The 72,089-nt window shown below is 33.8% G+C and overlaps 3 protein-coding genes and 2 pseudogenes across 3 annotated transcripts; 3 read left to right on the top strand and 2 right to left on the bottom strand.

The window, feature by feature from the left end:
- Positions 1–7,899: 7,899 nt before the first annotated feature.
- LOC122309780 (FT-interacting protein 3-like) lies at positions 7,900–13,275 on the top strand. Its single transcript, XM_043123435.1, has 2 exons — positions 7,900–8,151; positions 9,966–13,275. Exon 2 carries the CDS (start codon positions 10,044–10,046, stop codon positions 13,074–13,076), a length of 3,033 nt encoding a protein of 1,010 aa, XP_042979369.1. The 5' UTR covers positions 7,900–8,151; positions 9,966–10,043; the 3' UTR covers positions 13,077–13,275.
- Positions 13,276–13,419: 144 nt separating this feature from the next.
- Positions 13,420–16,526, top strand: LOC122309789 (annotated as a pseudogene).
- On the top strand, positions 16,478–16,983 carry LOC122309801 (annotated as a pseudogene).
- A 697-nt stretch (positions 16,984–17,680) lies between these two features.
- Positions 17,681–18,401, bottom strand: LOC122309796 (kiwellin-1-like). The gene has a single exon (XM_043123453.1). It carries the CDS (start codon positions 18,352–18,354, stop codon positions 17,791–17,793), a length of 564 nt encoding a protein of 187 aa, XP_042979387.1. The 5' UTR covers positions 18,355–18,401; the 3' UTR covers positions 17,681–17,790.
- A 36,702-nt stretch (positions 18,402–55,103) lies between these two features.
- On the bottom strand, positions 55,104–62,190 carry LOC122309809 (AT-hook motif nuclear-localized protein 9-like). The gene is made up of 6 exons (XM_043123477.1): positions 61,465–62,190; positions 60,429–60,859; positions 57,115–57,182; positions 56,663–56,794; positions 55,851–56,012; positions 55,104–55,512 (listed from the first exon to the last, which is right to left on the bottom strand). Exons 2-6 carry the CDS (start codon positions 60,850–60,852, stop codon positions 55,279–55,281), a joined length of 1,020 nt encoding a protein of 339 aa, XP_042979411.1. The 5' UTR covers positions 60,853–60,859; positions 61,465–62,190; the 3' UTR covers positions 55,104–55,278.
- Between the last annotated feature and the right edge of the window lie 9,899 nt (positions 62,191–72,089).

A 72,089-nucleotide genomic window follows, 5' to 3' on the forward strand; every position in this document is an offset into this window, starting at 1 on the left:
GTAGTTAGAATCAGTTAGGATTGGTGACAAACAAAAATTTATTTATTTTTTATTTTTTAATCACAAAGAGATTACATATAAATAATTTTATAAACTGATGTAATTTCATATGATTCGTTAGATCTACTTTACAATAAAAATAATTTTATAATATGACGAATCACATAAAACTTTGTGAGATTACTTGTATATAATCTATTTGTGTCTAAAGTATTTATCTTTTTATTATTATTATTATTAATTTTTTTTTTCACACCTTTTGATTGTGGTCGAGGGAAATGACATTTGAAAGCAATTTCCACTACAAAACAAATGCCACAAAATGAAAATAGCTTTTAATTTCCATTTTGTTTGTTTGTTTGTTTCTTTTTGTTTTCCTATTTATTTGTAATTTTTAATTCAAGCTTTGGTTTTGATTTGGACTTGTAGCTCATAATACCAAAATCTTGATCCATGGCTATGGATCAGCCTTATTATAAACAGATAATGCTATTAATTATAATATTCCTAGCTAACCATGCAATAATGCTATTTAAAACATTTTGGGGTATGTAACTTTAGGACACAATGATGGCATGAAAAGGAAACTTTGGTGGATTTTATGAATATAGAAAAATAAAAGTGTGTTCTGAGTCAGCTTCCATTCGAACCTACCATACTGAATTATATTAATTTTGAGAAGACTTGGACTTAATTTGGTAATATATTAACCCTTTTTTTTATGTCTTTTTAAGAAGCAATTAAATTTAAATTTTCTTAAGCTTTAACTACAAATGGATATGCTATTTTAATTATAAATAATATTTATAGTCGTGAGTGCACAAGCGCTATACAATTAATTTTTAAAAAAATAAATATGGGATGTACACAAAAAGAAATTAATTTTTAAATAATAAATCTTACTCTTTTTCAAAACAACTACACGGCGCTTATACACTTTATAATTATATGTAATATTACTCTTCAAATTTTACTACGTATAAGCGAATTTACATACCATCTGCATACTAATACTAATGGCTTCGTATTCAAAATTTAAATTGACATTATTTTCAATAAAATTTACTTTCTGACCAATCATATTGAATGAACATACGTATTGAAGTATAAAATCGTTTATAACTAGATTTTTCCTTTCTCCTCGAAATCCGGTCTATAGTCAATGAAATTTATAAAAGAATATATCTACTTGCAAGTTTGTTTATTTATACATCAAATACATATGTTATTGATGTGAAAGTGTATCATATCATGGGCTTACACAAAAAAGCATTCAGACTTTGACCCCTTTTTTCTAATAAATATAAGTGATCGATGTCGTGGTAAGTGAACAATATAACCATTTATGCACTATTTCTATTATTTCCTTTCGTCTATGGTCGACCCGGAAGGTTTTACATATTTGAAATATTATACATCTAAAAAAATTCAACTCATCATTTCTAAACTATATACTACATATAACTTTTTATCTTTTTTATTTTTTTCCTATAGTAAATATGTGGTATAAAAATAATAAATAAAAGAATTCAATTAATTTAGCAAAAATAAAACAAAATAATAATAATAATAATAATAATAAATAATTAAAAATAAGTGTGGTACTGTGTGATATGTGTGATATCAATTTATATTTAATTTATAAAATTACTCAAAATTTGTACATTATTAAAAGGGATATTTGATTCCATGTGTCCATTATAATTAAAGTCCAATAGTCAAATGTAACGAAAGTTCAACGCTTGATTGCAAGCCCAAGGATGGGTCTTACGGATAAGTATATGTCGTGGATAACACATAACGTCTCTAATTGATTAGTAAGGTGATCACTTCCAAAACCATACCGTTTCCATCACTTTCGTCTCTTTTTTTTTTCGGTTTAGCTGAGTTCCCATTGACAATAATAATTATAAAAAAAAGGAAAAAAAATCCTGAATTTATGATATATTTATTAGAGTGATGCAAACAGATTTTTGACATATAATAATTATAAAAAAAATATTAATCTTATTTTCTTTTTGCATTGAACATGACAACAGATTTCTACGAAAATGCTTAAACTGCTGAAAGGGTGGCAAAGTCTGCGTTGAGTCAATGTTAAAGCCAAATTCACAGTCCTTTGAAGTGCCCGTCATCATGCGTTAGGTGTTATGTCTACGCCTTCGTCTCTCTCTCTCTCTCTCTCTATGCTTAAAAAAAAAGGATTAGATTTTTATAAGTTAGGTATGTTAATCAAACCATTCAACAATCTTTGCTTGGTACGTACGTAACACTTTGAAATCACAAATTAATATATATTATTTATGAATTGACTATATATATATATATATTTTTACAACGTGTTTGGCACGTCAATTACTTTCCTTCTGTTTCATTGATGTTCTTCTTCGAATATTCATGTGCTTTTGGCTTTCTTTCTTCTTCTTTTTTTTTTTTTTATATTTATTTTGAATTAATTTTCTTCTTAAAAAAATAAATAATTATCTTTATTCCCAAAAGTAAAACTTGTAAATAATCTTTATAGCTAAAAAAAAAATACAAATTAAAGAAAAGAGTACTACTGAGCAGTAAAATATTTCAAATTGTAGCAGTAAAATCGTTCAAGAAATCATTTCGTTAACTTTAATGGGATATATAGCGTAGATCAAGGGAAGGACAACTGAGGGTCACAACAGTAGCATTATTACAGACTATAGTGGGGCCATACTACTAGTCTACAGGTTGAGCTTTAGGCAGCCATCATCATTGATTTTTCTTAGCCAGCAACTCGGTCGTGTTTGAGGGCTTGTCTTCCGATGCCATTTCCACGAAAGGTCATTATTTATGGATAACTACGTATCATAGAAGAGAGGGAACAACTCGACACACAAGATTTTAAAAGCGTTCTTATAAATACTAAATAAATCATGTAAATAGGCTGTTTTCTAAGTCACCCCCATATGAGATCTAAAGGACATTATCCTTTTTTTAATCAATTCACGTGATCTATTGTTTTTGCGGATGTTTCACACTTCCTTTTGAATTTCATTCTTAGGCATGTTGTCCTTCTTCGGAGAGGATGCTTGACACTTCAGCTAGAATATTGCACAAGTGGATGTTGCACGGTGATACTTGCTCGCTTTCTAGATTACTTCTTGTTCCGATAACTTTGCTTTGTCTTTCCCTTCCTCTGTCTCCTCGTTCTTGCTTGCAGGACAATGAAGACTGGTTTATCAAGTCTTTAGTCATTTATGAGCAACACATGTCACCTAATGAATTTCTACGGGTCGAGATGATAAATAACCATTTTAATTCCAAAGGGAACATGGTTCCATGTGTCGTCAAGGTTGCGTGTGATCCTCATGACCATTCTATATCTTTGATATCTTTTAGTACAATACATGTTGTTCTATGTGTCTCTCCGACTTTAAATCTTTTAAACCTACTAGATACGCTCATCTGCTAACTGTGCTTGAGTCTTATAGTATTGTTAATAGATTATGCATATGTAAAAGATAATTAAAGATAATTTTGATGAATGTAAGATGAATCTAAATTTTAACTATTCTATTCATATAAATTTTTATATTAAAATAATTATTTTTTCATTATATAATAAAATAATATTAGATAAATTTGACTTTAATTATTCACATCAAATCTCTATATTAGATTATTTATTTATTTATTATATAATAATAAATAATTAATAATTTAAAAAATATTTAATTTTTTTTAATTATTAATTTATTTTATTTTATTATATTTTACTATTTAATTTAAAGAAATTTACATGAATATTGTGGAAGTAAATAGAGAGGAGAGAGATAAAAAAAATAATAAAATAAATATTTGATGTATGTACAGTAATTATTAAATTTGATTTTAGAATTGAAATTAGTCAATTTACTGTAGCTAAAGCTACTGTAGTTAAGATTTGATTAATTCAATGTATTTTTTTTTTGTCCTATTAACTATTTGAAGATAGTTTTTGATACGGGTTTGGGTGTTGACAAGTGTTGAGGAGAGTTGTGAATAGTAATAAAAAGTATGTGAAAAGTAATAATAAAGTAATAAATAGTAATAAAAAATAGATAAAAAATAAGGAATAGTAGTAAAAATAAGTAAAAAGTAAATATAAAGTAATGAATAGTAATAAGAAGAGTTGAGAAGTATTTGCGTTTGGATAGAATACCTTAACTCTTTTCAACACTTCTCACTACTATTCATTATTTTATTATTACTTTTACATATTTTTATTACTATTTATTATTTTTTATTTATTTTTTATTATTATTTATTATTTTATTATTATTTTTTATCTATTTTTTATAACTTTTTTCAACACTTCTCAACACTTAATTCTAAAATATATCTTAACGAGGATATTCCAATGCATCGATACAATATTTTACTGTATTCACTAGTGCTGATACTTTGGATCAGTGATCAAACCATCATTGTGTTGATATTTTTCTTACCATTTAACGGGCCGAAGACTTGAAATCAATGCATTATGACTTCACTTCTTAATAATTTTCTTTTTCTTTTTTCCCCGATGCTTTTAATTCGCTGTCATGATTTTCGTCATTTTCTTAGCTATTATTAATACAAGTAGACAAAAGGAAACATGAAAAGAAGAGGAGGTGGTCCAAGATGGTCACATGGATGTGAAAGATGGGAGGAGAGAGAAGATGTAAATTATGAAAGTGATTCCCTTTTGTGGGCATGGGAATTGGGATCCACACGTTCGGAATATCCAATATGCTTTTCAATTCCCATCAAGTTGACCCCACCACCAGCCCTTTACCCTTTTCATCCCCCATTTGTTCCACCTCTCCATTGTCATTTGAAGCAAAGGTCGAGGCGAAATCAGTCATTTGGCACTCCTTCTGATCACTTTATTTTATCCTACCTAAACTATTCCCATTTGTTCCACCCCTTCCTTGTCATTTGAAGCAAAAGTCGAGGCGAAATTAGTCATTTGACATACCTTCTGTTCACTTTTTACCCTAGCTAAAATTGCAGTGTCAGCATCGAGGTGGTGATAACGATGTGTCAACCCGTATGAACCCCACCTTAGTTTTGGATACATCCAATAAAAAAACAGAAAAAAAAAATTGAAAAAGCATAATGGAACAAAAATTGAAGTTATGCTAAAGGAAAAGAGTAATGTTACGTACAGTTATTTTTACGTATTTTTTATGCATTTTACTGATATGATTGGCAGGATTAATTTTTTTAATACACAACTAATCATAGCACTGGAGTGCACAAAAGAGTCCATAAAAATGACTACACATAGCATTTTTGAAAGGAAAAAGCTGAGTCCACTGTTCCAGCTGTCAGGAAATTTTTTATTTTTATTTTTTTATTTAATAGTTAAAAAAATATTTTTTAATAATATTATAAATTTTAAAAAATATGCTTTAAAATATTAAAAAATATATGTAAAAAAATAAAAATAAAAAAAAATACTCTTTTATACTAAATATAACTGGGAGAGCCACCCTCTGCTAAAATCTATTTAGAATAATTTATTTAAATTATTATTATTTTTATTAAAATATTTAGACATACCAATTATATATACAAAAATTTTATAGATAATTAATTTTACGTATTCTTTTATATATTTTATTAATGTAATTTAATCAATCACATTAATAAAATACACATAGACTATATAAAAATAAGTGTATGCATAACTCTTATATATAAAAAAGTTTACATATTAACATGATTGAATGTGATTCATTAAATTTGAAATTTTATTTTTTGTAAAATAAATTTAATATATTATATTAAACCATATTAGCATTCAAATTTATATGTATAACACTTCTCTTTATTTGTAATATTGAAAGAAAATTATTTAGTATCGTAATTATATGTAATCCAAGGGATACTTATAAAATGTATGGATCTTCTATTGATATATGCTTACCAATGTTTTCAACTTAAAACCACCTAACGGGGCGGGTGACATGATAGCAGAATATCCATATCTTCAAAATGGAGATAATGTATTTGACCCATTCCTTAATATATAAAATAAAAAATTAAAAATAAGAAAAAAAAATTTATAATATTTATTATTTATTTAATAGTATTCAAAATATTTATTATTTTCAAATTAAAGCTTCGTTTGGATCCTTGAATGAACTCAATTGGATTTTATTTTAGATTTATTCTAATATCCAAACACAATTTTCTAATCACGAAATATTATTTAACTCAAAATTTCTTTATATGTAAAATTTATAATTTGTACTCAATACTTTTTTACATGTGAGATTCATAATTTTTGTTAACTTATATAAATATATTTTAATATTTAAATACATTTTATATGAATTCTATAAAACTTATTTTTATTATTATTTATAAAAACTTTAATTTATTTCAACTGAGCGTAATATCTAAACAGGACCTGAAATCTTGATCGGACGTGATGATCCGACATGATCCGTCATCAATGGTTTGAGAAATCGTTTTCAATTCCTTTAAAAAAGAAAAAAAAAAACAAAAATCGTTTTCAAATGTCAAATACTACAAATGAAGGGCCATTGGCTAAAATGATCCCGCCGCAAATACCTATTGAATTAATGAGCGCAGCCAAAAGTTAAAACCGTATCTGATGTTACAAATATGTGATCTATTTCATGTAATTAAATTTTTGTTTTTTATTTACTAAAAATATCTTAAAAAACTAATAATTTGCCGTTTTTATCCCCACTTAATAATATTTAAGTTATAACGTATATACCTTGTCAATTAAAATTTGACTGTTAATATAAAAAAGTAATATAAAATAATTTTAATTATTATATTTTAAGGGGAAATTATTAATTATCTCCACTTTAGCGGTGCCTAACTTCACCTCATTTCATATTTAATGCTAAAAAAATAAATACTTAATTTTTTCCCACATGAAACTTTATATCTCCAATTAGCGTGAAAGATAGATAAGAAATCATATAAGATTTTCATTAGAAGGGTGTGAGTGTATTAACATTTTTAATAACTTTTCTCCAACCTTGAAAACTTAGATATTTTTATAATTTTTTGTCCCCTAATTACTATATATAAAAATGATATATATAATTATAAAATGTACAGTCTTCACCTAAAAAAATAAATATATCTAAAATTTACATAAAAAAATTATTATTTTAATAATTTTCTCATTTTTCTTCGAATAGAATATACTGGAGCTACATAATCTAGAAATTTAGAACTGTATATGACATTATTTTATTTAAAATCATGTAACTATTTTTATATTGAATTAGGGAAGACAAACTCGTGATCAATCGTAAAAGGGAGAATATTTATGGCTGGATTCCGATCTAATTAGCACATGGTTCAGACATTAAATAATTAAGTAAAAGACAGCTTTTCATAGATTTTTTTATAATTATTTTTCCATATATTCCGAATATAAACATCTTTTGATCCGTTCTGAAGAAATTCTTATGTCTCAAAACTTTATAATAAAAAGATAAAGATTAGAATAATTTTCATATAAGCTAAAATAATCACATTTTAAACAATTTTTGTCTAAATAATTTTTTATTCCATCTTCCCACTTTCAACAAATACAATACAATAATATATCATTAGTTTTTCTTTTTATGTCATAAAGATCGTGTTGTCTGAGCATAGGGGGGATAAAATTCTCGTATCTCCAGCCTTAAAAAAAAAAAAATGGAAACCTTAAGGGACAAGTTGTGGAGATGTTACAGAAACTGTGGACTCGTGAAAAGGCACGCGCGCTTGACTCGTGCAGAGAGTCTTTGCGTTCTAACCCAATACGTACATTCACATTATCTTGTGAAACATATGGCGTGCCCACAGAACAGTACAAACGAGCAGAGACAAATAATCCACACGCAATGCTCAAGAGCTTAACATTTACTCCCATTTTTATCCTTCTATTTTCTCGCCTCCATTCCATTATAGACCTGTTTTACTCGTTTTCTAGGAGACTCTCTCTCTCCTTTTTGGAACCATCCCAGAGCCAATCCCGGGCTTTCCATCTCTTTTCCTTCTTCTCCTTCGTTTATTAGTTTCTCAAAGTCTCTGTCTCTGAGCTCACCATCACAGGTTCTTTGTTTTTGTTTTATTCCTCGGCTCCTGATCTCAAGTTCTCTGTTGCTCTGAAACAAGGTGCGTCGGATCTTCTTCTTCTTTCTCAGTTTTGATTATTGTGGTTTTTTGTTTTTGTATTTGGGTTTAATCAGCTGTAAATGATTTTGTCTGCGCGAGGGTGTTCTTGTGTGATGGTGTATGAGGTATTTGAAGCTAAAGCCTAAATGGTTCTTTGACCCAGTGGGAAAATTTCTGAAATTTTGTTTTTGGGGATAACTATTTTTGCACAAGTTTGCTTTGAAGTCTGGCTTTTAAGTATTTCCCGAAACTTTTTAGAGTAACTGGGTGGAAAACAGTCTGTTTTATCTCTTTGTCCTGGAAAAAAGTTTATTTTTCCAAAAAATTATTTTCTCTAGTTTTCTAGAAATTTTTGGAGGATCGGATTAATTACAGAGACTCGGATTTTTTTTTCTGTTTTTTGTTTTTGTTTTTATGTTCTGTCCCGATTAAAAATATGTTAATTTCTTTTTGAAGATTCCGTATATCATGCCCTCTTTTACGGTCAATGGCCACTGAAATGGCTCGGGAATTTTCTGGTGTGATTCTTATTTCAAAAAGTCGAGGACTTTACGCTATTTGTTCCTTCTCTCTTTTCTTTACGTTTATCTGTTCTACGCTAATTCTTAGTTTCATTAGAAAGCAAAAAAGCGATGTAGCTTTTCTATAAGAATCTGCTGCTGAAAAGATACATCAATTTTCTTTCCCTCTTTATCTTTTGTTTCGAAGCCAATGAAAATTTAGGGTTATTATCGCAATTTTATTGATTCTTCTTACTTTTCGTAGGAGTTTCATGATATATCTATTATTGTTTTGCTTACTGAGATATATGAGATAATTAGAAAAATACATGGTGTCTGATTTTTAATAAAAGATTAAAATTTGATGACCGGAACCTTATTTCAATTAAACCAATTAACGCGGTCTGTGGTGCATAATTAGTAATAGAAGTAAATATCTTTGTCAAGGAGCCACGACTTACTATTATCTTTGTAGGAGTTATTATCTTTACTTTAAGTTCGATGCACTGTGTCATGGGTTGATAATTGGGTAATCAATCAAAAGAGAATGCATGTAGATTGATTAGATAATTGACTTTAGTGTTTTCCATCAGCCTAGGTTTTTGGCGTAAATGGTAATTTATCATGATATTAATCTTTCTATCTTCTTTCTATACAAGTTTGAAAGTGCTATGCGTCTGATCCTGTTCACTAAGAGGAAATGTGGACCCATTTTCTTTAATGGAGCGGGGGGAGGGGATATTTTAGATTGATTTAATGATTAAATTTACTTTTTCTCATCAGCTTATGTATTTTAGATAAGTATTAGTTTATCAAAGGGGCTTGAGATAGTTTTGGAAGACCTAATGGCTTATGTCTAAACTAAAAATATGCTTGTTGGCTCTAGATTGTTAAGAGGAATGACAGACAGGATTAACCTGTTGACTCCAGATTGTTAAGAATGGAACCAATTTAGTAGAGTTGGATTACATGTTGATGTTTGCTGTGATTATAAATCTCTCCAAACTGATATTGGATTCTCTCTCTCTCTCTATTAAACTAAGTGTCTCACGCATTCTTGCTTCGTGTTAGGTAAGATTGAAATTGCAGGTTTTTGTAAGATATTGACTTGAATTTGGGCATACAGATGCAAAAGTACAGCGGACTAGATCCAATATAACTTGTTCTATTTTGCATTTTCTTTTTTGCGTGTTTCAACTTTCAATCGGTTCAAGTGTTTTAGTTTTTCAAGTCCATGTGTGAATTGTTTAATTATTCTTCTCTATTTTCTTGGTTAATATTTTTCAATGCTGACTATTTGTTCCTGCCTTTCAGGTGCCCTACTGACAAGTCCAGCGAGTGGCTTCTTATATAATTTTCACTTATCTCTTGCCAGTTCTAAACATACACATCATGAGTAATCTCAAACTAGGGGTTGAAGTTGTGAGTGCTCATGACCTTATGGCCAAAGATGGGCAGGGCTCATCTAATACTTTTGTGGAACTCCACTTTGATGGACAAAGATTCCGGACCGCTACTAAAGAGAAAGACCTGAATCCTGTTTGGAATGAACGCTTTTACTTCAATGTCTCTGACCCAAACATCCTATCTAACCTCACCCTTGATGCCTATATCTATAACCTTAATAAAGCCAACAACTCAAAATCCTTCCTTGGTAAGGTTCGTCTTACTGGGACATCATTTGTGCCATATTCTGATGCTGTTGTTTTGCACTACCCTCTTGAAAAACGTAGTTTTTTATCACGCGTAAAAGGGGAGCTTGGTCTGAAAGTCTTTGTCACTGATGATCCTTCTATAAAATCCTCAAACCCACTCCCTGCAATGGAATCCTCTCTGCATACAGGCTCAGATTCAATCCAAAGTCAAGAACCAGTAGAACACGTTCAAAAATTTCTCCCAAACCTATTCTCTAATGAAAAGTCCCGGGCAAGACACACATTCAACCACCTTCCTAACGCGAGTCCTGCACAACCACTTCAGCAGAACATTCCCTCGATGGTAACCCAGTCAACTGTAAACTATGGGATGCAAGAGATGAAATCTCAACCACAGGTCCCAAAAGTTTTTCAGATGTATTCGGGTTCATCATCACAATCAGCTGATTATACAGTTAGAGAGACGAGTCCTCACCTTGGAGGGGGACAGATTGTTCATGGTCGAGTAATTCGTGGAGACAGGCCAGTTAGCACATATGATCTCGTTGAGCAGATGCAGTACCTTTTTGTACGTGTTGTGAAAGCTCGTGATCTTCCTTCAAAAGATGTGACTGGTAGCCTTGACCCTTTTGTTGAAGTAAAAGTTGGGAACTTCAAAGGAATTACGAAGCACTTTGAGAAAAAACAAAACCCTGAGTGGAATGAGGTGTTTGCCTTTGCAAAGGACAATGTAGCGTCAAGTTTTCTGGAAGTTGTAGTAAAGGATAAGGATATGATAAAAGATGACTTTGTTGGGCTTCTGCGGTTTGATCTCCGCGAAGTGCCTACACGGGTTCCACCTGATAGTCCTTTGGCTCCAGAATGGTATAGGCTTGAAGACAAGAAAGGGGAGAAGACAAAAGGAGAGCTAATGCTTGCTGTCTGGAATGGCACACAAGCTGATGAGGCCTTTCCTGATGCTTGGCACTCGGATGCATATACTTCCAATGATAGCTCTTCAACTATCAGCTCACATACCCGCTCGAAAGTTTACCATTCACCCAGATTATGGTATGTTCGTGTTAATATAATTGAGGCACAAGACTTGGTCGTATCTGACAAGTCTCGTTTTCCAGATGCATATGTTAAGGTCCAGATTGGTAACCAGCTGTTAAAGACAAAATCAACTCAAGTGCGAAGTCTTAATGCAGTCTGGAGGGAGGAGTTCTTGCTTGTTGCTTCTGAGCCTTTTGAAGAACTTCTGGTCCTTTCAGTTGAAGATCGACTTGGTCCCACCAAAGAGGAGACAATTGGGAAGGTTGTTATACCTTTAAATATGGTTGAGAGGCGTGCTGATGATCGATTCATCCGAAGCCGGTGGTTCAACATTGAAAAGTCTGTGTCAGCTGCCATGGATGGGGATCATGCAAAGAAAGAAAAGTTCTCTAGTAAATTACATCTCAGTGTATGTCTCGATGGAGGTTACCATGTGCTTGATGAGCCTACTCACTACAGTAGTGACCTCCGTCCCACAGCAAAGCAGCTCTGGAAGCCTTCAATTGGTGTCTTGGAACTCGGCATTCTGAATGCTGATGGGCTCCACCCGATTAAAACAAGGGAAGAGAAAGGTACAGCAGACACGTATTGCGTAGCAAAGTATGGTCACAAATGGGTTCGAACTCGAACAATAATGAACAGCTTGAGTCCAAAGTATAATGAACAGTACACTTGGGAGGTTTACGATCCAGCTACGGTTATTACAGTTGGGGTTTTCGATGACAGCCACATTGGTGGTTCAAATGATCACAAAGACTCAAAAGTCGGCAAAGTTCGTATTCGAATTTCTACTCTTGAGACTGGCCGAGTTTACACCCACTCTTATCCATTGCTAGTCCTGCATCCTTCTGGTGTCAAAAAAATGGGTGAATTACATCTGGCAATACGGTTCTCGTGCACGTCACTGATGAACATGATGATGATATACTCTCGACCTGTTCTGCCGAAGATGCACTACATAAGGCCCCTGAGTGTGATGCAGCAGGACTGGTTGCGTCACCAGGCTGTAAGCATAGTGGCAGCAAGGCTTGGTCGAGCAGAACCCCCACTTAGGAGGGAGGTAGTTGAGTACATGTCTGATGCACACTCTCATCTTTGGAGCATGCGGCGTAGCAAGGCAAACTTTTTCAGGGTGATGTCGGTTTTCTCAGGATTACTGGCAGTTGGAAAGTGGTTCGGGGATGTATGCATGTGGAAGAACCCAATAACAGCAGTACTGGTACATGTTCTCTTTGTCATGCTCGTGTGTTTTCCGGAGCTGATTCTACCAACAGTTTTTCTGTACTTGGTCGTGATAGGATTTTGGAATTTGAGGTTCCGTCCAAAAGATCCTCCTCATATGAATACAAAAATCTCTTATGCGGATTCAGCTCATCCTGATGAGCTTGATGAAGAATTCGATCCATTTCCATCACAACGGGGTCCGGACATAGTTCGAGCAAGATATGATCGGTTAAGGATTGTGGCCGGGAAAATTCAGAATGTTGTGGGGGACATGGCTTCCCAACTAGAGCGAGTCCAGGCACTCCTAAGCTGGCGGGATACTCGTGCCACCATTATATTTGTGCTCTTTTGTTTTGTGTCTGCCATTGTATTGTATGTGACACCTTTCCAGGTGATAGTTCTTCTGGCCGGGTTTTACATCATGAGACACCCCAGGTTTCGGCGAAGGACCCCAGCAGCACCACTTAATTTCTTCCGCAGGCTGCCAGCCAGGACAGATATCATGCTGTAGACTCGATTTTGTGTCAAAACATTCTCCTTTCAGCGCGTAAGGGTTTTGGATGTGTTTTGCAGGGATTGTAAATGTTTTGTCCATCTCTAGTTTCTGTTGCTTATGTTTTCCTGTCATGTAAGTTGATACAAATGAATCGAAGCTTATGATATCCATTGTAGTTTTGTATAAATTGCTGTTTATTTGTGAGTTTGAATAACTTCTTGGCCTGAATGTCTTTTTAGATTAATTCCTAAAGGTTTTATTTCTTGGTCTTGGGGTATCACTCTTTTTAAGGTTTAAGGTTGAACACTTTATGGTGCAAACAATCTTTTGGGAGTCACCCTTAATGAAAAATCAGCAGTTTAACCAGTTTTGTGTAGGGAAATTTTTGAACATACACGAGATTGAGGTTTACTCTACAGGAATGGATCTAAAGAGCCCTACCTTGGAGAGCTCCCTTACATAAAAAATAAAAAAAATAAAAATCCTAGAGGTAGGCCCAAGTTGTTAGGGCGTTGGTTTTGGAGTATGCTTAAGTATTAAGCTTATAATTTTTGGGCGCAAACAATTTCTATGAATCATGTTTTCATTGTTTTGTAAATTGATAATTCAGTCGATCCATGTGATATAGGTGCATTTCTTGGGTCTGCCATGTTGCGTTGTCTCCATATTTTCTCGAAAACCGAAAAAAACTCTTTCTTATATTCTATTCTTCTTTCGGCAAACGGGCGTTAGTTGTCGTGCCGCTAGCCTGGGGACCTTGACTGGAACTCTGTAAATTTCAGGCACATGGTGGCAATACTATGATGGCTTCTCCAATATAAAATAGCTGAATATTTAGCGGATATGGGGTAAAATGTCTGAATGAGAGGATTAACTTGGTTCTTATTCAATGAAGCCACCCTTTTGTTTTTGGCTATTGAGTGGGATCACATCTCCAGGACGTGCACCATGGTGTATAGCACGGATTTTGCTAGAAAAAATGACATTGCGGATTGTCATTCACTCGTTGTAACAAGTACTTGAGCACTAATGTCGTGTAATCTAGTTGGGTTGGTGACATGGTGTAACTCGACTAGTACCATAAAAATGTTCCAAAACTGATGAGTTAGTCCAGCAACGGTTTCAGGGGTGATGCATAAATACGTAGATCTTCCACTTATGTTTGTGTTTAATCCACGTAATAAGAACTCTGAAGCGCACCTCGTCGCTTCGTTGATCTCTTTAATTCTCAAGTATCAGTTTGGCTTTATCTTCACCAGAGATATAGTCGATATGATTCTATTGTTACATTCGCAAACTCAAAAGATCATAAACTAGTTCTAATATTAGACCCCTAATCAGACATATTTGATGATTTAAACATAGAATACCACCAGATTCATGCCAATTAGACAATCTCTACAATTCAAGTCCTGAAGTTCTGAATCATTTTGTTATTATAACTCAATGGTGTACAGAATTTACAGCACTCAAAGGAAGATATCCGCGATTGCTCTTTCTGAATGCCATCTGAAGCACAAATGCCACTACTGACATCGACCGCTGTAGGTTGGAGAGTAGAAAGAGCTTCACAGACGTTCTCAGGGCTGATCCCTCCAGCCAGGAGCCAAGCATGTTTGGTTTTAATCATTGATAGCTTAAACCGGGCCCATGGTTTTAATCATTGATAGCTTAAACCGGGCCCAATTGAAACCTTTACCACTTCAGGCATTTGTCACAATCAAGCATACCAAAACAGGTTTATGTTATATTTTTGCACAGTAAGATTTTAAGCATTTGCCCATTTTAACTTGCTGAGACCCTGCCTTGAAAATGGAGCCTCTTATGGAGCCATGGATGAACTCTAGGCATGGGGGATCAAGTTCGTCCTGGAAAAAATAAGCCATATTCGTATCTTCTTAACCAGACGGATCGCTGGCTTATTACATGCTTACCCTTTGTGTTTTCGGGTAATAAAATTGTTTTTTGGTCTTACTAGTTATCTATCCCCCACGGTAGCCATATTGTTGTATTGCTATGCTGATCCAAATCATTTCTTCTAATAGCTAAGTAAAAACTTTTTTTAGTTGTTATGTGACAAGATGTCTCCAAGTTTGCATTATCACATCAGGGAAGCAAAGTGTAATTATTTTGCATTTCATGCTCTGTATGCTGGAATGCATTTGATCTAGGGTGTCTTATGTTTGCAGAGTTAACTATTGGAAGCCACTTTCAGCTGCAAATTGTGAGCTTGCACTGGAGACAAATCACTGATGCTATTTTATTTTTTGCATTGTAGAATCATACAATGGGATTGAAAATGCACCAACATCTATCCTCATTCATTCACACTGTTTGCTTGATTGTGTGCACAAGATGAGTATTTGTTGGTATGAATGACTTTACGAATGTTGAATCTATGTTTATTTCTCCACTGTACTTGCAGAAATAAAAGGGCAAATACTACACTTTTCAAGAATCAGGTCATCTACGCAGAATAAATTTACTTGCAAGTTTTCCCAGTCAGAAAAAGTCTCCTTCAGTCTTGAGGAACATGAAAAGACTAGGCCTCTGGTTAAAATGTGCGGGATTACATCAGCTAAAGACGCTGCAATGGCAACAGAAGCTGGTGCTGATTTTATTGGGATGATTATTTGGCCCAATTCAAAACATTCTGTTTCACTATCGGAAGTGAAGGAAATTTCGAAAGTTGCAAGGGAATATGGGGCAGAGCCTGTTGGAGTATTTGTGGATGATGACGCAGACACCATATTAAGAGCTTCTGATGCATCGAACCTTGAACTTTTGCAGGTACATATTTGCCTAATCCTCATCACCTTGCATAGAGTACAACGAGATAGTTAGTATGGCATTGATTTGAGGTGATGCAGCTTCATGGAAATGGTTCTCGAGAGGCTTTTCCGGTTATATTGCAAGAGAAGCGACTAATATATGTTCTTCATGCAAATGAAGATGGAAACCTTCTACCAAATTTCTGATGAAGAATGCTCTCTAGTTGATTGGATTCTTGTGGATAGTGCAAAGGGTGGCAGGTACAAAATATTTTCTCTTCAGCTGGTTTGATTATTATGTCTCATATGTTTGATTGTGCATTAATAGATGGGCGCTGGTTATCATCTTGTGGCATGGGTGTAGACAACAAATCACATCACGCAACCATTTTCTCCATAAATCATGCTTTTTGATACTATTCTGTAACTGACCAAAAGATATACATGTTTTGAGAACTGGCTACTTTGAATAAAATTGGGACACCTTTTGCATAGATGGTATGCAGTCCTCAAAGTTAAACCTAAATAGAAATAAAAGGTTTTCTGGGTGTATAATCATAAATCTTCTTCTTAAATCGAATAATTTAAACCAAATCTGATATTCTTTTAAGGAGTGTATTATGGGGACATTGATGAACAAATTGTTTGGGCGTAAAAGCTAAGAAATGCAATCCAAGTGGCAACATAAGGAGAAAGAACCCCCTCTTGGGAAATGCAACACTGAGAATGACTCAGAATGTTGTGTTGAAGACAAGATATACACAACTTATTTCGAGTGCTCACCATCAGTAGTTTGCCACACAAAAGCCTTTCTCACCCTCAACAGCTTTGAGGAGGGAGGAGATGGCGGTGGCCCATCAGAATGTGACGACCAGTCCACTCTAATGACAAACCTGTGGTGGCGAGCGCTATCGACTGGATGGTTCAACGAAAAGAAGAGATGCCATAAAAATATCACCATTAGAGCCAATGGGCGGACTGTGGTAGCTGTGGTGGTAGATGAGTGTGATTCAACTATAGGGTGTGATGCAGACCATGATTATCAGCCTTCTATATCCGAACAACATTCTTGATATGCCATTAGGGCATTGTGGGAAGCCTTGGGTGTACTTCATGATGATTGGGGTGGACTAGACATTACAAGGTTTTAAGCTTAATTACTTCCATACGGATTGCCTTTAAAATAAAACTTGCAAGTCCTCTTGATGTTATATATTGTAGTTGCTTTTTATCATCGGCCATACTTGTAGAATCTTGTAGTATTTGAAAAATTATATTTGCAAGCTAGTATGGAGTACACGTCCTATATAATATTGCACCCATGGTTTTTGCGAGAAAAGATATGTGGGTTTAGTTGTTTCGTCAATAGAACAAAGACATAAGAAAATCAACAGCCTTTTGAGAAAACTGGATTACTTCCATGTGAGTATGGTGCACATCATGACAAACAAGAAACCGATAAAGAAGAGAGTAGGGACCTATATATTTTGGGGTTATTCATAGAAAATTTTAGCAGGCTCCACCGTCATGGCGAGACTGGAAAAATAGTTTTTAGCATAGTTTTTATTGTATCTTTCGTGGAAAATTACCCATAGCAAATGTCACTCGCTTCGTGGCCTGTTGTACATCCCAACTCCAAGATCCCCATGAGCACTTAATACAACATAATAGATATATTTGATGCAAAACTTTTAGGGTGCTGAATACAAACAGGGTTTTAATTTCTTAGGTATTCGGAGTTTAAAAAAAAAAAAACAAACTTCTTAGGCATTCGGTTCATGAAGTACTAGCAAGTTGCAAATTAAAAATCGTAAATGGAATACCATATACTCCGGAATAACGCAGAAATTCTAGCAAAAAAAACATGACTATGTATTCATAGTAATATCATACGCGTACAAACTACAAATCAAAGTAAACCTCCACACAGGTGTAGTATATCTTAAATACAATGGAAACTAAGCATCAGACCAATAAATGTCTAATTTACCCCAATCACTTTTTGGCACTCCCAGAGCCTTCCAAATAGCTTTAGAGGCATCAACAATGTTGTTAGAACATGGAGGTTGGTAATCATGATCGGCATCACAACCCGTAGTGGAATCACACTCATCAACTACCTTGGCCTTGACGCTCCTTCCATTGCCATAGATGGTAATATAATTCGAACATCTCTGCTTATTATTGAACCAGCCTGTTGACAGTGCTACCACAGGAGTGTCATCAGGGTGATACTTGTTGTCGCATTCTGATGGTCCACCACCATCCCCACCTTTCTGAAAGCTATTGATGGTTAGTTTCGCCTTTGTATGGCTAGACACTGGGGGTGAACACTTATAAATAGTGTAAGGCTTGCTTTGCACACAACAATCAGAGTCGTTCATTTGGTTACACTGTCCTGGTGGAGGCTTTTTCCCCCGTATTATACCACTAGGCTTGCAAGTCTGAGCTTCAACTCTAAACCACTTTGTGAGAAGAAGAAAGAAGAAGGCAAAGCTTGTAAAACAAATTTGATTCTTCATCTTTTTTCCTCTTTTACTTTGGTTATGTTTGGTGTGAAGAAGTTGTAGTGGCTGTGTCCTATTTATAGAGATAACTGCTCCAACTAGATATTTTTAATGTCACAGTGGGACATGTGTGTAGTCATTATCTTTTGAGGAAATATAGTAGTTTTTCTTTGAAAGGTGATTTGGTATTTACATGCATCTTGGAAAAGAACAAAACTCGACTCAACGATTCAAATTAAATATAAAACCATATTATAATAAAGCTATACGTGTTGATTACGTACGTAACCATATACGAAGCCCTACTTTTGTATCTTTTAGCCAGCATCTAACATCTCAATCTTATGGCCGGGCAGTCAATCAGCCTTGAGATGCAGATCCAGCAATGCGCGCTTTAGATGTCACAGTTTGATCCAAACAGAACTGCTTGACTTGCAACATTTTATTTCATAAACTTGACAGGTTTTTGAGGACTTTTGATGCTTGTTTGTTAAGATTGTTGCTCCCAATATTTGTTCCTCGGCAAGTTCTTCTTATTTTCAAGCTTGATTGTAGTTTAATGCTTGCTGTTATTGAAGCCAATTTCACTAACTTTTTTTTTTTTTTAAACTTTAAAATCCTAAGATGATGTTCTCTTAAATCACTCCCCCTAACTCCAACGCTGCACGTACCATCTAGCTCCAGAAAACTCATGCACCGACACAACCCCTTCTTCAATTCCAGCACAATACAACCCCTTTCTTTTCCCTACACGTCCCCCTCTCTACTTACACTCTCTATCAAAATAGCCAATTAAATTACTCCAGCTAATTCCCTTCAACCGACTCACCCCTTTCAAAAACAGCACCGACCCTCCTGCAAACTCCTTGCACGCACCGACTCTTTCACTCACCCAATCAAAACTCTCTCTCTCGCCTGCACCATTCTCTTCTCACCCTCTCTCCATCTCAATGTCTCTCCACTTCCCACGTCGCTACCTCAATGACCGACTCTAATCCAGCTCCAGAAAATTCTCCCAGCATCTCTCAACTCCCCACGTACCCCTGCACTTTCAGCAACATCAAACTAATTCCAGCCGACTCCCTTCAACTCCAGCAAATCCCAATGACCGACTCACTCCTTTCATTCTTTGAAAACCACCGACACCTCTCTCAACTCCAACTTCTGACCGACTCTCAACTCTCCACATACTCTATGTCCCTCTCTGGAAAATTAATCCCAGCCACTGCCTCTTTCTGTTTGGATGAAAAATGCCTCTCACCGACACTCTCTTCCCCAATTAATCCAATTCCTGCAAAAGAATACAGAAAAATTAATCCAACCGACACTCCTTCTGCAAGACCACCGTCTCTCCTGACTATAGACTTCCACGTCCAACTCTAACCCACTCTTCACTATAGATTCACTCCAATCCAAGTCAAGCACGGCACGGCACGGCACCCCCAATTCTTTCCTTTCTAAGACTTCCACGTAAATCAATCCCAGCAAATCACGTCTCCCTCTCTACTCACCCTCTCTACCGTCCCAACTCTAACCACCTCTACTCCTCTTCTCTCTCTCCACGTCTTCCCTACCCCAGCCAGTCCCACTCCAGCCAGGAGGGGCTTCCCCCTCTCTCGAATAGAGTAAGAATATCAATATTTATAGTCGCCTCAAGCCAGATCGGTTCATTCCTTTCACACTAAATTCATTCTTTAATTCCAGCCAATACCAAATTTATTTTATTCACTATCAAATACCACGTTTTTAGTACCGGAGGAAGTCCACTTTAGCTGCACCAATCGACATCAAATATTTAAAAAAAAAAAAGAAAAAAAAGAAAAAAAAAAAACAAGATGCAAGAAAATTACTGGTAGCAGATCATGTACTCGTAACTCACTTACCTCAGCCAATGTTACTTAACAAACCTATTCGGACTTATAATATCATGGTGCGCAAAGATAGGCAAATTAACAGGATTTTATTTCCTTATGAGACATTTGGTTCATGAACGTCTTGCAAATGTGTTGCAATTAAACTTCAAACATAGTAAACAGTATAACACAAGGGAATTAACATAGAAAAGCAAAAATAAAACTAACAAAATAAACACACTTGTATTCATAGTAATCACGAACACAAGCATATAATTCACAACAAATCTCCACTCTAATGTAGTATATCTTATATACAATGGAAGTTAAGTATCAGACCAGCAAAATATCTAATTTATCCCAATCACTTTCTTGCATGCCTAAAGCCTTCCAAATTGCTTTAGACAACAATATTGTTAGGACATGGAGGTTGGTATATAAGGAATGAAGCCAACAATAAAGCAAAGGAGCTACAATCAAGCAACAATATCTCAGCAAACAGTAATATATCAGCAACATGAACAAACTTCGAAAGTCAATCTGCTGTATATAGTTAATGTGTCCTGCTGTATATAGTTAATGTGTAATTTCCTTTATTCTAGCATTCTTTCTATTTTGGATAGTTTCCTTATTTAGAATTGCTTGTACAAGGTATTATATATATGAATGATAGAATACTCTCTCAGTAACTCAAGAGATATTACTTCTTAAAACATCTTTATGGTATCAAGAGCCTATACGGGTTACTAGGGAGTTTTTTTTTTTTCTTGTCACATGGAGTCTTCTACCTCTTTTGTTTCCTCAACATCTTCAGATCCCTATCCATATCTTGTGTCACAGAATGTATCCAACTATGTTTCTTTCTAACTCAACTCATCAAACTTTCTGCTCTGGAAAACACAGATGCTTAACATTCTTGAATGGGTGACATCCACCCCCCACCACAATTTATTCTAGATGCATCTAATACATCTTAGCCTAATCCAACTTATCAAAACTGGCGCAGGTCTGATAGGGTGGTCAAAGGATGGCTTACAGCCACCTTGTCCGAGGAAGTGTTAGGTATTGTTGTTGGCCTAAACACTGCCTCGGAGGTTTGGAGTGCTCTTGTTCATGCCTTTGCAAGAGTATCTTCTGATCGTAGTCTTGCCCTTAAGCAAAGACTTACCTCCATCACAAAAGGATATGATTCCTTGAGTGAATACCTGAGGAGGTTTAAAACAATTTGTGACAAACTTGCTGCTATTGGCAAGCCTGTTTCTGAGCACAAGAAGTCTTGGTGGCTTCTCAATGGTCTTGGTAGGGAATTTGAAGTTTTTATAGCAACTATGCTTAAACCCCCTGTTCCATCATACTCTGAGGTAGTCACTATATTGGAAAGCTATGCTAATAGATACAAATCTAATACTGCTCCTTTGCTTATGGTCTTCTATGGAAAGAAGTCACACAAATAAAAGAAACCAAATGCAAACATAGGTTCCTTTAAATCCAAAGGTCGTGGCTTTGTCCAAGGCCAATCCATTGGATCCAAATCCAACTCCACCCCCAGCAATTAGTCTCGTGGTCAATCTTCAAATTTCAAGTCTGCAAACAAAGAAGAAGTTATTTGTCAAATCTGTCACAAAAGAAACCTCACTGCACTCAAGTGTTTCAATTGCTTTAATCATTCTTTCACAAATGACAGTCTTCCTTAGAGTTTTGCAGCAATCAAGATGGATGAAGCTCCAAACACATCTTCATGGCATCCAGATATGGGTGCCACTGACCATATGACTGCTAATGAAGATTCTTCACTCATTAATTCCATATAATGGTTCTGATGGTGTAATGGTTGGCAATGGCAAAGTTTTACCTATTACTCATGTTGGTCATGTAGTGGTTGGCTCCTCTCAATCTCCAATTCAGTTGAATGATGTGCTAGTGGTACCTGACATTAAAAAGGATTTATTATCTGTTAGTAAGCTTACATCTAATTATCCATTGAATTTTGAGTTTGATGGACATAGCTTTGTGATAAAGGACAGGGTAACCATGAAGACAGTGGCCACGGGCAAGAAGCAGAAGGGACTATACATCTTTGATGATGCTGTCCCAACTCCTCAGAATAAAAAGACTTTTTTCTCTTCAAGATTTCGAGTCACCAATAAAGAGAACTGGCACCTTAGGCTTGGACACCCAAGCTCTAGAGTATTGGACTATATGTGTACTAAGAAGTTTATTACTCTTGATTCAAAACATGTTTCTTCTGAAACTTGTATGAGCTTTCAAATGGGAAAAGGTTGTAAATTGCCTTTTCTTTCAAGAGAAAATATTGTCAGTCTTCCTTTCAAAAAGTGCATTGTGATCTATAGGGACCTGCTCCCACTCTATGTAGAGAAAAATATAGATTCTATGCTATCTTTGTTGATGAAGCTACAAATTTCAAATGGTTGATTCCTCTAAAAAACAAATCTAGTCTTCACTCTGCCTTCATTCAGTTTCATATGTTTGTCATGTGCCAATTTAATGCCAAAACTCGTGTTTTTCAAATTCATGAAGGAGGTGAATTTAATGACAAGAACCTCACTTGGTACTTTTACAACCATGACATTCTTCATCAATCTGCCTATCCAAAAAGACTTGAACAAAATGGCAAAGCTGAAAGAAAACACAGAAGTATAACCAACTTAGGTTTGACTATGATGTTTCATGCCAAATTCCCATCTAGATTCTGGTTAGATTGCTTTTTTGCTACTGTTTTCTTGCTTAACAGATTGCCATCTCCTGTGCTCAATATGGACTCCCATTTCTTCCGATTCTATGATAAACATCCTGACTATAGCCTTTTTAGAACACTTGGATCTAGATGTTTTCCTTATCTTGGAGATTATAGCTCCGATAAGCTTGAACCTAAGTCATTGCCATGTGTCTTTATTGGATATAGCACCAAACACAAAGGCTACAAATGCCTTTATCCATCAACTGGTTGAATCTATACATCAAGGCATATTGTGTTTGATGAGTTTGTTCTACCTTATTCTAAGCCAACTATGCTATATGATTCTCCTCCTGTTGAAGGGAAATTTCCCAGTTTCATTGAATGATACAATGGCACTTCCCAGGAATCTGTTTTGCAGCCTTTGCTCTCTGCCTTTGCTCCTTCTCCCTTATTATTAGTTCAGACAGAGAGCAATAGTTTAACACCTCGCTTGGTTACTAAATCACATCCTGAATCAAGTCCTTTGCCCCATACAGCTTCTCCTATTCCCATTGAACCTGCTGTGTAGGAACTTCCAATTCAGCGTCCTATGCAAACAAGGGCTAGGTGTGGAATACACAAACCTAACCCACGTTATGCAAACTTGCATAATCTGGTCCCCATTCCTGCTGAGCTAAAGTCTATAAAATCTGCAAGAAATCTCTCTGGCTAGGATGCTGCAATGGAAGAAGAGCAAGCTGCACTTGCAGTTAATAAAACTTGGGAATTGGTTCCAAGAACTGCTGACATGAATGTCATTGGATCAAAGTGGGTGTACAAGGCTAAGCTAAAGGCAGATGGCACACTTGAAAGACTTAAAGCAAGATTAGTTGCCAAAGGGTTTAGTCAAGTGGATGGTGTGGATTTCTTAGAAACATTTTCTCTAGTTGTGAAGCTTGCTAGTATTTCTCACACTTGCCACCGTTAAAAATTGGGAACTTCATCAATTAGATGTTAGGAATGCTTTTCTTCATGGCTTCCTTAACAAGCATGTTTACATACATCAGCCACCAGACTATGTAATGAGCATCATCCTTAGCATGCATGCAAACTCACTTGAGCCTTGTATGGCCTCAAACAGGCTCCTCGAGCCTGGTTTGACAGACTCAGTGATTTCCTTTTACAACTTGGGTTTTATTCAAGTTCAGTAGATCCAAGTTTGTTTATATTTCACTCTAAACATGAGATACTAATACTTCTATTATATTTAGATGATATGATAGTAACAGGTGAAAATCCCAATCGAATTCAATGGCTGATTTCCAAGCTCAGCTCTCAGTTCTCAATTAAAGATCTTGGTTTTCTTCACCATTTTCTAGGAATAAAAGTTCATAAACTTGGTTCAGATCTTTTCTTATCTCAGCATAGGTATATTATGGACTTGCAAACCTATGCCTAAGCCATCAAAAGGTCAACACCTCACTACCTTTGATCAACTAGAAATATTGTTTGAGGGCTGCAGTACTTGACTTTTACAAGACCAGATCTATCATTTTGTGTCAACTATGTTTGCCAATTCATGCAATCACCAATTGTTACTCATTTCAAGCTTGTTAAGAGGATTATGAGGTACTTGCAGGGCACTACACACCTTGGCCTACAAATCACCTCAAGCAGCTCATTAGATCTCTATGGTTTTTCTAATGCATATTAGGCTGGTTGCCTAGCCACAAGAAGATCTACATCAGGGTACTGTAACAGCCCGCTAGAAATTCAATTGTGAAATTTTTATTAACTTTAGGAACCTCGTGAAAACTCCATAAGTTTTCACGAATCCATTAATCGTATAGGTTTTTGTCTAACTACATAATTAGTGTTATTATTTACTATGGTATCAGAAGTGTTTTTTATTATTGGAGATAGTTAGAAGTGTCAAAATGTATTATGGTTTGTGCCATTAAACTCGGAGGGTTATTTAAAGTCTTATGGCGCAATAACATTTTTTCATATTTTCGGACAAAACGTATGTTCAAAACTGTAGATATTATTGGATAAAAAGAAATATATTGAGATAATTTCATGAATATTATTGGGTAAAAATATTTTGAGTTAATTTTTATAGATATTATTAGATAAAATTATCTTAAGTTGATTTTTTGTAGATACTATTGGATAGAATATTATGAGATAATCTTTTATAGATATTTTGGATAGGAGAAAACTACACTTAACTCTCAAATCCAGCCTCATCTCTTCCATATCTCATCCATAAGTATCTCCAGCTACCTCTCCCCACGAAATTATCTTCATTTATACTTTCCATTGAAAGAATATCAAACACTCTCTCTCGGACAGCTTTTAGGAGGTCTTTTGCACACCCATTTCGAAGCTTTTATAAGTGTTTTATCATAAAGTCTCCTTCATATAAGTTGTTCCTTTTTTAGTCTAGTTTACATGGATATCTTATTTGTCCCATTTGAAAATCATTTGGTTAGTCAAATATTGTGTAAACTATAGAAAGGTCATTCTGGGAGATAAACTGGAGAATATGTTATAGTTTGGAGTTTTTGACCAAGCTAATGGATAGATATTGGTCCCAAATTTTTATGGAGTATTGTTAACATGTATATGTGACTATTGGTTGAGGATTTTTGCATGATTAAAGGTTTTGATGAAAGATTTTCTTAGATTTAGAAACTTAGAAACTGGAAGAAGAAAAACAGTTTCTGTTTTGAGAAAGTTTAACTCTTTGGTGGTCTAAACCTATTCTAATGACTTTAATAATTTTATTGGAGGATCCTAAGTATCTTATATACATGTTATATTATTATTTTGAAGATATTTGATGTTAGTTTCAAAGATATGAAATTTTATGCAAAGAGATATTCAAATAAGCCAAAGTGTGGATATTCTTGGCTAAATTTATGTTTTGGTTAATTTCTAACCATGTGATCTTGAATTAGAAGCTTATATATGTTTTAGGACATCTTTTTAAACCATGTGATGGTTTGATTTGAAGATCATATATTTATAAATCATAGATCAAGAGATTTATCAAAACTAGTTGAGGAAAAAGTTTCTGTTTTTGGACTAAGTGTAAAACCAAAAACTCCAAATGTTATTTTGTGATTTTGGTGACTTTAGTTTGATGATTTAAAGCATGGTTGATGTTAGGATGATATTATGAATATGTTAGAAGTAAGATTTGATTTTTAAAATTCTTGGAGATGTTTTGATTTAAGGTCAAAACTTGTGATTCAAGGCTTGGATTTTTTTACAAAAAGTTTGGTATTAATTATTAGTTTTTTCTAAATGAATGTTTTAAATATGGTTTTGAACTTAAGAGTGGAAGATGTTTGTTTCAAAATTTTGGTTTAAGCATGAGTTTTGAAGTTGGAAGGAATTGCAACAAAAATCAAGGGAAATGGCCTATGGATGTTTCGGCCATAGTGTGTTCTTCATAGTTGTGTTTTGTTTTAAATTTTTCTGAGTTGATATTTAAGTTTAGGACAAAAGTTACATGAGGAATGTAAATTTTGGAAACTTTTGGAATTAGTATGCAAAATCCTTAAGTTATGGGCAAAACGGTCATTTTCCCACATGTAGAGAGTAAAATGAAAATTTTACTCTTTAAGTTAGTATTTTCCATATTTCAAATTATTAGTGATTTAGTTCTAACTTTTAGAATCACTAATTACAGTTCCTTGTGGTCGCACTTGAAGTTTTATAAGAAACGCGGAGATCGAGGTAAGTTAGCTTTTAACTTACTAACAGTCTACTGTGTATGTGTGCTAAGTAAAGGAACTACAGTGTATGTATGTGTGTTATAATATATGTCATGCCATGCCAAGTTATCACGTAATTGTTTGTTATACAGAATTTTATTCTGTCATCAGTTTTTATCTGTTACATAATATATTCTGTCATGTATTGCTGTACATTACAAGTACATCATGCTAAGTATGCCATCTATTACATGTATGTCAAGTCATGTAATATTCACTGTTGCAAGTATGTCATGTTAAATATGTTGTCTATTATATGTTATGTCATGTTACGAAATATTTCTATCTCAAGTTGGTCATGTATTTCAAGTTATATTCAAGTCACGTTATGTTACGTCAGGGCTTCAGTCATTTCATATTCCAGTCACGTTTCATCTTGATTACTTATGTATGGGGTCACAACAATTGTGAAGCATACACTACGTGAGACACAGCAATTGTGACACGTAGAATACATGGGGCCACAACAACTGTGGAGTATGTATTTAAGCAGTTAAAGAATAAGTTTTCGTAGAATACATGGGGCCACAACAACTGTGGAGTATGTATTTTTCATGTTAAGTCAAGTTTGTGTAGAATACATGGGGCCACAACAACTGTGGAATATGTATTTACACGTAAAATACATGGGGCCACAACAACTGTGGAGTATGTATTTTTCATGTTAAGTCAAGTTTGTGTAGAATACATGGGGCCACAATAACTGTGGAGTATGTATTTACACGTAGAATACATGAGGCCACAACAACTGTAGAGTATGTATTTTTCATGTTAAGTCAAGTTTCAGATCAAGTTCATGTCAAGTCAAGTTCAGTTCATGTTTCAATTTAAGTTATGTCAATTATGCTATGTTGTACGCCAAGTTATGTTTTAATTACTTATGAATTTGATTATGCATTTATGCTTTTACTGTCATGCATGCATCATTAGCTTGTGTGGAAGTTTTTTTATTAACTTACTGAGATTTGTAATCAAATCTCACTTTGGTAGTCCCAACTACCATTCCCCCCGAATGGTAGATCTTGTTACAGGACCTGAAGGAGAATCAGGAGCTGATCAACTAGACACAGTTGACTAAGCGACGGTGCAATGTCAATGTTAATATAGTAGTTAACGTAAATTACTACTTGTACAATGGAGTTGCATCTTTAGTACTTTTTAGATCATAACTATTTTGGACTAGTGTTGTGATCTATTCAATGGGTCTTTATGTATGAAGTATGTTTTAAGCATTTGGGATATTTTCAATTTGGTGCATAGTATTGCTAAAGAAAAAAAAATTATCCGTTGCAAATATTGCATAATGTTAGATGCATGTTAGGAACATTGCATCTTATATGTCATGAATGGGGGCAGGTAACCTTGTGTTGCATGTCTCGACGCTTCAAATGTCCGTCCAATCCCAAACGGAATTTGGGGGCGTCACAGGTACAGTAATTTCCTTGGCAGCAATTGTATCTTATGGAATGCAAAGAAGCAACCTACAATATCTAGATCAAGTGCTAAGGTTGAATATAGGGCCATGGCATCTACTGTAGCTGCGTTAACTTGGCTCTTAATTCTTCTTAGAGACCTTGGAGTGCCACTACCGAAAGCACCAATTCTAGACTGTGATAATTTGAGTGCTTTGTATATGTTAGTAAATTCTGTTCTACATGCTCGAACAAAGGGTATAGAACTTGATTATCATTATGTCAGAGAGAGAGTAGCACTCGGTTTCTTAGAGACTAAGTATATTACATCACTTGATCAACTTGTTGATATTTTTACGAAGTCATTACTTAAGGGTCCATTCAAAATACTTAGAGACAAACTTGGCCTTTGTTACCTACCACAACCAAGTTTGAGGGGGAATATATGGAATGAAGTCAACAATAAAACAGATGAGCTACAATCAAGCAACAATATCTTAGCAAATAGCAATATCTTAGCAACATGAACAAACTTGGAAAGTCAATCTGCTTTATATAGTTAATGTGTAATTTCCTTTATTCTAGCATTCTTTCTATTTTGTATAGGTTCGATAAAATTGCTTGTCCAAGGTACTAGATATATATGAATGACAGAATACTCTCTCAGTAACACAATAGATATTACTTCTCAAAACATCTTTATGGTAATCATTGTTAGCATCACAACCCATAGTACTGGAATCACACTCGTCGACCACCTTGGCACAGTGCCACCATATATAGGAGTGTCATCAGGGTGATAGTTAATTGTTTTCGCATTCCGATGGTCAACCACCATCCCAATCTTTCTGAAAGCTCTTGATTGTTAGCTTGATCTTTGTATGGCTAGACATTGGCAGTGAATACTAGTCCCAAGAAGGCCAAATCCTCTTTTTCTTTTTCTCTTTTCATAGATTTGTTATATCCTTAAACATTAAATTTTTTTTCACAATGTCATTAAAAAAACACATCTTTAATCACTAAGTTTAAAAAAAAGTGTCCGAACCCAACTCTCGGTAGCTTTATCAACCACTAATCTTTCTCTTTTTTATTTTTAAGTTGAGTTTTGCTACATAGAAGCACAGTCGCACACTAATCTGTGTACCAATACTGATTTATTCATATTTAAAATTTAAATTAACACTGTTTTCAATAAAATCTACTTTTTGATTAATCACATCACATTGGTGTACAGATTAGTGCACAATTGTGCTTGCAACTATATTTTTCCTTTTAAGTTTTTTCTGGTATTAAGTCTTTTTAGTTTCAGTTTATTGTTATTGTTGCGGACGTGTTTCGTACTGCTACAAATGGCCTCTAGCAACCTGCACCACAAAGATAAAGGGGCTCCTTGTGGGAAGGGGTACCTCTGATGCTTAAGTTAGTGAGAATCGAGCATATGGAGTCTTTTAGTTTTCAAATTGAGAAGTTACCTTTGGTATGTACTTTGACCTCTATTTATATAGATTGAGTGTTCAATTATCAAGGTTTGCGTTATAGCTTGATTCTATCTAATATGTGGACTGTTAAAACTTCAAATTTGCTTATATGGCCATACTGTGCTAAGGAGAATTAATATTATGGATAAGGGTCTGGCTACTATGCCGCCCCAAATGTACCGCTGGGCCGTTAATTTTTTTTTTTCATTTTCCATTTCAAATTTTTTTAATCACTTTCTTAATCATTAAGTAAAAAAAAAAATACATCAATACATTTAAAATCACTTTCTTAATCATTAAGTAAAAAAAAAAAAAAAAATTTTTGCCCAGCCGTCAACCCGGACGGTCAACCCCAGGCGGCATACAAGCTTTATCCTATGGATAAATATTGTGGGCGGGCATCATGTTGGAGGTTATTAATATTTCTCCGCGTTTGTTACGTCATTAGATCACTATTAATGTCAATTGGATTCAAATTCTGTATTGGTGCGTTTTGATAGTTTACGATCTTAGCCTTCATTGATCAAGCTTACTATTTCGAGCCCATGGGCCTCTAGGTATTGTTGTCCAGTCCAAATCTCTTTGGGGAATTGTAATAATCCGCTCATTCTTTATTTTATAATTATGAACTTAAATCTATGTGCCGTACATTGATAGCGTGTTTTAAAAGATACCAAGCAAATTTCAAAGCAAGTTCAATATTTTAAAACTTACGGATATTTTAAATATTCTGAAAATATTTATATGTGATATTTCACAATTATAATATTTTTGAAGAGCACCAAAAATATTATAATTGTGAAAAATTAATTAAATTAAATATTTTAGTCATTTAAAATATTATAAGATTTAAATTATGTTGAAAACTCTAAATTAATTTAAATGGTTTTATTCTCTTCAAATCACTAACGAGACTTCATCATTTTAATTAATGATGAAGGATTAAGAAATATTATTTTATAAACTTTAGTTTATTAAATAATATTCTATCTTAATTCTTCTCAGTGTTTTAATTTAAATAAAATGCTTACGTATTTTCAAATCAGTATTTAAACTCACTATTATATCGTTTTGAAGAACTTGAAACGAAGGGTCTGGATTAAATATCCAAGCCCCACTCTTTTTCTCCTCACTTTTTCCTTTCCTCTCTCTCTGTCTCTCGCCTCTCCCTCTCTCTAGCCCGACATGCACTTTCCCTCTCTTCTCCATCGTGCAGCTTCCTTCTTCCAGCCACCACCACTGCCGACCACCACTAAGAGCTTATTTCGTGGGGTTAAGCTCTATTAGGTTAGAAGATGCATGTGGATTCTTTTACAGTATCATTTCCTCAAAATCTGCATGCATGGTTGTATATGTGATACGCATATAGAAATTACTCTTAAGTTAAGCCCACATAGTTAGTCGGGAAGAGTTAATGTTGGTTATATTTCCAGTTCCAAATATCACTTTTAATGGTTATTTTGTCCATTAAAGAACATAAAAATTAAAATTAAAATAAAAATTAAAAAAAAATTCGCTTGACGCTCCAAATGCTTAGTTCCCAATGCATTTACACATCAAATTCCATGAAGGAAGTTCATTTGCAATTAGTGATTTAAAAGATAAAAGGGTTTGTATTTCTCATCACAGTGGTGCATTATATGCATTATAACTTGCCATTGGTGTTCTGTTTTTGACTGGCTGTGTTTTATGTTAGAATGCATGAAAATGACATATTCTTTCTTGAATTGATTGTGCTGGTCATTAAGATTTGGTAGTATTTGATTTGAATTCAAAGTTCTACACCAACAATAACATGATTACTAAGTATACAAAATGAAGATGGTGAATAATGTCCACATTTGTGCCATGTGTGAGGCAAGACTTTAAATTTATGTGCCATGTATGTACCTAGCCTCATGGTTTAAAATTGTTTACAGTTTATTTGAATAGATATGACATCCATTCTATAATATAAAACTAATGTTGCTCCAGTGTAAGACGGGGAGTCACAAAAAAAAAAGCATATTGAGATTGTAAACAAACACTTTCACATACATACAATTATTCTCGTGCTTACTTAAGGCCACAAATTTGCAAGAAAAATGAGGCAAATGAGGACCAACATGGGTGAAGAAGGTACAATTTCAATAACACATTGATTTATCCTCCACACCACTAGATTTACCAATTGTTGTATGAGTGGGGCTGGTTGAATTTTACGTTAACAATCCATGCCTGTTAGAACCATCACTGCCTATAATTGTAAATATATGTTTTACTCAGGTCAACAAATGGGACAAATTATCCGAAGATGGGGGAGAGGAAGGGGAGTGCATCCTATACGGAGCGGACCCCCTAGATTCCCATGCCAACCACGTGGTGCAATCCTGAGGGAATGCACCCCAGAGCCAGTTGTGGGGCCAACTTTTAATCTTCTTACAAAATCTCCAACCATAGAGGAGGAGCCTTCCTATCCTTATTTGATCCCGAGACCAGGGATTACAACTGCCAATAACGGTAATAAAAATGATGAGTATTTCCTAGCTATTTCATTAATGGTTTACATTAATTGGCCGCGACTTAAGATAAGTTTACAAGTTAAGCTTTAGTTGGAAGCATCTTAATGCTGGTTATTTAGGTGATGCTACCACAGAGGATGTAACAGTATCGGTACCCGGCCCAACACAGAAGAAACGCAGACGTGGCCCAGCCAAATGCACTGAGTTCAAGAAGCTTCATAAGCACAGGCCAATACATTTGAAGATCAATGATGGGGAGATGACTCCATGTTATTCTAATGCCGATATGTTCACAACAACGATAACATGGATATTGAAACACCATTTAGACATGAGTCACATAAGGTGGACAGATGTACCCAAGCCTGAGAAGAATGAGTTGATGGAGCACATCTGGGTAAGACAGCTTATACATGCATTCTAAATTCCTTACTTGATGAATACAGAAATGCAAGTATGCTACTAACAAACTCAAGTGTTGACTTTGAATTGGATTGGGAGAAACACAATCATCAAATGGCCATTTGGAAAACCCTACGTAAGCGTTTTAACGCTTATCACCATGAATTGCACAAGAAGTATATGAAGTTTGCCACTCATGAGGAAGCATTGGCTTCCGAGACTAGTATGGTCAAACCAATAGTATGGACTAAACTTTGTGAGAGATGGAGAAGTGATTCCTTCAAGATATCCATTAAAACTAATTTGTGAATCTATACATGTATATGTTGAGTTTAGACATAAGTTATATTCTTATGCTAATTCACTCTAAGAATATAACTAACATAGGCATTATCATGGCAGAAAATGTCAACTAGAAATAGAGAGAGTCGCAAGAAACTCGACGTTAATCATACATCGGGGTGTAAGTCATTTGTTAGGGTACTTGAGGAAAAAGTAAATGATTTATATAAGTCAGAAGGAAAAAGCAATAGCGGCAATATTTCTTCTGTTGATTGAATTAATAAATCACATTTATTTCTTATGAATGCATTAACGCTGACTAATATTTTTGGTCCAATGTTGCTTTTCCTGTCAATAGTTATTCGAATTCAGTATCTAGTTTTCTTTATATCAATCAACTAATAATCATGTACATCCAAATTTCATTTTAATTCATCTGAGTTGCATAGGTCTGGAATGTATAATCATATCTGTACTTTATTTACATCCTGTGCATTTTGCTCACACTTGATATTCCTTATCTCTTCTATAAACTAATCTTCATGTTGATGGTTGTCTCGGACATTTTGTGTTTCCGCCGGTTATGTGCATGATAAGTTGGTTTTACATAAAAAGATAACCCCAAATGTATGACCTGCAGTAATAGGGAAGTTTCGCGGTCATATCAACCTTTATTTAAATGATTTTTGTGCAAATGCCTCAGATTATTTACCACAGTTTAGTTTATATGTAGTAAGGCTGGAAGTTGCCTATCTTTGTTACATGTTTATTCATTATGCTTTTTGATAGGGGTGTACAAGAAACCGGAGAACCGACCTCCACCGACAGCAATTGACCGTCAGACGCGGGAACCGGCTGGAACCGGCAAAAAACCGGTCGGCCGGCAGTAGAAATAAATAGAAACTGATCACGGTCGGTTCGGTCCTAGTTCGCCCACACAGAAAACCGGTAAACCTACCGACCGTATATATATATTTTTAAATATATATCTTATATAAATCGACGTCATTTCATATGAAACGGCGTCGTTTTGTTTAAGTGAGTAACAAAAAAATTTAAGTGGGACGACGTCGTTTGGTCTCAACCAAACAGCGTCATATGGTTGGGAATGAGTTAGGGTTATTACCCTTCCCGTTCCCAGTTCCCCCCTTCCCTCTCCCTATTCTCTTCTGCCGCCCCCCCGATTCTCTCTCTCTCTCTCTCTCTCTCTCTCTCTCTCTCTCTCTCTCTCTCTCTCTCTCTCTCTCTCTCTCTCTCTCTCTCTCTCTCTCTCTCTCTCTCTCTCTCTCTCTCCGTGAAGGTCTCCATTAAACGGCGCAGCAGGCTGAACCAGTGAACCGCCGCAGCACTCCGTGACTCCCTCACAAGCCAGCCTCTGTGAGTATTCTTCATTTCTTCTTACTTCTTAGTGTATAGTGTATACTATATATTATATAATCTGTTTTATATATATATATATATTATATAATCTTTTTTCTGTTATATATATTATATATAATCTGTTTTATAGATATATAACTATAAATTTTAATCTGTTATATATATATTATATATATAATGTATATATATTATATATATAATCTATTATAATGCGTATAAACAACTATATATATTATATATATAATCTGTTTTATATATATATAATTATAAATTTTAATCTGTTATATATATTATATATATAATCTGTTTTATAGATATATAATTATAAATTTTAATCTATTATATATATTATATATATAATGTATATATATTATAAATATAAATAGTATCTATTTTGTTATATATATATATATACTTTGTTATAGATTAACTAATATAATTTGTTGTGTAATGTGTATATATATATAATTATTAATTTGTTAATATATAATCTATTAGGGCTTGTTAATTATTTATATAAATTGAGAGAAGATGAGTGAACAACTTAGATTAGAGTCTTAGACTTGTGATGTTTGCCATGTTGCAAACTAGCTGCTGGGATATTTTGTGTTATGTTTGCCAATTTTCAAATTTGTGATGTTGTATAACATTTATATTTTGTTTTATAATTTAGATGGATTATTCTTCATCTCCTATTGATGTTGAAACAAATGAAACTCAACCAATCATTAATTTGGAAGAGGATGTGAGAGAGACCAATGTTTCAAAACCCCTTAGTGCCCCTACTAGTAGTACTTGTCCATTACCTAAGAAACGAAAAGGGACAGACAAGTCGATTGTATGGGATCATTTTACGAAGGTGGATGGTTGTCCTGTAGATGATCCAAAAGCTAAATGTAATTATTATGGCAAGATGTATGCTTGCCACTCAAAGAGGAACAGAACTTCAACGATGCAAAATCATTTGCCTTCATGTCGTAAAAATCCTCATAAACATAGACTTTCAGATAGGTATCAAAAAATATTGACAAGTGAGGCATCACTTGAGGAGGGGGTTGGAGAGAGTGATGGTAGTACATTAAGGACTCTTGTAACCCACAAATTTAGTGAAGAGATTGCAAGGTTGGCTATTGCAGAAATGGTAATTGTTGATGAAATGCCATTTAGGGTTGTTGAAGGACAGAGATTTAGAAAATTTGCTTGGTCTCTTGAACCTCGGTTTAAAGTTCCATGTTGTGTCACAGTTGCAAGAGATTGTATGAAGTTGTATGAAGTAGAAAAGGGAAAACTTAAAAAAGTGTTTAGAGATGGTGGCATGAGGATTTGCTTGACGACAGATACATGGACATCAGTTCAGAATTTGAATTATATGTGTCTGACTGCACATTTCATTGATAAGAATTGGAAATTGTAGAAAAAAATAATTAATATTTGTTTAATTCCTAATCGTCGAGGGGATACAATTGGAAGATATGTTGAGTCGTGCTTGCTTGATTGGGGTATTGATAGAATATTTACTGTATTTGTTGATAATGCAAGTTCGAATGATACTGCGATTTCCTATTTGAAACAGTTTTTGACAGAGAATTTGTTGGGGGGTAAGTATATGCACATGAGATGTTGTGCTCATATATTGAATCTTATTGTGAGTGAGGGTTTGAAGGAGTGCAATGATGCAATTACAATGGTTAGAAATGCAGTGAGATATGTGCGTTCATCCCCCGCAAGATTAGAGAAGTTTAAGAGATGTACAGAAAAAGAAAAAATTGATTGTAAGAAAATGTTGTGTCTTGATGTACAGACACGATGGAACTCAACCTATTTGATGTTGGAGGCAGCTGAGAACTTTGAGAAGGCGTTCAGGCGAATGGAGAGTAAGGATTATAATTTCCTCTCTTACTTTGATGATGGGCACATGGGACCTCCTAAAGCTACAGAATGGGAGACAGTGCGGGTGTTTGTTAAGTTTTTTGAGATGTTTTATGAAGCCACTACTAGATTTTCTGGATCTTTATATGTGACAGCTAATACCAGTTTTTTAGAGATTTATGATCTCCAAACTGAATTGATTATGCTGAGTGAGAGTACTAATACTTGTTTGAGGAGTATGACCATAAACATGGGAACCAAATACGATAAGTATTGTGGGTCATTAGATAGGATGAATTTGTTCATGTTAATTGCTGTTGTGCTTTATCCACGAAGCAAGTTAGGACTTCTTACTTTCTATTTGAAGAAAATATATGATGAGTTTCGTGCTGAGGAGTTGGTTTCGAATGTGAGACAGGTATTAGCAGATCTGTATGCAGAGTATAATGCTACATTTGGTCCCACCACGAGTACTCCAGTTTCTCAACCCCCTCCAACATCTAGATCCATGAATGTTGGTGATGGCAAACGTGACACCAAATGGTTCGTTTGACTTGTTGACTTGGTGGAAAATAAATAAGGCTAACTATCCTATACTTGCGAGGATTGCATGAGACTTATTAGCCATGCCTGTTTCCACAGTTGCATCCGAGTCAGCATTTAGCAGGGGAGGTCGTGTGCTTGATCCTTTTCGGAGTTCGTTGGCTCCGAGAACTGTTGAGGCACTTATTTGCACTCAAAATTGGTTAAGGCATCCGGCAACACACATTGATATCCGAGAGGCTATGGATAATGTGGAGAGCTTTTTAGTAGAATCGGGTAATGTTTTCAAATTTTCATTGTAATTTAATTTTGAATATTTTTCATAATATGAATTCACTAATATTTGATATTTTATTCTTATTTATTCTTATAGAGTTGACCGCACAATCGAACATGACAAGTATTAACGATTGAAGATTGAAGGCTTGAAGCAATAATGAGTTAACTTGAAAATCGATATTCTTAATTTTTTGCATTGTTGCTATGTTTAAGTCTTTAAGACAATTTGTTTTCATTTATTTATGTTATTTTTTTACTTGTATTTTTGCTATACTTAAGACAACTTGGCTTGTTTTTCAAATTTGTAATATGTAATACTAAATATCAAGTGAAGTTGTTTTTATTTATTTTTAATTATGTAGTAAATAATATAGTAATTAGTTAGTTAATATGATGAATGCTTTGGTTATTTATTATTTTTATTTATTTATAATATGAATTATGATAAATGATGAATTATTAGTTAAGAACAAAAAATTAAAAAGATGTTGGATGATGAATTCAGAAAATATATATATATATATATATAAAGCCCAAACATATTGGATAAAAGGGCCAAAACAGGGCCCAAAACCCGTGGCCCAAACAGGTGAACCGACCGGAACCGGCCGGTTTTCTTCCCCCAACACAGTCGATTTCGGCCAATTGATGCATTGTTTTCTGAAGGACTGGCCGGTTTCGGTTTAGGCCTAAAACCGAAACCGGTCGGTCGGTTTTCAGCCCTACTTTTTAATGTCAACACATGTAATTTCACCTATTATCATGTGTGGCTAGATTGTGTAGTTAAAGAAATATTCTATACAGTTTTTGTTATGTGTGTTACTCATTTCTGTACAATTTCCATGCCACACACTATCTAGCGAGCAGACGGGACCAACGTAGTGGACTTTTATCGACACACTCGCTGGTCAAAAAAGAAAGAGAAGTTCGTGACACCAGCAATAGAGCATAATTATATGTGTAACATTACAGTTTTCAGAGATGGATGTAATGTTTTATATTTGGTATGCTTACTGTTTATAATGGTGTTTCCGTGAATATGGGAAGAGAATGTACATACCCATGCATGTTTTAATGTTGTTACAAAATAAGATGACCAGCAAAATGGATGCATTAGAACCTGAAAAACGGACAGATGAAGCAGCGAAAGAAATATTTAGGTCGTACTCGGTCAAAGAGTAGGATATGCACTGAATATAAATTTTTTGGGGAGCTAACTAAATGACAAGGGGGGAGGGGGGACCAGTGTGGGGTTTAAGTATATCTTGGCTGTCCATTATGTATTTTTGTATACCAAACAACTGCAGGAATATATAACTCATGTCCCAGTACAAATAGAAATTTGTTCAAACTTATATTATGAAGGGATCTATATATGGAAAAAATGGTGGTGTTAATGTGTGCACAACTAAAGTAAGTTGTTTTACAAGTTAGTTATAATTTTGATTGGCTAATCTAGTTCTAGACAGAAATTCATATTTACTTACTAGAGATTGTAATCACAGGTTCTAAATGAAGAGAATTAGGAGGTCGTAGGTGAAGAGCTAGTGATCCACACACACTGCAATGTACAATCAGAACTTGGCTGGCAAAATAACCTAAATGGTTGTTGCTAGTGTTAAAATATAATCATGGATAGTAAAAGCTGGACCGAGCAGGTAGTATATGTCTTGCAACCATTGGTTAATTTGAATGTTTAATGATTGGTGGCCACATTAGAAGTTTACAATTACCTTTAGAAGTTATACTTAATCTTATGGAGCTATTAGGAACTATAATTGAACTTTTGACTGACATTATTGTGGGGCAGCTAGAAGACTGCAGAATTTTGTATTGAGCTGGAACATGCATAAAGTATGTTCCTATGCTAGATTACATTTGTGGTCAAAACATGAAAAAACACATGGCTCAGTTTTACCCCTACTTGGGAGGTTCTCTTAGACTTAGGATTTCTACTATAACTTATTGTCAAAGATAAAATCATGCTTCATAGAAATAAATAAATTGTCCAAACTATCTTTGTCACATCAGTTGTTTAAGTATATTAACAAAAAAATAGTAGTTAAGTGTAGGGACTTTTAATCTGATGCATGTGTAGAATACAATATATGGAGATAGCATCCAATGCATACTAGATTACTAGTAGTAGAGTTGCAGTTATTCTCCTAAATTTCCAAGGCGAATGTAAGGTTTGCTTAGGAATTTAGCACTATCTTACAATCTGTTAAGTGAGTCAAAAAGGCTATGTCAACAATTCACATCCTAATTCCATATTACTTCTTAGCCATCTCTCTCAAGCTAATTGTTCTTCAAAAGAAAATATAATTAACAATTATAACCAATTTGCAGACTCATGATAATTGTTCCCTAGCGAATGTTGTAATTTAGTTTACTAGTATTAGTCAAACATTGTGTGCATTTAGAAGTATATAAGTTAAATTAGTTCCACTAATGCACAGATTAAAGGTACCAACTGATGAGTAAAATGGCACACCAATAGAGTTGATGGAAACTATGTGACAGCATGTATTGTGGAAGATGAAGTGCAAAATTGTCTCATAATTTGCTGGTGCAGATTTTTCAAGTTTATGTTTGGATCTAATGGGGATATAGTATGGTGGAAATGAAAAAAACAGACTTCGTGTTGATTATAAAGATGCCAACAAGTGGTGGGGGTCTCCCAGCTCACCCTCAACACCATCAATCATTATAAGTTAAGGACTTAATCTAGTATGAAGTTGAAGTTTTCATACCCAATTTGCCAAAATCATATTCTTGTAAATGGAAAGTGAAACTATTTCCAGTTATTAACTAATATAAATTAATTGGATTAATGTTGGTATATTTGAAATAGCATGGATTAATGCACCACTTAGAGGGCATCACCATTTCTATCTATTCTAGAGGGATGTCTCAATGTAATAGGGTGGTAGTTGCTGCCCTTGAATCCATGTGTTGGTATATTTTGAGATTATCGACCTTAAACTACGTAAAGTGCTATAATGAAGTTAAATATATATGAAGTTCTACTTTTTTCAATCACTGACCTACTGTGTGACATGTTCCTTATGGGCTTGCTTTTCATGTAAAGTAGGTAATATATTCATTTATATGTCCAATTACCAGGGGCCTCAATTATTATGTGCTTATTTGCTACGTACAAGAGAAATTATTATAAGAATTAAATTGTTAGAGTCATCATCAATTTGCATTAATTGCATTAGTAATTAATAATGTTGATGGAATTATGTATTCTTATATACAAGAAATGGATATTAATTAAGTACCACTCGCCCACTATAGATCACTACTAGTACTATTTTATACTAGTTTTTTAATATATATATATATTTAGGCCATCGGGTTGATGACAAACCAAATGTCAAAGAATTTGTCCAAATGAACATTATGCAATAATACAAATTTTGAAAAAAAAAAGAAGAAGAAAGACCATGCATGGCATTTTACGGCATTGAAGAAACCTGCTTGCAGCATTACATATAACTTATGAATTTCTAGTTTATTGCAGCATTGTCCATGACCTATTGCCGCAAACACAAAGTGATGCAAAAATGAAATAGATTTCCAACATGGGCTATTTGTGGCTACTGTGCAGTAACTTCAGCGAGCTTTTTAATGTTGTCTTTAACCAACTACGACGTAAGCACCACAATTAGGGCTGTTCATCTGGGTTCCAACTTGAAAATTCAGGTTTACCAAATCGGAACCCGGATTTTAAATCCGGGCCAAAATCTGGATCAGACACGAGCCGAAATCCAGATGAATCCGAATTTTCAAAAATCCGGATTTCGGATTTCGGGTCGAACCTGGTTTTAAATATTATTAAAAAAAAAAAAGCTTCGGTTGAAAACATCAATTGCATCTTCTTCTACTTTTCCGTTCTCCATCGTTCAAATCTCAATCCTCTGACTTTTTTGCGAATCCAAAAAAAAAAGCTTCAATTGAAAACATCAATTATATCTTCTTCTACTTTTCCAATCTCCATCGTTCAAATCTCAATCCTCTGACTTTTCTACGAATCCAGCAAAGTTCTATATATATATATATATACACGTAAGTTTTCTTTGCGTTTGGATAATAAAATATTGCTTAAACGTGCTGGAATAAGGGGGGAAAATGAGAAGCGGAGAGGGAAGAGGAGCTCATCTGCAGACGAACTCAGATGACATAGAGATCGTTGGGAACGGCAAGAGAAAAGCATTTAGCGATCACTGGCAGGAGCAGCTCCGTCTCAACAATTTAGTAGAAATAGGAGTAGAAAGAGTGCCGTCAATTTGCCTTCTGGGCACAGCCTAAGTAGGAATAGAGAGAGAGAGAGAGAGAGAGAGAGAGAGAGAGAGAGAGAGAGAGAGAGAGAGTAGATGAGAGAAAGGAAATTGGGAGATGAGTGAATTCTGGGAATCTGGGTGAAGATGAAACGAGTTAGGGGAGGGGGGGTGCGGGGGAGTTGACGATTAGGGCAAACTTTTTGATTTTATACAACCCGGGTACTGGGTTTTAAACCCAGGACCTGGATTTAAAATCCGGTTCCCAGACTGGATCCATATGGTTTTCTAAATCTGGATTTTCGCCCAAATTTGACCTGGGCCGAAACCTGGAACCGGAATCCGGTTTATTCGAATTTCGGACTGGGCCGGGTTTTATGAACAGTCCTAACCACAATTAATGCGGCGTATGGTCAACGTTGCCTATAAAGCAGATCACCAACATATTAATAAATGTCGCCTCTGTTTTTGGCCAATCACCGGCGAATTTTCCTAGGCATCAGCTACGTAATGGGTCTGCAGCAGATAAGTATTTGCGGCATTTTTTCAAGACCAAATTAAATGTATTGTCGGCATATTCACTAAATAATGGCTGTGAATTTCTGGTGCTGCAAATAGAGGATATTTAGCAACATTCCACAGGAAAATGACACCTCAACGAAGGGGCCACACTTCTTTCCCGTCCATCAAGTGGCACTTAATAAATGTTGGGGTTGCTAATTGCCGACATTTTGTGCGAACAATGGTGACTATTTTTAACGCCAGAAATTCTACATATTCTTATGGTGACAGGAGTGTTATTTGAGTGATACTTGTTGTCACATTCTGATGGCCCACCACCATCCCCACCTTTCTCAAAACTATTGATGGTTAACTTGGTCTTTGTATGGCTAGACACCGGTGGTGAGCACTTGTAAATGGTATAAGATTTGTCGTGCATGCAACAATCAGCATCATTCTCTTTATTACATTGTTCATGAGGAGCCTTTTCCCCCCTTATCTTACCACTGGCTTTGCAAGTTTGTGCTTCAACGTTTGACCACTCTGTAAGAAGAAGAAAAACTAATAGAGCAGAGCCTATAGAACAAATTTGGTTCTTCATGATGATCTTCTTTTCCCTCTCTTGCTTTGGTTGTGTTTGGTGTGAATAAGTTGAAGTGGCCATAGGCTATTTATAGAAACCATGTGTGTAATCTTCTCTTTTGAGAAAAGAGCAAAAGGCCTAGAAATTAAGCCTATAAAATAATTTACCCGCTCTTTAAAAAAATAAATAAATAAAAATAAGGGCAAGTGGCCGGATTATTCCATTACCATCATATACAATTATTGTTAATTTTGTATCTTCTAAGTTTATCATTTATGCATCGAAATGAGATTCTTTTAAGTAATTCAACAAGTCTCTAGACAGGTTTTGACAGTGAGTTAAGAATTTTTTATTTTAAATAAAAGTTAATTTTTTTTTAATATTACTATTGTTTTGGAATTTGAAAATGTTGAATTGGAATTTGAAAAAGTTGAATTATTTATTATATTTTGTGTAGAAATGTGAAAAATTTGTAATGATAAAATGAAATGAGATGAAATTTTTTTATCTCATCCCACTTACTAAACCTACCCTTAGAATCTTACGGCAGCTCCTCGAGAATAAATGCATGGATTCCAATAATTAAAGTTTAAAATTATCAAATTTTAGTTATTTAGAAATGAGATTTTTATCACTTCTGCCAAAGAAATATAAAGTCATATTTAGCTAAGAGAGTTTATTGTTTTAGATCCACAAACCTCCAATGAAAATACCTTGTACATTGTGGCAAATCCAAGAGAATAGTTACCAATTTTAGTACTCAATGTCTTTCCATTTCGAAATGAGCCGAAAGAAAGCTAGTTGTATCCTTTTCGGCTTAAAGAATTGCATGCAATAGCCTTCCTCCTGATAAGAAACACAGCAATGAAAAACAAGCCCGCAGAGATCCCTTTAAAGTTAGATAAAGAGCATGCAAATCCTATAAAAGAAAGAAAACAACCAATCACCTACCCATCGTGCTTTGCCCAAAAAACAAAATTAGAATTTTTCTCGATCTCTTACATTTCTTCTTCTTCTTCTTCTTCTTCTTCTTCTTCTTCTTTTTTAATCACCTTCAATCCACTATTTTACAAATCCCAATAAAAATGTCAAAACCCAAAACCTCCAAAGAGCTCCTCTCAACAAATCTTGTTATTTTTTATCTAACAGTGATCACATCTATTTTTGTCAATATATTGTGGAGTGATATGTATGTTTGCTATTATAGCAGCTGTAATTACTACCATTATAGTTGTCATAAGATCTTCTGAATAAGAAGAAAACTGTAATGATGTTGATGTTAATTTTTTTTTTTTTTTACAAGTATGTTGATGTTGATGTTAATGTAATATATGATTCTATTATGAAAACCTCCAAAAGCAATGGATAATTATTATTTTTTATATATAGGAAAAGTTCATTATAAAACTGAGAATTACAAAGAATTCTTATCCACTCAAACAGCTTCGGAGATTGGCATTGGAGTAACTGACTCCCACATAACTATATCTTCTACATGCCAAGTATAACAAGCCAAGCCATGAGAAGCCTCATTACCTAGTCTATGGATATGTTAGACAATACAGATATAAATCTTCTTATTAAGCTCTCAGTTTCCTGCATTAGATGAAATAAAATTGAGTAGGATCTTGTTGTTTCTTCTTAAAGAGCCTTAATCATTGTCATGCAATCACCCACTAAGATAATATGAGTAATGCCACATTGCAAATAAAATTATAGTCCTCTAAGCATTGTAAGGAGCTCCACTGCCTTAGCATCTGTAATGTCTCGTTCTTTTTTACTGACAGCTAACAGCACCTAACCATTCTGGTCTCTTAAGGTTGCTCCCACCCCTGCCTTTTATTGGTTTGAAAACATAACTCCATCAATATTTAGTATGAAAAAACCAAAAGGAGGGGGTTGCTAACTACAGTGAGATTTCAGTTTTGAATTTGGATTAGTCAACTGCTCCTGAGAATATTTATACATAGACAAAGCATGAGCTACTATTTGCTTAGGACTTAGATCAACCTTATCATACAACATTTTGTTTCTCCTAAATCATAAGCTCCAGGCCAGTAAAAAGAATAGCCCCACATCTTCCATTGAGCCTTTTCCTTGAATGTCCAATGTAGTATCTAAGAAGCTTCTTTGAACCTCATTATCGAACACAATAGGAAAAAACTTTTTCCAAGTGGCTTGAACAGAAGGGCAATATAATAAGACATGTGAGATACACTCTAAATCTTTTCTACACAAACAACAAATAGGATCCACATTTACATGTTTCTCCAATAAATTTATGTAGCAGGCAAACAGTTCTTGCATGCCCTCCAAGAAAAGATCTTCACCTTGTGAGGAACTTTGAGATTCCACAGCACTTTCCATAGAGGGAGCATTTGATGATCATGAGAGCTTCCCACATCTAACTCTATCTCTCTTTCTTTCAACAGCTTGTAAGCACTCTTCACACTAAGGCTTCCATCCTTTTCTTTTTTTCATATTCTCTAATCTTCACCACCTTCTTGACTAATTATAATCTTCAAAATATTTGTAGCTATGCTTGGATTAGACATCCCACCATTTTGTGTTATTGTCAATAATTGTGTCAACTGTTTCATTCCTCATATGTTTTGGTATTAAATTAAGATCCTATTGAAAAGAGCTGTGACCAGGGATCCAACAGTCCTACCATATATGAATCTTCCTTCCATTTCCGACGCGTCATTGACATTCCTTCATAATACACTTTTTAGCTTCCCATATTCCCCTCCAAGCATAAGAAGGGTTGTGCCTCAGTTTTGAATCAAAAGACTCAGAGTTTGGAAAGTATTTTGCCTTAAACAACTTATGCAGAAAAGTATCATTTCTTATAGAATCCTCCAGCCTTATTTTGCCAAAATTGCCATATTAAATTTTTTGAGGTCTTTAAAACCCATGCCACCATAGAACTTAGAATCACGAATCTTACTCCAACTCACCCAATGAATTTTCCTTTCATTTTCTTTTCTGCCTCATCAGAATTGTGCCATTACCCCTTCCAACTCCTTGCATAAACATTCAGGTAGCTTGAAGCAAATTCAGTTTGATGCAATGGATCATTTTGAGGTCGAGAGTTGCAGCTTTTTTTCATTTTGTGCCAACCAAAGAAAGCATGGAAAATGGTCATGGGTCAATCTTCTGTTTTGAATGTGAGTAAATTCAGGCTATAGCTTTCAGAAAGAAAAGCTGCATTCTTGGATATTAAGATATAAGTACTTCAACAACATGCAATTTGTGACTGATATGTTAAAATAGTAAATATTGTTTTCCCAATTTATGAAATTTAGAGTTGTTTCAAGAAAACTTTCTTCTTAACATTTAATTATTACTAAATTTATCACTACAAGAAAAATGAGCATTTATGAAAAGCTATTTGTCACGAGAATTACTATTTAATTGTGACAAGTATAGACTTATTTTGATAGAAAATAATCATTTTAGTATAAAATAACTAACTACAAATAAGTAGTTTTCTTATAGTACGTCCAAAATAATATTCTAAGATAATTTTCTAAGGAATATTTGTACTAATTAAGACTAATTCACAAAGAATGCCAAGAACTATTTGGCTAAACTTCAAAGAGACAAGTAGTAGGCTTCTGAACTAGAAAATAGAGCTCAACTTGCTATGACAGCACTTCAATTTCTAAAACCCATATGAAGTTGTTTAAGATGGTGCTGAAGGAAAAAGTCAACAACCAATTACCCCTCATGATGACTTCCCAATAGTTTTTACCATCAAATGAACCCCATCTATGCCCTTGGAAGGGACAATCTATCAATGCCGTTGTGGGTGTTCAAGAAGATTAAATTTGTATTAGCTTCTTAATTGTCTTAACAAGATTATTGTGGCATACACATTCTTGTAACCACTATTTATGTTTGTTCATAAGTTTAGGATCAATATCTCCCAATGTTCTTATCCAAACTTGAGGGTTTCAATTGTTAAAAATATAGGCGCATGAAGTAAGGCCTACGTAAGTCTCTCTCTCCCACTTTAGACCATGCCGAAGTTGAGAAAATTGGTTTCTGTTAGTTTGTGGGATAGAAGTTTCCTAGAGATTTTGACCGAACTCTAGGACCTTAAGTAGGAGAAATAGACACATAAAGTTAGGGGTAGTTAATTGACAATATATGAAACAATTATGAACACAACACGATATAACATGAAATAAGCGGGTATAGGTTTGATATAAATGGGTTTGAATCAAAACCAGTTGACTTGATAAGATATGATTAATAAATAGTTCAATTGTGGGTCAAACCGTAAAATCTACATTCAACCACATAGCACAAATAAATTATATTTTCAAATTTTATAAATGCATATTTTTATATGCCTTTTTTCTTGTTGGAATATATATTAATATTAGTATTAACTACTTAATATCTCATATTTTAAAACTTTTGATGTTAATAAGTAATTTGTTTAATGAAAATATCAATTTTCTTATATATTATTGTTTTGGATATTGATAATAAGGTTTTTATCATGAATCCAGTTGTAATTCTAAATAATTTATATAAATATAAGGATCAATTCAACCCATTTACATAAAACAAGTTGAAACGGGTTAAATGGTTTGAAACTCATGTCCAAGTTAACCCAATAAAAGTTAATTATTATATGAGTTAAGTGAGTCATGTCATGTCATTCATCATATAAATAGGTCATTTTATGATTTTATTGTATAACTCATTTAATTAAAAGGTTCAAGTTCAGGTTAATCCATATAGTTTAATACTCATGGCTTACACAACACGAACACGAATTGCCAGCCCTACGTAAAGCGGGCTCCATAACATTGATTAAGCATTTAATATTGCCCAATAAGTTCACTCGAGCTGCTATAAATGTTGTGGGTGCCCTTGAATACCAGATAATAGATACATGAAAGTGAACCTTGTAACATTTATTGAGCATTTAATATTATCCAATAAATTCACTTGAATAGCTATAAATGTTTTGGATTCCACTTTAGGTGTCTATCTCTCTCACTCTCTAGTCTCTAGTGCTCAGTTAAGAACTCTATGAGATGCAAATTCAAGTATGTGGACTATATATAATGACGGTCTACGTTCCTAATATATAGGTATATGTTCATCAAGCCACTAGCAACCTCTATATAAAGTTCTTTCATATTTAGATTACAACTAAACCCATAATTAAAGATTGAAAAGCATTGTCCATTTGCATGAAAAAAAATGAACCATGGCCAAAAAAATAGAACTCCATTAAGTTAAAGAGTTCATATTATCTTTTTAATGTTATCCTCTTGGCTCGTTTGGACACTTGAAGTATCTTAAAATTCTATGAATAGTAGTGAAATGGTAATGAATAGTTTATGTTAAGATCTTGAATTAGGAAACTAATCAATGTTAGTAAATACTCACTCAAGTGATTTACTCACAATTTTTGGTCATGTTCCTGCCCGATCTCCACCTCTGTCTCTCTCTTTCCATCTATTTCTTACAGAACTAATTTCATAGAAAGATCGATCAGTAACTCCCAAGTCCCAACCCTTCCGCATGCTACCACTACATCTAAGGTATGAAATCCTTGATAGACCGTTTCTTTTCTTTAGCAAATTAATATGCCACTACATCTAAGGTACCAAATCCACTGAATCAGAATGTTTTTTTTTTTTTTTTTTGTGAACAAAACAGATGCCATATTGATTACTTATCTGGACATATAATGATATAGTAGTTGGTAACTTGATATGGCGAAGAATGTATAATGCATTTTTAAGTGAATTATGTTAATACTATAGTAATCAGTAGTAGGTCATTGTTTGATTGTGAATCAATAACTATTAGCTTGTTTTTTTATTATGAATATGTGATTCTATGGTTGTGTATTTTGGTTTTTTGTTTTTTGGTTTTGTTAATTGTCTTAATTAGATATTGAAGCATAAAAATTAAATCACTAACTAGGGTCGATTGTGAATCTATGATACTCAGTATATGTTAATGTGAGTGTGAATTTATTTTTATAGTGCCCAAGCAATATATTTGATTGCAAATTTGTGGTTCTCAATATTTGTCCGATTCCTTTTTAGATGGACACTTCAAAAGGGGAGACTCTACCACGAATGATGCCAACGATTCAATACAAGGGCCAGCCATTCCTCCACTCTCACCCAAAAATTAAGTGCCAGTAGACCTAGTGGTAAACGTAAAACTATATCAATAGTTTGGAATCACTTCACAAGAATATCAAAAGATGATACAATTAAACCTAGGGTTGCATGTAATTACTGTGATGCTAATTATGCATGTGACATGAAGATCAACGGTATAAAATCCGTAAAGTATCACATCAAACATCAATGTAATAAATGTTTATTTAATAAGACGAATAAGTTTCAAACTACTTTAGGTTGGAAGGCCAAGGATGGAGGAAGTGGTAGTGGGGGACTTATTCCTATAGCATTCAGTGTTAAGGCTTGCAAACAAGCTCCACCAAAAATGAGTATACTTGATGAGTTACCCTTTAGGTTCGTTGAATGGGGTTTTAAAAAGTTTATGCTTATTTTTCAACCTAAGTATGTAGGGATCCCATTTCGTGTTACAATTTTCAAGGATTGTCATAGTATGTATTTAAGGGAAAAAATAAGTTGAGAAATGCTCTTTAAGAGTAATGGATTTCTCGTACCATAGATATATGGACATCAGTGCAAAACCTCAACTATATGTATCATACTACACACTTTATTGGTAATGATTAGAATCTACATGAGAGGATCCTCCCTTTTTCTTTAGTTGAAAATCACAAGGATGATATACTTGGTTTGAGGCCGACCAAAAATAGTTGCAATCACTCTTAGTAACGCAAGTTCTAATAATGGAGCAATTTCTTTTTTGAAAAAGAAACCAACTATAGAAAGGACACTATTTTGGAGTATGATTTTTTGCATATTGGATGTTGTACCCACATCTTAAACTGGATTTTTCATGAAAGGTTGAAAGAATATGATAAGTCTATCGTTAAGGTGAGAGATGTTAAATATGTTAAATTCTCCCTTTAAAGGTAGAGTATATTTAAGTACTATATAAATTTATAAGATATTGCAAAAGTCATGTTTGCCTAGGTATAACAACTAGTTAAACATCTATCTTATGTTGGACAGGGCTGAAAATTTCTAAAAGGCTTTTGAACTGTTAGAGAAAAAAGATTCCAGGTTCCTTCCTAGTATTGGAGATGATGATGATGATAATGATGATTTGATGAGGAAGAGAACATCAAAAAAGTTAGAGCCTCCCAACAATGATAATTGGAAGAAGGTATGGTTATTTGTGAAATTTTTTCAACTATTTCATTATGCAACTTTATGTTTTTCGGAGGGTCAATATATAACTTGCAACTCTTTTTTATGGACCTAGTTACAATTTAAGATGGGATTGACATGAAGTATGAAGAAGGAAGCCCCGTGCTAGGATTAATGGCAACAAATATGAGGCAAAACTTTGACAAATATTGGGACAACTTTGATAATATGAATATTTTATTGTATGTTAGGGTTATTCTTGATCCTCGGTGCAAGATGCATATCTTGAGTTTTTATTAGAATCAATGTATATACATGATTCTATAAAAGCGATTGATTTGAAATTGAAGGTGAAAAGTGCATTTAACTCGTATGCATGATGCGTACGTTGTATTTGAATAAGAGAACAATTATGGCCAACAATAGCCACGGACAAGTCCCCCCATGAAAATGTAAATGCTATAGGTTGGCTCTATTTAAGCAATAGTTGCAGCCGGAAAACTGTTTAAAAAGCAAGTCAAAAGTTTATAGATACTTAGTTGAAAGCTACCTTTTTTTGGATTTTTTTTTTTTATTATTTTTGGAGTTTGGATGATTAGGGGTTTTTTTAATTTATTCTTCTCTATTTTTATTTTTAGTTTTATTAGTATGATTGCTAACCTTTTTTAGATGGATATGGTCCATATGGATAATTTTTATGAATATTTTTTCCTTTTATCTTCTATTTTTTTCTTTTATTTATAGCTTGGATTTTATTGCATCTATTTCAAGTTCTTTATATAAATATATATAAATATATATATATATATATATATATATATATATATATATATATATTGTATGGAATTTGGGCTGAAAATAGGATAAAATGTCACTTGGGCCGAAAATATATAAAAATGTCAGTCAGGCCGAAAACATGAAACTGACAGAGTTTGTATTGGACCAGACCGAATGGACCAACTAGACCGATAGCTAATAGTCTGGTACAGTCCATAGGAGTATTCAGTTTGATCTGGGGTGGAAAAATGGTGGACCAAAATTATCAACCCAGTCCCAAAAACCCCCTATAGACTAACCCAACCAAACCAGACTGAATTCATCCCTAGTTTGGAATGTTGAAGTATTGAGAAAAAAATGTATGGTATAACTAATTTGCGTACATCCTTGTTCAACACCAATATTCAAGAAGAAAAGTCAAAATAGCAATTCTTTTTGTTTTTCTGAACACAACTCATGCACTTATCTTATTATTAAGGATCAACACAAAACTCCACATAGCTAGATTCATTTTTGACAAATTTGAATCTTACAAACCAAATCTTACCATTTATTAAGTGATGTGAATAGTATGATCTATACACCAGATTGAGAATAAAATAACTCAAAAATAAGAATTCTAAAGATCTTCCCACAAATCCTAATCATGACGAATTCTAAGATAATCCAGAAATTGAATTACTACTCATATCACAAGCAGACATCTAGGGTTGCTTGCAAGTGAAGCTTTTAGGAAACTGAGCATTCAAGAAGGAAGAAATGGAAGAACTATTGGGACAATGGGCTTCATTCAGATTGAGTTAGCTACTTTATGTTGTTTATTTATGTTGTTTAGTTTCTTATGTTTATTTACTTGAATGGGCCTATCATAATGGACCTTTATGCTATTTATGTTGCTAGACTTTTTAATAGTTTGCTTTTCTAATGGAGTCATTTCATGGCCCTTTTATTGTTGCTTGTAGTGGCCCATGGCCATAGAGGAATACGGTTAGGACTCTGACAATATTTGTACTACCAGGGGAATCTTGTAAGAGCACTGGAATTATAATAGAACTTTCCAATTTCTTCAACTATCCTCTTTTTTCTCTACAGACGGAGGTGCTCCCCTCGAAGCGACCTTATAATCGTCAATCATCTTATCATTTAGGTGTATTACAAAGTGGTATCGAAGAGACATCGATCTCTGTGCTATAAGGAAACATTTAATTGCTAAAGGTACTCATCTAAATCATTTGCAAGATGGACTAAATGCCCTAAGAAAATCGATAGATTAACAATACCATAACCTCAAAACCGAGATGTTGGCACTTGAGACAAAAAGATTCTATGGTATAACAATTGGCAGCCTTGACAACAGAATCACAGAAAAAAAAATCAAAAAAAAAATCAAAAAATCAAAACACCAGAAAGGAGAATCTTCTGCAGGCGTCCATATGAGAGATGAAGCAATCAGTCAGCCCGATCTGGGTCACTTCATTTCTACTCAAGGGGTTAGAGATGATCCTAACAATTTCCAAGCTATGAAGGAATACCAAATTGCCTAGTTCACTAAATTGCAAGTTATCTTGACAAATTGCAAGCTTTGAAGGAATGGCCATTGCCTAGTTCACTAAAGGTACTAAGGGGGTTCTTATGGAGGAATATACAACATGTTCTTATATATGAGCAGCCTTTATCTTATAGAGCATAGTCAGAGCCCAATTTATCCTCTCAAAACAATTTATCCTCTCAAAAGAGGTTAATGAGGGTCTACAACTGCTCAGCAGTAGCATAGGCTGCCTTTAAGTCATCCAAACAATCTACAGTAAGGAAGGATATTAACATCAAAGAAACCTCTACTTCCTATCCATTCCTCAAGAGGGCATCAACCACTGGAGTAAAGAGGCTAAGGTTGCTTTTTACAAGTTGAAGGAATTTTTCATTCATCCCCTAGTGCCAAATTTTTCTATACCTCTCGTTATTCAGTGCAATGCTTTAGGAGCTTATGTATCAGCAATTTTGATGCAACAAGGGAAGCCCATAGCTTTTTACACTAGGCTTTAAAGACAAGGGTAGCCCAGACTCTTGTTTCTATTGTACTCAAGTAGAGACCTTATCTTTTAGGACAAACCCTTGTGATTAGAACTGACCAAGAAAGTCTCAAATACTTGATAGATCAAAAGGTGCGTACACCTGTGCAACAAAAGTAAATAACTAAGTTGTTGGGATATGACTTTACAAAGAAATATAAAAAGGGAGTTGAGAATAAAGTGGTTAATGCCCTCTCGAGGAAGGGATAGGAAGCAGAGGTTTCTCTAATATTAATCTCCTTCCCTAATGTAGATTGTTTGGATGGCTTAAAGGCAGCCTATGTCACTGATAAGCAGTTGCAAACCCTCATTAACCTTTTTCGAGAGGATAAATTGGGCTCTAGCCATGCTATAAGAGAAGGGCTGCTCTTGTACAAAAACAAATTGTATATTCCCAAACACGGGGAATTTAAAAATAGATTATTGGAGTTGCAGCCCATGGGGAGGGCATTCTGGCTATTATAAAAATATACATCAAGTGAGAATGAGTAACTATGATATCCCATATGATAAGAATAAAGGTAGATAGTGTATGGGATCCTACATTACTTAAAAATGAGAAATTTGTGCTCTTTATAATTTTTCAATGGGACTCTAATTATATCATTGACTAGTCCCTTTGGAATATAAGTCATATGGTTTGGGTCTTCTATTAGGGCGTTACAAATGGTATCAAAGCCTGTCTCAACTAAAAATGTGACACTTGAGTCATACCACTTACGATGGATTGATTCGATGATCCTGTCGGGAATTTAAAGGAAGAAATTGTGATACTCCATATGATAAGGATACGGGTAGGTAGTGTATGGAATCTCATATTGCTTGAGAATAAGAAGTTCTTACTCTTTATAATATTTTAATAAGACTCCAATTATATAATTGATTAGTTCTCTTGAAGTATAGGTCATGTAATTTTGGGTGCTACAATAACACTCATCCCTGTCCCTTCCCAAACCTAGTAGACTCACATATCTACGGACTTTGTGGAAGAGCTTCCTAGTTCACACTAGTTTAATAGCCTTCGGTTATTGATTCACGGGCTCACTAAATACAACAATTTTACCCCCTCAAACACCCCTACACTACGAAGATGGTAGCTAAGCTATTCGTCAAAAATATCTTCGAGCTACATGGCCTATCCCTTTCCATTGTGTCTAACCGAGACATCACCTTCAATAGTCACTTCTGGCAAGAACTGCTTAATTTGCAAGGGGTTCAAATGCCCCTAAGTATAGCCTACCACCCTTAAGCAAATGACAAATTGAGACAGTAAATGAAACTCCAGAAAACTACCTAAGATGCTTCATTGGAGATCAATGAAAGGATTAGTTTTTGTGAATTTCTTAAGCGAAGTGGTGGTACAATTCGACACCACATATGTCAACCAGACTTATTCCATTTGAGGCCCTTTATGAGTATCCACCCTCCAGGCTCCTTAACTATGTACTTGGGATAGCCTAGATAGAGACTGTGGAAACTACCCTTAGAATCCGAGACCAAATATCATAGCTGCTCCACCATAACTTACACCTAGCACAAGAGCGCATGAAAAAATATGTTGATTTAAAGAGAAATGGCCAGAAATTTGAAGTTGGTAGTGAGTGTACCTTCAACTTCAACCATACGGACATACCTCAATATCTCATAGGCATAGCCTCACTAGCTCCATGATTTTTTGGCCCCTTCCATGTGTTATAAAGGATCAAACAGGTAGCTTACCGACTGAATCTACCATCTTCTTCCCAAATCCACCCCACATTTCATGTATCCCAGCTTAAGAAAAAATTAGGTGCCAAGATCACTGCGATTCCAATGTTGCCTCCTGTGGACAACTAAGGAATCCTCAATCCAAAACCAGTGAAAGTCCTTGGGCATTGGATGACCAAGGCAGGAAACAAAGTAATGATAGAGTTATTGATTCGCTGGCAAGAGCGAATCAAAGATGCAACATGGGGAACATATTATCAGCTAAATGCAGTGTCTCGCTACCTTGCAAGCAAGATGTTTTGAAGGGAGGAGGCATGTCATGAGTAGAAATCTAGGATTGTTTGCAAGTGAAGCTTTTGGGAAATCGAGGATCCGAGAAGGAAGAAGTGTTGGGACGTTCTCACTTAGTTAGCCACTTCATGTTTAGCTTCTTGTGTTTATTTACCTGGATAGGCCTGTCGTAATGGACCTTTATGGTATTTGTTAAATAGTGGGTCAGATGTTGTCTTGCTAGACTTTCTATTAGTTTGTTTTCGCCATGGAGACTAGAGTCGGCCCTTTTATTGTTACTTGTAGGCTTGTAGCGGCCCATGGCTATAGAGGAATACGGTTAGGACTCTGATAGTAATTGTACTGCCAGGAGAATCTTGTAACAGGACCGGAATTGTAATAGAACTTTCCAATTCTCTCTTTCTTCTCTAAGAAGATGCTCTTATCATTTGGGTGTGTTACAGCTCAGCATGACCAGTATCTATCATCAACTCCATCACATTTTGTTTATTACGGCCACTTCCCCACCACTTTCGACGTTCCAAATCATTCCAATCATGTCTCTAACCATACGAACAAGATGAGCTTGGGTAGAGTGAGGACGGAAAGCAACAGTCATGACAATGGGACTCCTTAACAAGTGGAAACTCTAGATTTACCGAAGGCTATTAGACATATTCCACAAGAGAGAAGGAAGAGGAATAAAAAGGGAATAAATAGAGGAAGAAAACGTGGGGAGTCTCATAATTGACCATTTTCCAATTTTAGAACGGGGAAAATAGAAAAAAGATGATGTTAGATGTACAATGGTTGAACCATTAAAGTACAATTTTCAGACTAAATTTCTATTAAGCTACAAAAATAAAGTACAACCCCATTGTCTATGACAGGGTAAATGAAGTCAAAAGAGTTAACAACGCCAAGATCAACTGGCTTTGCTGTCGTTGGTACATCCAGAAAATTTATATATAATGCTCATTCATCTATCAGCGATTACCCGCGCATCAAATCAATGTCGACATGGGCATTTCGCATATCCATTGCCCGTGATGCCGGCCAAACACCCATTGAAGAGGCTGGACTGAGATTTTGAGTTGGTGGAATGCTAGTTAGTGCATCTGGATTGTCGACAGCCCGATGTTCCGAGTCTATGGCACCTTCTGAAGCTACCTTTTTTTTGTTCTTTGTCTTCGAACCACTCCCCCACACAAAGCTCCCCACAATCACCTGGGTTCACCCATCATTCATTTTAAGCGTTAAACAAAGAAACTTGAATCTTGTATATACATTATATGCCTAATAACAAAGTTCAAAGCATTTACAGTCATAATTTTAGCTCACTGTAACAGTTGGTCAATTTCCTATCTGCCTTTTCTCTAGATTTCATATGTGAGGCAAAATTGCCAAATCTATTTCGAGATATATAAAAGATAACCATGCGTTGTTCAGAATTAGGCATTCCTCACAAGCCAAAGTTTTCAGGAAGTTCGCGCCTTGTGGAGGGAGAGAATTAAAAATGGAGAACCGATAGTAAAGAAGATAAACCAATAAAAAAAAAAAAATACCTGAACAGGACTCGCTGCAATAAGTATTCCCCCAACTCCACCACCAATAACACGACCATCAGGGCTAGCAAGGGAGACACTTAGACCACCACTTCGATTGCGGGACCCACCACTATCTGTTAGCAAGTACGACCCTGACAAACACAATATCTCGAAACGCCCCTACAAAAGTCAAATCCAACCAGAATTTTTCAGATATACTGTACAAGAAGATTCAAAACTAATTTTAAAAAAAAAAAAGTTAAAAAAAAAAAAAAGAGAGATGGAAAAAACAAACAAGAAACCAGGGGCCAAAAAATAAAATAAAATAAAAAATAAAGAAGAAGAAGAAGAAAGAACAGTGCTCTTCATAAATGGTCATGTAGAGGTTGATAATTGCAAAATGAATAGAGGGATAATTCTCAGAGAATATACATAAATTAATTTGCAAGTGGGTTGGTGGGTAGACAAACATCATCGTGCAAGTGGAAATGCACATATCTAGATGCACTAATAGGATTTCAGAATCGAAAGTGCCTAAATACTACAGATGTATGTCAAGTTGCAATTTATCTTCGGGAAAAAATATATATATTAAGCTCTACTCTAGGATGACTGAGATGTGCAGATTGAGCATATTTACTGAGCTCATATTCCAGCCACAAACTCCATAAATTTGAGTATTGTTTCCAATGTCATGCAAATTCCTAAATTACAAGAACTAATGGAAGCTCCAAAAAGGATTAGCATTGTTCTCCATCCGGTATTAGAATATGCCAGAACTGCCAACATGTCGTATGCATGTGTGTGTGAGAGAGAGAGAACGCTCAAACCTCATATGTGACAGTGCCACTAGACATTGAAGGCTGACGAAGAGTCACGGTAGAGACAGCACCATTGGCTGACAAGACGCATAAAGCTCTAGGCCCCAGCTGTGAAAATGACATTATTTTGGTTGCAATATCCTACAGAAAAATCAAATTTTCAATAATTAAAAATAAATAAAATAATATTCTACCCCCAAAAACACCAGAAATTCAGAATAGATTAACTGAAAGCCATATTAGCATTGATTAAATTAGAATGCAGGCAAGAACAGAATCAAATTTCTTTCCCAATTCCTCATCAATGGCATTATTGTACACTGGCTTCATTCTGGGCCCTGGGGAAATTGCTTTTGGGTCAACAGAACTTCAAGAGAAGATTGCAATTTCCTAGAGTTTTAAAAAATCTGAAATTGAAGGCCCAAGGAACCAATACTGATTGATAAGCTAAAATCACATACTTCTCCTACTGCAATGTTGATGATATGTGGAGTAAAACCCATCCCAGCCGTACCAGATAGCCATTCACCTATCAAAACAGTAAATCATTTGTACACATCATTCACTTACTTGGAAGGCTCCCGTAAGAAAGAAACATGTACATATACTACACAAATCAAATTAATATTCTGACCACAAGGCAGATATGCTCTAACTGACAGAATTAAATTATCAGAAAAAGAAAAATGCAAAGCAGAAATATGACTTTCTAGCCATTTCATTTACTTAGGAAAACCAAATAACAGGCTTTTAAAACTGAGACAGCAAGCATATGGATATAATGCACTACATGTCAAATAAGATCAGAAGAGTGGATTTCAAACTTATCACACATAAAATAAGTTGTCTCAGTGAATATAGTGGAAAACCAAAGAAAAGACTCGTAAGGATGCCTATGTACACAAGTTTGTTAAGATATACACTTTTGTCAGTCCCCCGATATTTGAACTATGTCAAGATCCACTACACATGACATACAAAATTCTCTATCATACCTTACCTATACGTACCTAGATTTCATAGCAATGTCTTCACTCAGAGGTTCTAACTTCTGAGTATTTTAACCTTAAGAGCTGTGTACACCAATTTTTCAAATCCAAAAATAATATCAAGCATGCTGGTTCAGCAAATCTCCTGAAAAGTTGTTAGGTCATCATATCTTTACATTTTTTCAATTGTCGCATATAGGTTATGAGCCACTGGTATTGTCTATGATATCTAAGTTTGTATCAAAGATACCATATTGAGTCCCTGGTATTTGGTATCATTGAGGTTAGAATTTCATGATGTCATCAGAAAAGTAAAGGCACAAAACCTTTTCCATTCATTATTCATTCTCTTTCATCCTTTCTTATATACTTTTTTTTTATAGGTTCCTTTCTTATATATAACCTCTGTTAAAATTCTATTTGTTTAACATTTTCCATTTTTCGCCTCCAAAATTCAAAGTGGGAGAAAACAATTGGATCCTGAGGAAGTTATTTTTGTACACTATGTTCAAAGCAGGTAAATGGTTGCATCCAAAGACCAATGAAATCCATATGGAGATGTGTACAAGAAGGTTGTGGGGTAAGCATGTCTACAACTAATTACGTGAGTTGGAGGTACAGGCAGGTATGGACCAGGTTCTGGCACCATAGGATATACCAGGGCTGTTGAAATATTCAATTCTCCTAACCCAACATGTTGGCTTCCAATACATGCATGGTCTTTGTGGTTGGAAGGCCCCACCAAACATATAACATTTGCCAGATTGAAGTTGGAAATCTATAGTAAAAAACCAAACAAAATATTTATCTATACATAGGGGTGGGCAAAAACTCCGGCGACTCCGACTCTGGCCGACACCCACTCCGATTCCGACTCCATTGGAGTCGGAAAAGTCGGAGTTCAGAGTTCAGAGTCAGAGTTGGAGGGTAAAAATAGTCGGAGCCAGAGTTAAGAGTTGAACAAGACTCCGGATTACCGAATCAAACTCCGATAGACATACTTAATATATTTATATTTAATGTGTGATTTGGATTCAAAGATGAAATGAGATTGTTTTAGATGAAAGATAAAAGTTGAATAAAATATTGTTATTATTGTTTTGAAATTTGAAAAGTTGAATTGTTTATTATATTGTTTGGAAATTTGGAAAAATTGTAATGATGAGATGAGATAAAATGAGTTGAGTTGGTTTTTGAATCCAAACGAAGCAATATGGTATAACCAGATATGTTGGCAGAGGTGAGATTCGTTTCGTTAGGCCGAGAAAACAAAGGATCTAATCTCCACTTCATAGGGTCTAATACATGCCAAACCAAGAAAACATTGTGCTTCACCATTTTACTATGACGCCGTTTCCAGTTCAAGACATCATCTTCACTTCACTTCACTTCACTTCACTTCGTAGGATCTAATCTCCACTTCACCTTTGTCTTATTCCTCATGTCTCTAGGACTTCTGTCGCCACTAGGTCTCTAACAAAATGTTGTTGTATATTGTTTTGATGTTGTTTGAAATTTTTGGATGTTATTTGGAAGGTGGGAAAGTGGGAAGAAAATTGGAAAAAAACCCTTAACTCCGAGTTGGGCTCCGAGCTCCAACTCCAACCTCCAATCGGAGTCAAACTCCGACTCAAATCAGAGTCCAATTGGAGTCAAAGCACATTTTGACCTCCGACCCCAGTCGGAGTCGGAGGTGGGCATTCTAACTCCATCAGAGTCGGAGCCCACCCCTCTCTATACATGTGAGTTGGATGTACACTAAGGTATGAACCAAGTTCCTACTCAGCTTAGTAGCTAGTCTTCTGACCAAAACTATGAGAGAACCTAACAGATTGTTGGGGGCAACCCTTCACAAATGGTGGTAAGTATGTCCGATTGGGACGCTCCACTCTTTGGGCACCAAGGGGTTGTATTGCAAATGTCTGGAAATTACTGACTATTAGGGGACATACCAAGGACAATTGGTACAATTAGTGCCACGAATCTAACGCGTTCCATTGGCACATCAAGGACTTGCAGTAATGATGCCTTCAGAGCCTAATATGTGACCAAAGGGTCTTATAGCCCATAAATCAGTAGTCTCTTGATAATGTCACCAAGATTGTGCATTTTGGTATAGAGCACAATGATACAGACTCCTAGTTATCCCAGAGATTATTTACTCTCCCAAACAGCCTGATCTGTTTGACAGTGATTTGGGCCATCAAAACAAAAGATTCAGAAACGTGTTCTTTTACCCAGACTATTTTTTCCCTTACAAAAATGTGGGCTTTGGATTGGGACATTGGATGTTAATTAACAAGGGTGAAACTTCATCTTCCAAGCAGACTTCTGAACTGAGGGGTCAGAGGTCAGCTTGGCTTGGTAAACACAGTGGTTCACTTTGACTTAGAAGGGATTTGTACTTCCAGCCCCCTTCAGATTGGAAGAAGGACGGTGTGATTGGGTCCGCTCAACTTGCTTACCTTGGTAACTACGGTGGGTCAGTTTGACTCGGAAGGGATTTGTACTTCCAACCCCCTTCAGATTAGAAGGACGAACAGGTTTTCCCATGCCAATCAGGTCGGAATAATCCACCCCTAGTTAGTACAGATGATGCAAAACTATCGTACGAAATCACAAGCATAACTTAAGACGGTTAACAATATATCTGACAAGTAGCATAAAGGAGTAATAAAGTGAAAGCAAACAGCACATAAATGTAAAAAACCAATGTGGTGTTCAGGAGAATCATAGTGTCAACATGAAACAGATCAAAGAAATCCAATTGGCCAGAGACACTTTACCGAGAGAAGCTAATTGTTGCTTCCTTCCTGTCCCTGGTGGCCGCCCTCTACCCCGCTTTTGGGTCGAAGTTATGGAACTTTTTCCTGGATGAGTAGAAGATGAGGGAGACAATGCCAATGACACGGTCCCATCAGGTCCATATTTTCGGGGCCTTCCTCTTTTCCTCTTCACAGGCTCACTCTGTGGCACTGCAGATGGAGCACCCACATGCATACTATGAGGTGACAACGCAGATGAAGGCTCTACTTGTAATGTTGATCCGATTGTAGTGCCAACAATGTTGGGTTGAAATTGTGCATTTGGATTAGACAAAGGACGAGTGCCTGGTGGTGATCCGTGTATCCCAGACTGGGATCCAGACATTCCTCCCGGCATATAATAAGATGTCGAACCCGATAACGCCATGGGGTCCCTTCGATCCATGCATTAACTTCAAATAACTTTATATTCACAAATCTTTCACAAGCAAAGTTTTCAAATTCAAAGACAAATTGCACACAAGAAATCGTATTTTGGACAAATGGAAATCTTTGAGACCCGATTAGTAATCACTGGAAAGAGTTTCCTGCTGGGTACTTGAATGTTTTAGAAATTATTTTTGAATTTGAGGACAGACGGGGTTTGAGCCGTAGGAAACATATTCGAGCATTCGAAACTAAAATGGATTCCAACGTAGCTCGTTCCAAACAACTGTATCTGCTTCGATTCAAAACAAGAAAGCTCCAAGCAGATACATTGTCTCAAAGGTACATTAAAACTAAGACATGAAGCTCCTTAAGTCTAGCTATGGTAAAGCAAGGAAAGAAAAACAACCTACTCAGTGCACTGATTCCATATGTAGAAGGAAACAAAACAGGGAAACCCAAAGAGAGAAAAGAGGTTAAGGATAAATAAACGAATAAATTAAAATGAACTAAAACCAGATGAAAACCCAAGATTTTCAAGCACCTAAACAAGCCGGAAACAAAGAGCACAAGCCTGAAAAGCTAGTGAGTCAAATAGAAGACAAAATTGGAAGCTACTTTTACAGCTTACCAAACTACAGTTCACAACAAGAAGGCTTCATTTTGAAGATAAAGAACGCAGAAGACTGAAACAGGTCCGCTCTCACCAACCCATTGGTAAAACCTTAAACACAAAGCATCCTCTAAGGCAAACCTAAACAAACAAAGCCCTTACAAACCAAGCTCAGCCTTCAAACCAAACACCCACCCAAAAAAAGAAAAAAACTCCACAGGTTCGAGTCAATACAATTAAAGAGCTCCAACCCAGTAAAAAGTGAAAAGGGGCCAACTTCACCGTCAAACAGGCTCCAAAGACAGATTTTATCACCCTCTCTTTTCCCCTCTCTCCCTCTCTAAAACCAAGAAGTTGGAGGATGAGTATGTGATGGAACTGAAGAATCAGAAGCAAAACCAGATGACATTTTGCGCAGGGGTTAAAGGGTCGAACAGTTTTGCACTAATAGACAGAGGAAAGTAAGAAATTTTGAAGGGACGTACAGAGAACAGTGAGAGAAGGGAGCTAAAGGTAGAACAGTTTCTGCAAAACGTTTTTAAAGCGGAGAGAGAAAGTATCAGACTCTGAACTTATGAACGGCCAAGGCCAGCGGAAGTATTTACTACAACAGAGAAAAAAAAGGCAAAGAGAGCTCTCAGCACAAGTCCTTATCGGATTGCGTATTATTTCTTTTATATTTATTTATTTTTTTCTGGGGCAGAGCTTCTCTCTCTAAAAAGCTGTTTATCTTTATTTCTCCATCCAAAAGCTCTCTCGTTTTTTCTCTCTGTTCTGGGCATCTCTGTTTGTGTGGGCGATGATGCTTTGCTTTTACACCGGTCGTTGGGCTACACAGAGAGATTGAGAAACAAACAAAAACGTGAACAGTAAAAAGAAAAAGAACACTTCTTCTTTGGATAATGCCTTTTTTTTTTTTTCTTTTTAAATTTTCGGAAAAAACTTCAAAAAGTTCAAATTAATATATCGTGTGGCAGGGCCTCTCAATTAATATTTAATATCTTATAAATAAATCTTATATTTTTCTTTGCTTATTTCTTAGGCATTACAAATAATTTTATTTTATATTATCTCTTTTAAATATTATAATTTTTTTAAATTTTAAAACAAAATAAATATTATTAAAATAAATTTTTAATATTTTGTATGTGAATTTAAAAAAATTATAATAATTAAATAAAATGAGATAATTTATATTGTATAACAAAGCTAGGCTAATTCCAGTTTTTATTTTTATCATTCCATTATGTTATAATTATTTTAGAGGAAAATAATGGTAAAAAGAAAAATACTTAAACCTTTTTATTTTACTCAAGTTTCTCTATTTTAATTTTTTAATTTTTATTAAATATGTTTACGAATTACACTTTTATCTTATTCTTATCCAACTTTGATGCGTGACATACCCTATCAATTTACAATATGACGTATCACATTAAGTTATATTAGTTTATAAATTTATTTTTATGTAATCTTTTTATAGTTAAAATATTTTTCTTTATTTTATGAGAAATCTTTCAAAATTTATCTTTTTATGAGTACTAAAAATTATTAGGCTTATATGCCCATCACAAATCGAAATCCGGTTTTGAAAAACAAAAGTTTATTTAATTTCCAAAAGAAAAAGGGTTTCAAAACCAAAAATCAAATTAAAATGCATTATCAAACGAAAAATTGCTTTCAACAAGATTTTGTTCGAACTTTAAGATAAGAGTACGAAAGAGATAAATATATAAAGCAAATATCGTAATATTTATTATTGACTAAGTAAATATCTAAAAATTAACATTAATATTCAATTTTTAAATAATGTGGGCGGCATATTTGACTGATTTTGTATTTGATTGTGTCATGTATAGTCCATATTTGACTTGAACATTGTTAGTCAAACACATTAGCCCCACAAGTGACAAATCATTAAATCATGCATTTAATAGACACATGCTATCTATCTTTTTGTGATAAAAAATAAAAAATAAAAAATTAACTGAAATACCTATAAAGATATTATATAAAAATAATTTTATAAATTAACGTAATTTTATTTGATCCATTAAATTTATTTTATAATAAAAGTAATTTTATAATCTTATGAATCATATTAAATCTCATCAATTTATAAAATTATTTTTATATATTTTTTTTATGACTAAAACATTTTTCAAAAAAAAAAAAAAAAACCCATACATTATCTTCAACCTAACAAGTTTCCTATTTCAATTGGCCCAACTGATGCGATGAAAAGTTCGTTTGATTTGATAGTAAGATGAAAATTTTGAATTTTAAGATAAAATATTAAAATATTATATTTTAATATTATTATTATTTTGAGATTTGAAAAAGAAGTTGAATTATTTATTATATTTTATATGAAAATTTAAAAAAATTATAATGATGAGATGAAAATTTTGAATTTGAGATAAAAATTTTAAAGTGCCAAACCGAACTTAAATAACACGTGTGAGTGTTATCTATATAAAAAGAAAGAAAAATTATACTTAACAGTTTTACACACCACACTTTATTTTATTTTATTTTTTTTGAAAAGTATATGGTGTAAGACTGTCGAGTATAATAACTCAAAAAAAAAAATCCATTTGACCCAATAAAAGCTATATTTTGCGTAACGTATAACTTAAATTCAAGATAATAATAGCCGAAGTAAGGTACGTTGAAAAGGATTTTATAGGAGCCATTGACATTAATTTAAAGTCAGTTAAACTTCGTTCATGGTAGAAGATGATAAATTCAAGATAAGCATAATAAATTCAGGCAAAAAAGATTATTACAGACTTTGAAAATTTGTTAGTAATTCATGGAATATGGAAAGTTAAAGTTACTTACGTCAACATCAATTTTAATTTATATAATTTGTTATAATAAGATAATAATATCAACTCTGCATAGTTTAAATATACCTAATATTCGTATTCCTTAATAAAATTGGGTCCCTAATAAATATGTAATTATTAGATATTCTTGGAACATGTACACGTTATACTCAAATTTTATTATATAATCAGAAATACTTTAATTATAAAAGAATTACTTAAAAATTAATCTATAAAATTATTTTTAATATTGTTAGATTTAACAAATCAGGTACTATTTAGATAGTAAGTTGAGATAAAAGTTAAAAGTTAAATAAAATATTACTAAAATATTAATTTTTAATATTATTATTATTTCAAGATTAGAAAATTGTAAATTATTTATTATATTTTATTTAAAAATTATAATGATTTAATAAAATAAGATACATTTTTTAATCCAAATAAATCTAAAAGCTTAAGTACGTAATTTTTATAATGTATAATTTTATGTGTAATCATTTTTACATATTTTTTATGTATTTCATCAATCTAATTAGTTGTATTATTTTTTTAATATAAAATAATTATTCTACTTAATTATATTAATAAAATATATAAAAATGACCTAAAATGACTATACATAACGTAAAAAGAAAAAATACAGTTCTATTTGGTAAGTGGATTAAAAATTTTGAATTTAAAATAAAATATTATATTTTAATATTATTATTATTTTAAAATTTGAAAAAATTAAAAAAAAAATAAATTATTTATTATATTTTATATAAAAATTTAAAAAAATTATAATAATAAAATGAAAATTTAAAATTTAAAATAAAAAAAATTATTACTAAATCGAACTTTAATTTGTACTATAAGAGAATAAAACGGAGGTCCCCGCCGGACCCACCGGATGAGGCACAGAGTGGCGTGGGAAACAGGAAAGACTGTGACAATTGAGAGTCATTGACAAGTTGTCATTTCTAAGGGCGACCTCTCTCACTCACACACCCAAACAGAAAATGGTTGGGGTTGGGACACTGCCCTTCCAGAGGCCGACTTTGTTTGCTTGCGGACCTTTTATTTCTCTGGACATACTTACCACTTTCCATGCTTCTCTGCCTCTGGCCCGCCATCCATCGACCCTAAAAGATATGAGTTTTGTTATATATAAATATAGTCGCATATTAATCTATATATTAATACTGATTAATTCATACTTAAAATTTAAATTAATACTGTTTTCAATAAAATTTACTTTTTGACCAATCACATCACATTAGTACACAAATTAATACACAATTATACTTGCAACTATATTTTTCCAAAAGATATATATCTCTAAACAGCTTTGCTAACCTCACCTCACCCCTCCTAATGCACCAGCCTGCTTACCTTGTTAGGTGTCATGCCACTGCTTTTCAGATTTTTTTACTTTATTAAAAACTAACAAGAAAAACTCCGAAATAAATTTTTTAATCTAGATGTTATAAAATTAAAAAATAATTTATTTAATCTTAAGTTTTAAAAAAAAATAAAAATATAGAATTTATTTGCAATCCAAGTTAAAAAAATTACTTTTTCATAAATCTTTTTTTTTAAATTACGCGAAACTTACACATCTTAATTTATCATTACTCATAATAAGTTGGCAACGACTATATTATGCAATGTCAAATACAAGATTAGAAAGACTTCTCTAAAAACAAATCGAGTTGTATTTTAGGAGTCATTTGGATTCAGAAACCATCTTATCTTATTTCATCATTATAATTTTTTTAAATTTTTACATAAAATATAACAAATAATTCAACTTTTTCAAATTTTAAAATAATAATAATATTAAAAAATAATATTCTAACAATATTTTATTTAACTTTCATATAAAACAATTTCATCTCATCTTACTATCTAAATAATCTCATCTCGACTTCGTCAGTTCTATAGTGAATTAGTGATGATGAGAAAATGTGGTCAAGAGTAATAAGTACAAGTTATATCTCCTTAATTTTCATCTAGGAAGACTCGAGCTCATGACAATGCACCACCATTTGAACATAATTAATTTGGTAAATCACTTTAGAAGAGTAATCTTGTAGTAGTCTTGGTAGCTTTTAGTCAAATGAGATAATTGTATGTTGGGTTGTGACATCTTTTGTGAGGACCACAGACGGATGGGTCAAACCTTTTTAAATTTGAAAAAAATGTGTTATTGAATAAATTTTGTAGAGCATGTTTTTCACAAGTCCTTGGTTAAATTAAAAAGGCCTATTTTTTTATTGGAAGAACATGCAACTTTTCATGCATGCCCAGAGGGATTACGTCGGTAAAGTTGCCATCTTAAATAAAATATTGCCAAATCGAATGTTGGAAACAAGAATTTTATGTATAAAGTATTGTGGTGTTTTCTATACTTATAGGCATGGGATCATGAACCCAAAAAGAAAGTACTTGGAACCTAGTGTTTATGCTCAATTTTTCTCTTATTTTATATCTAGATAGAGGAGGTCATTCAATCCAAATTAAATAATTTAATTCAAAATAAATAAATATATAAACTCAATAATATTTTAATAAGAGTAATATTACATACAGTCGTGAAGTGTGCAAGTAACATGTAATCGCTTTGAAAAAGAGTGAAGTACACCATTAAAAAATTAATTTTATTTTCATGTAAGTCTCATATTTATTCAAATATTTTTAAAATAATTATACGGCTCTTACACATTCAAGATTATAAATATTATTTCTCTCCCAATTGTTGCTCATTTAAAATTCCAACAACTTGGAATATCCTATATATAATAGGTTTAATATTTTGTCTTTTTCTTTTAAAATCGAACCATCCAAGTCTCCGATATCACCCATGGTGATTATATCCATGAATTATCTTTCTTCTTTACTTGTGTAAAAACAAAAGACATCTTCAAGAAAATTAGAACTCAAGACCATGCCTCCTCTTTGTTATTATATGCCAATTAAATTACAAATCAATCTACAAAATGAATGTAAATTATTGAAATTATACCTAGTAACATTCTTTAAGAATCATATATGAGTACTGCTACATGTATAAAAAAAATTATTAAAAAAAAATTACATAAATTAACACGACCTCATCTGATCTGTTAAGTTTATTTTATAATAAAAATAATTTTATAATTTGACGAATCACATCAAGTAACGTTAGTTTATTAGATTACTTTTATATAATTCTTTTATAACTAAAACATTTCTCATCATATATTACCTTAGATGACTACAAAATCAAGACTGAGATTCTTAGAAGACTACAAAACGTAAAGACATCAGTTTTATTGTCAGGTGCATTGGATGATGATGACTGATCTTGAACACCCAAAAAGGTCATAAAATTGGTATATTTGTTTGTTCTACTGGAGTTATCATGTAAAAGACTTATTGGTAAAATCCATTCATTTTTAATTGACTATGACTATTGGAGATTAAGACACCAAAACTAATTTTATTTAATTATATGTGATATTGACTCCAATGATTTTAAAATCTAATTGTCAAATTGATTAATGTGTACTTTCTTCTTTCATTCTTATTAACTCTAAAGACCTTCTAATGTTCATCAAAAGCCAAGATCACCTGATTGAAATTGGTAAAAAATATAAATAATGCTACGTACAGTTTTAAAAAATATAAGTCTCACGTATTTCTTTTTAAAAAAAATAGAATTTATCATTAAAAAAATAATTTTTTCATATGGGTGTCATATTTACCTACTTTTTTTAAAAAAAGTACGCGATGCTTATATACTCTATAACTGTAAATATTATTTCTCATAAAAAATTGATAAGATAAGACAGATTCAAGACTCAATGGAGGAAGAGACAATCAATAAACATAAAAATGCAGACGGCTATGACAAAGAGGGAGAATATCTTGTTCTTGTTCTTCTTATCCTCCTCCTGAAGGCATGGTTCATCTCCTCTCCACTTCTCTTTGTAACAAAGAGCAAAACAATGATACAAGAACGTATATTTCAAGTTTCTTCTCCAAAATAATGCCCTCTAAACCTAAAAGGAAACAAAATTAAATAATGGTCAAATTATATATCCCAAGTCCCTTTCCTTGGCATCCCAATGCCAAAATGGGGGAAGGAATATGCGAAGAGAAAATGACCTAGGATTAGTAACGCAAGGATTATGTTTGTTGGTGGGACAACCCTCAACCTATATTTGTTGAGGAACTAGTGGTAGCTATTAAGTGAAAAGATGAATGAATTAGTGCTGTTTTGACCAATAAGCCCAACTTTCTATTTGTTGCTCTTATTGCTCCAAATTTGAGGTGCAGTTTGGCCCCAACAAAAGTGACAAAACAAGACCAAATATATAACTATGGTAAGACCAAACATCAAGACTCCTCATTCTAAAAGTCTTAGGCTGAGTTTATAATGAAGTTCAAAGAAAAGAAAAACCCCTCATTTTGGTGAAATTCACTATTGGATTAAGAGTTTCATTGTTATCATACTTTTTTTAAGGCTCCTTTGAATACAAAAACAATTTTATCTCATCTCATCTCATTATTATAATTTTTCCAAATTCCTACACAAAATATAACAAACAATTCAATTTTTTTAAATCTCAAAATAATAATAATAATATTAAAAAGTAATATTCTAACAATATTTTATTCAACTTTTATTTGAAACCATCTCATTTCATCTTATTATCTAAACTACACGTAAGAGTTTTAAGTCATAGACAGAGTCTAATACAACTTGGATAGGTTATAATTTTGCCATCATCATTCATAGCTGGATTCTTATACATTTGGCCTACTAGTACACCTTTTGTGGGACTAAGAACAAGTTATAGCTCCATCATGTTTGAGGAAGCACTATGGTCTCTTCATGATTCATGTGCAACTAGGGTTATCAATAAGCAATTTTACCCTATAAACAACTTGAACTCGACTTGAGTAAACTCAAACTTGACTCGATTCAATTATTAAATAGATTGTTTGTGACCAAGAAAATAGATTCGATTATTAAATCCACTCGATTCGATTGCTCACATAAAGTTCATTTTGACCTATTAGCCTACTCATATATTAACACACACACACACACACACATATATATATATATATATATTAATATAACAAATTACTTCATATTAAACATATAGATTTCATTATATATATGACATATGTAGTAGTTATGATGCATATATATGTGCACATATATATAATTCATTATTTTATGAGTATAATTATATAAATGTTATAAATATATCGATCTACACATATAATTGATTAGAGGTGGATAAGAGTCAAATAGCCATGTAATTGTATTTGTAAATAATTGTGAATAATTATGATTTTAAGAACTAATTTGTCTATAATTATATATTGTGAGTAAGAATATTATATTATTTTTTATTTTTAATTAATTTTTTTAAAAATAATGATAAATAAGTCAAGTCAAGAGCTCGATTCAGCAGTTGACTTGATTATTAGTCAAGTTTAGACATGAGAATGCCTTATTCGAGTCGAGTTTGATCATCCAAAAAGGTTCAAGTCAAGTTTGAATTGAGCTCGAGCCTATTTTTTAATAATGGAACCAAGTTTAATAAAATAATATTGACTTGATCTCGGCTTGATTATAGAACCCTCTAGATCCCTCTTATCTAGTAAAATAATACTATTTTTCATTCTAATCTTGTCATCCCTAAGGACAATTATTTATGTGACACATCTTAATTGATTTCAACCACTTAAAATATGCCATACGATCATAAATATAATTGAGAATGATAACATCTAAAATGAAAAATATCATTTTTCTATGATTGTGAATAATGCTTTAAGTTTTATCACGAGAATGCCCATCCTATTGACCAAAAACAAGAGAAAATAAGACACTTTCGATAACAAATTTTAATATTTGATGGGCTTTAGTGCTGTAAGAGGCTCAACAACAATGAACCAACACATATTTTAATTCCAATGCCAATAAACCATAACAAATTCAACAGAACTCTTGAGTACATCCTACTGCGATTGCACAAAAGTGAGATCTTATGAAAACATTATTGTAAAATAAGCAAATAACCAGAAGCCAAAGTCAGAAAACTTGTGTATATTCTTTTTGAAAATTACTATAAATATAAAGAGATTACATAAAAATAAACCTATAAATTGACATGGCTTCACCTAATTCGTTAGATCTATTTTATACTAAAAGTAACTTTACAATCTGACGTACTGTATCAAATCATATCAATTTATAAATTTACTTTTATGTAATTTTTTTGTGGTTAAGTATTTCTCATTTTTTCTTCTTTGGGAAAACGAGAGACCTCTATTCTACATATTAATATTTATAAAAAAAATAATATTTACAATTTTAAAATATGTAAGTTTTGCATACTTTTTATGAAAAAAGTAATTAAATTAAATCTAAGACTCACATTAAAAAATTATTTTATTAATAATAAATCCGATCACTTTTAAAAAAAAAAAGTTTAGAAAACTTGCGCACATAACACCGAGCTATCTTAGAATTTATTAAAAGGGCCCAAATCTGGCTCTGTCCATGATTGAACCGATAGAATCACTGAAACAAAATTTCAACTTTAGCGAGTCCTTTCCTGACGGGCCTTGAATTTTGGTCTGCGAAAAATTGAAAGGATTGTGTGGGCTAGGCCGATGAAATTACAATTCATGAAACTTGACGGCCCAAAATGAGGGAAAAGAAAAGGATGTTGTGCACGAGTCTAATCTCGAGGCCGTACCAATGGTCACCAACACAACCTGCAATGAAATCCCATGTCAAAGATTGCTCGCATTCCATTCTTCTTTCATAACTCACTTTTTTTTTTTTTTTTTTAATTAAAGTAATTACTACGTCCCTATTTAGAAATTATAATACAGATTTAAATAATTTTATCTTTAAAATTTTTTAAAATTATAAAAATATTTCTTTTAAAATAATGATTTTTCTCATTTAATAAATGAACTGCACATGCAATCTATACTTAGGGACTGTAAATAAATTTTTTTTACTTATATATGCTTATCTCTTCCACTCTCAAAAGAATAGAAAATGTTATTGTATCCCATGAGTTTGCTCCCTCATTTTGATCCGCTCATGTATTTTAATTCTTTATTATTATTATTTTTTACTTAATAGTTAAGAAAGTAAATATTAATATATTGATATATATTTTATTTTTAAAAATATTTAAATATGTTTAAAAAATATGAAAAGGAAAATAGAAAATTTAGAAAGTAGCATTTTGCCTATGAGACAGGTCCAATGATGATAGCTAGTCGATAGAGTAGCATCACTCCTATCGACTATCCTATTTATTTTTTATTTTTTAACAAAATAGTAGCTCCCTCCTCTATTTATAAATAGTTTTTGCTACTCTATAGTAGCATCACTCCTATAGAGTAGCAAAAACTCTTGAATAATGAGCCTAAATTAGAGGAGTTGATACAACTAACCTATTTATTTATTTATTTTTAATCAAAAACCTTAACAAATCTTAGAAGAAAGTTGAGTCAAAAGAAAAAGTGAACGAAGACAACATACATGATGAATGTTCTGTCTATGTGACAAGATATCATTGAGCTCAAAAGTTTTTGCTTATTAGTTTCACAAAATACACATAAAATTGTTCAAATTAAATTGAACCTCATTTGTCAAACATCAATGGCTTGTTCAGCTTTAGCCTTTGTCAATGCTCTCAATTTGGTCTTCACTTTTCCTCTTCCCACTTAAACCTAATTCCACTTTCTTTTTCTTGTCTTCTTGTCGCTGCTAACGACCTTATCAAATGATGATTCAAAAAG

This window comes from Carya illinoinensis, chromosome 1 (assembly GCF_018687715.1).
Source record: "Carya illinoinensis cultivar Pawnee chromosome 1, C.illinoinensisPawnee_v1, whole genome shotgun sequence".
Lineage (NCBI taxonomy): Eukaryota > Viridiplantae > Streptophyta > Magnoliopsida > Fagales > Juglandaceae > Carya > Carya illinoinensis.

Excerpts from the sequence above, each read along its gene's own strand:
- LOC122309780 (XM_043123435.1), top strand. The coding sequence starts at position 10,044 with ATGAGTAATCTCAAACTAGGGGTTGAAGTTGTGAGTGCTCATGACCTT.
- LOC122309796 (XM_043123453.1), bottom strand. The coding sequence starts at position 18,354 with ATGAAGAATCAAATTTGTTTTACAAGCTTTGCCTTCTTCTTTCTTCTT.
- LOC122309809 (XM_043123477.1), bottom strand. The coding sequence starts at position 60,852 with ATGGATCGAAGGGACCCCATGGCGTTATCGGGTTCGACATCTTATTAT. Across the intron at positions 56,795-57,114 it reads TCAACATTGCAGTAGGAGAA|GATATTGCAACCAAAATAAT; the intron begins GTATGTGATTTT and ends ATTTTTCTGTAG. Across the intron at positions 56,013-56,662 it reads GTGGCACTGTCACATATGAG|GGGCGTTTCGAGATATTGTG; the intron begins GTTTGAGCGTTC and ends TGACTTTTGTAG.